The 72089-nt window shown below is 41.7% G+C and overlaps 1 pseudogene; it reads left to right on the top strand.

Moving 5' to 3' along the window:
• Positions 1-48233: 48233 nt before the first annotated feature.
• On the top strand, positions 48234-50276 carry LOC119511222 (annotated as a pseudogene).
• The last annotated feature ends 21813 nt before the right edge of the window (positions 50277-72089 follow it).

The raw sequence follows: 72089 nt of genomic DNA, 5'->3' as shown, positions 1-72089 counted from the left end.
GGATTTGCTGACTCTGTGAGAAGCAGTGGGGCCCAGTGATTCAGAGCAGAGCACTGGAAGCACATTGTCTGGGTGTGGATCTTGGCTACCAGCTCAGAGACAGGGCAGGTTACTTAACCACTCGGAGCTTTGGTTGCTTCCAGCAAATCGGGATACTGATAGTACAGATCCCATAGCGTTGGTGGGAGGATTGAATGGGAAATGCTTAAACAGTCCCTGCCATGTAGTAAATCCTAATAAATATTAGCTCTTATTGTTACAATGTCAGGCACACCCACAAAGAACAATCACTGTGAGGGAAACCAAGTAGAATGAGGAAAGATGACAGAAGCAGTTCTCCCCTCATCTAATGACAAAGAAAGGAAATGACTAGAATTGGTGAGGTCTAAATGTAACCCAGAGGAAGCTTCAGCACTGAGCCAAGAGTCACTCTACTCACAGTTTTCCAAAGCAGAGAATAACGGGAAGAAGCAGCTTCCGGCATTTAGAAGTGAGAATGTTTTCATAGTCATTGTGAGCCTATTTTAAATAGTCTGGCTAATTAGGTGATGATTAAATTACATCGCTCCCATATGTTTGTGCTTTCTTCCATGCAGAATATATCTGACTGAAAAGTTGTAGGTCAATTATGTATTGGTAAAGGAATTCTTTGCTACTTTGCACACAGTAGGCACTCAAATGTGTTGAATGGTAAATTATTTATAAGGCACATAACAATAACAACAACAATAGTAATAACAGCTAAGTGTTTGAGCACTAACTACATGCCAGGCAGGCCCTCTGCTCAACCCCTCACATGAATCATCTCCTTTGCTCCTATGAGGTTGGCACTGTCATTATTTTCAGTTAGTCCTTGAGAAATGGAGATCTAGAAGGCAATGCATCTTCAGAACCGCCAAGATCCCTCTGTCAGTCCTTTGTTTTCGATGTTTGGCTTTTTGTCGTTGGGTATTCTTAGAATAGAATGCACCTGCAGGAGAAATGATAAAAATGACTTTCAATCAATCTCTAAATAGAAATGGCCGGTAAAGAATCAGGAGGGATGGCATATGGCTGAGCCGAGGCTGGGAGCCATGCGAACGGTGGGGTGACTGAGCATGATGGACCAAGAAGGGGCGAGGAAGAGGAAGACTGAGGATGAGTGAGCTCAAGAGGCCTCAGCACAACAATTTCTGGGAAGCCAGAATGATACTGTCCTTTTCTTGACCTAAGACAATTCTGGCTCATTATAAACTGAGCCCAATCTACCCGCCCAGCTTCATCTCCTATTATTTCCTACTCTCAAGCCCTACTCTTCCGTTGCAGCAAACTACTTTCTGTTGCCAGAACAGGCTATTTCTTTTCACACATCTCGATCCGTACACACGGTGTACCCTCTATCTGAAATGCCCTAGATGGCTAATTTAATAAAGCCTTTATTTATTTTAGGCCCATTCCTTTGCTACATACATACATATACATATATACATACATATATATATATATATTTATATATTCTCTAATTTTTATAACAATTTTGCAAAGTAGGCATTATTATTTCCAGTTTGAAGGTGGAGAAACAGAGGCCCACCAAGGCTAAATGCAATTAGAAAATGTTGGATCTAGGGCTAGAAAGTAGGTCTGTCTGATTTTAAAGTCTGTTTCTTTCCCCCTTTCCCATTCCTTCCCAAATATCTAGGCACCCTTCACAATGCAGCTCTGATGCCACCTCTTCTATGAAGTCTTAAGAGAATTCCTCTGGTAGTTGAATATTCCTATGTGGTCCCCTAATACTCTGTATACACTTGTAAAAACAATACTTATTAAAGTTGTATTCTAATTCCAAGACCACATGACTATCTTGATCCTCAGTGTGTGTTCCATAAAGAGAAGAGAGTCATATCTTTATGCATCTTTAATAATATTATTTTCCCTCTCCGTCATCTTCCACCCAAGCTTCCACATTGCTTGTCATCTAATATGCCCTTAATAAAATATTGTTGAATTAATGAATAAATTAATTAATGCTAAGGAGCTCATTTGTAAAGCTGTGAACTTCCTCCTCTTTGACAGATTATTGATTCTGTCTCTAAGTGTGTTCTCTGCCTGCATCCCACACTAGAGTGATAAGCGTTAACCAGATGGCCAACCGTGGAAAAGTCCATCCTTGAAGCCCAAAGCATGCTTCCCAAGTCACTGGAATCCATACCAGGCCCTTGCCTACCGTCTTAATGACCCTAACAGTAGCAGCAGCAGCAAAGCTAAGGACTGCATAAAACTCTGGATTAACCCTGAAGGGACTGACATGGCAACAGAAGTCCTTGGCTTTCCCCAGCCATTCAAGCTCATCTTACAACATTTGCTGAGTCATCTCACATCAACATTACTCAGCACAGACATACTTTTAAGTGCTCCTTCAGTGATCCATCTGGCTGATGCTTTTTCCAAATGTACGCTGTAACCAAATGCCCAAGCCCCAACACTGATGTGTGGTTTAACTCTTTAATATAAGCAGAATCACCTAACCTCTAAGAGGTTCACCCACACTTCTTGTCAGTTATTTCCTGGCCTCTCTGTCAGTCTTTGACCTACCTTCTTTTAGATTCCATCCACCTCTCCTCCTCCAAAACATGATGTGACTTGTTTCTAGAATAGCTTTCTAGAGACTGAGATGATTGGAGGATGAACTGAGCCAGCTTCCATCATTGTAAGGGTTAACACACATTCAGCAGTGGCTGACCAGAGCTGAATTGCCACTCTGGTGCAGATAGTGACATGTTTGTACAATCAAAACTGTACTACAGTGGACACCTAGAATTCTGAAGAGGCATTTTCACCAATGTTTTGCTCACAGTGTGCAATAGCAATAAGTCATTTACCTTGACTATCAGATTTTCTAAAAGGAGCATAGACTTCAACATGATGCCTGCTTCTCCATGCTAGAGTGGCTCTCCATCCTGGATTATGCCCATTGCCCCAACATCACCCCATCCAGGTTTGCATTTGTCACAGACAGATGTGTCAATTACCCAGGATGGTCCAGCCCAGCCCTACACCAGATCCTATAGGTCTTGTAAGACCTTAGGCTTAGGGTCATCTCTTTAATGAAGGGTTTCCTGATTTTCTTCCAACTTCTTTCCCTCCCATTGCTTAACTCTTATTTCTCTGCATTTGTAATGACAATGACCCAATTTAGCACTTGATTCTGGATCCTATTTTTTTTCTCGACATGATCTTATGATGTCGACATAAAATATAGACTTACAATAATAGTAGTTTGCATTTATTGAGTCATTGGTATCTGCTAAAGTTTGAAATATATAATCTTATTTATCTTTCCAACAACCATTAATGTGGGTACTAACTACTACTACTCCATTATTTAGAAAACGAAACTAAGGTTCAAAAGTTGTTTTCCCTACTCCGTCCTGTTTCCTCTTCCCACCCCCGCCTACCAATAGGAGATAAGTCTGGCTGGGCACTAATCATAGCAAGGGATTGCACGGTACCCTGCAGCTGGGCATGGTTAAAAACCCAGCCAATGAAGGGCAGGCGATCAGGCAGATGTGTGCAAACAGATGGGGGTGGCGTCAAGTGAAGCACGCTGAGGTCCAGGCATAGGTAGGGTAGGCTGCTGCTGCGCATTATGAAGGAGGATGAACCTAAATGAGGCCCTTGTCATCAGTCACGGCAGGCTCACCGCAGAGGCGCTTCCTGGGAGCCCTCCGGAGACTGTGCATTCTTTCTTGCTCAAGACATTATGTAAATGCTTAGAGAAGAGCCATTAACTGATTAACAGATGAGTATAAATTAGCTTATATGATTAAGTGATTAATACCTATTGTGAACCAGCAGAGCCCAAAGAGAATAGAGTCTGATGAAATGAGACTAAATATTTTGCCTCTGCCATTACAAGGTTTTTAGGTAGATGTGCAGCATCTCATTTTGATGTGATTTTTCCTATTATTTCATCACAAGGGAAGGAAGAAGAAATGATGAAGAGTGGGGGAGGCCAATCCTTAGTAAATCTAGACACATTGTACACACCATCACATTAAACTCCCAACATCCCCGCAAAGAAACTGCTATTGTCTGCACTTAGCAGATGAGTTGATGGGGCTTGGAGCAGCCAAGCAAATTGTCCAGGGTGGCAGAACCAGGACTGACAGCCAGGATGGACACCAGATCCCATCAGCCTTCCACGGGCCAGTCTTCCACTGGTGATGAGAAATTTAAATTAAAAGTGTGGATTCTTCTCATGTGAATTTTAAGAATTGGTGTTGATTGTGAAAATGAGGAGGAGGAGGAAGTTGTGAAGTTGAAGAGGACGATAACCATTTTAACACTATGTGCCAGGCGCCCTGCTAAACCTCCACATTTATTAGTTTATTTAATCCTCATAAATTGTTTATGAAGTAGGTGCTATGAAAGTCTTTTTTGCAAAGGAGTAAATTGAGGCTTAGAGACAGTACTGTGCCAGAATTCTAGTCCAGCTCTGTCTGACTACAAAGCCTGAGCTCACTCGCCCCTGGTATGTTGCTGCAGATGAAAATGCCCAGCTAGAGTTTGATGCCAAGAGGCTGAGACTCTCCATACTCGGTGTGAGCTGGCACTAGAAATTTACTTGATCTCCATCGGGATTTTGACTGTAAAAGAAAACTTTTGACTAATTGTATGTTCAGAAAAAGTCTAGCACTAAATTAAATGTCTAAAATTATCAGCTCAAAAAATACAGAATTGGATCTAGAAATATGCATCTTCTTGAATTTTATTCTCAGTATTATTTTTGTAAATAGATTGGTAGGGTCATTTAATTAAATTAATTGATTGTTATTGAGATAGGAAAACATAACTTAATCCTATTAAAGTCTATTATATAGAGAGATTTAGTATCCAATGGACAGTGTGAGAACTTTGGGTGCTAGCAGAAAGGGGCTCCACCAAAAGAAATCCAAGGGGAGGCTTGGGCCTGAAATACACTTTTTAACTTTGCCTTTTTAAGGGAGGACAAAAATTGATCTAGAGATCTTAGTAGATAGCATATCAGTGTTAGCAAAGTTATGAATTAAGGAAACTTCTCTTTCCGTTCTTCCCTACTCCACTTTTCAGTATTTCCTTCGCCGAGGTTCCAGGGATTCTAGGGCTGCTTCTGGAGATCCCGAAAGCCTTGGCGTGGAAATTTTGGCCCTTACTTTAGCTTTTTTCCCCCCTTCACTGACGATTTCTACTGGGGATGGTTTCCCAGTCATTACATCAGATCAATAAATCCATGCAGGTACTTAGCAAGTCTCTATTATGCTTTAAAAATAGGACCTGCATCCTACATCAGATGTGCTAATGCTGAGCATTTTAGGCACTAGGGCAAAGACGTAAGGAGCTATTTGGGGGTGGAGAGGTTTCTTGCAGGGCTGTTCCTTGTAGACCTGGGCAGGTACTGGGGGAGCTACTGTGCAGCCAGAACTGAGCCCAGAGCAGCAAGAGGCCTGAAAGCCCTGGAGAAGTGGGGCTGCAGATGGAGGCCAAGTGGTCACAGGGCACTAGCAGGTGCATTGAGGAGGCCCCAGCACAGACTACCAGGGAGAGAGCTGGCTACTGCCAGGATTCCCTTGAGGACCTGCCTTGGACCTTGGAGAAGTCACATTGCTCACCCCAGCCTTCATTCCCCCCAAATAATTTGTATCAGGACCCAGTGTGGATAAGGGCCCATAAGACATATCTCTTTTGTTTGCCCCAACCCCTGATCTTCTTGAAGGCGGGAACATGTCTTAGCCCTCATGGAGCCTTGCTCACGCAGATGTTGAATAAATGTCCTCAGTACAAGTGAGGAGGAGGGTATTCAGCGAGCATTTGTCCCCACCTAGTCTAGGCCTCATGCCTTCTTTCTTCATGGCTCAACCCTATTATCTAGGAAACCCAAGAGCCCTATCTCTGCAGGCCAGATTTTCCCTCCCTTTCTAAATGGGCTTTCTCTGCTTTTGGATGTACCTAGATAAGTTTTTACTTTTTATCACTTAATTCTTATAATCTACTTATGGAATAAACTAGTGAATAGATAAACCAAAAAATAAAGTGCTCAGATTCATAGGGATATCACAAGCTATTAACCTGGCCATATTTTTTAAAAAATGCTTTTAAGAAATATGACAGTATTATGGCCTTCTAAATGATTTTCTTTCCCTAGACTTCCTCTTTATAACGTTATATTAAAACAGGAGACCACCTGGATTTACAATTGATGTGGATTCTTTCCCTTGAAATTCACCTACACCCACTACTTATTTTCTATGCTTAATACCCTGGGAAAGCTCTACTAAAGTCCCCTGACAAATGTTAGGCTCTGAATACCACAAATGCCTTTGAGCTCTGAATTTTTCAGTATTTGCCAATAGGGTTGAAGCCTTGCTTACTCTACGGGGCAGGGTGACAATTCTGTGGAAAACTGGGGCAGAGAAGCATGATGGGACCTGGCCCCCTGAATCCCTGGAGCAAGAAGGCAGGTAAATTGGAGTCCAGTCTGTGCAGTCTTGGCCACACCATCCTGTCACTGGGGTTGGGAGGCAGCTGAAGCCAGGTGGGCGAGGAGAAGAGCGGCTGTGATCTCTCCGAGGTAGCCAGATGGCAGAGAGCAGCCTGCTGGGCATGGCAGTGGCCAAGCTAGGCATGGGCACATTTTGCTGGAATTTGCTCTTTGTCATCAGGGCGCCAGGTGACATGGGTCACTCTTCCGCTTCAAGCCAAGTTACTGGACCACAGGAGAAATCCACCACCTGGCCGAGACACCTCGGTGAACAGCCCTCTCATGGCTGAGCAGCAAGTTGATCCTCAGATGACAAAGCTCTTTCTGATTTGGCCTAAAGGTCCCAAAGGGCTAATCGTCTCCAGCCCTATTCAGGAGCTTGGCTGTTTTCAGGCCTCTGAGAGCTGAACTTTAAGTTCATTTACGAGCTCAACTTTTAGTCTGACTCCGAGATGTCTTCTGATTGTTTTGAAGACCGTAACTCCTTACCCATGCTGCACCCCCATTTTCTGCCCCCTCTCCCCACCCATCTACTTCCTTTTGTGCCACTTATTTTAAAAATCTTAGTAGCAATAGATATAGCAGGGGTTGAATAAAATGACCTTAGAGAGAAAAATAATTTTATATAAAAATAATAGCCTACAAAACAGAAGGTCAAGATGCAGGAAGAAGTGAGCAAGCTGTTCTAGCTGGTGAATAGGGCTTGGTGGTTTGAAGTAGGAAAGGAAGGATTTTGGTAGGATTTGCCTTACAGCTAAACCATCTTTCAAGATTAAAGAACTGCAGCCCTTTTATTTTTTTTTTTTTTAACCACATCTCAATGATTGGCATGTGTTCTAAATGGCATCAGACTCATAGAACTAGCAGAGGGTCTTCTGGTTACTTAGGCCAACTCCCCTCCCTTTATGGAACTAAGGTGTAGCGTAAGTGTTCAGTGTTTATAGTGGGATTTCTCCTCCCTCAGACTTTATTAATGATATACTTTAGGTCTGTTTGCTCACATTTTCAGGACCTCACCCACCCCACCCGTAATGTGCAATGTGCAAACCATGGTGGAATGAAAGTTCCCATAAAGGGAATTTTGAATTTCCTCTGAGGTAAACTCCAAGCTGTAGGAAACAAACCTTCAAGAATGAGACTGCAAACTTTAGTCTGGGATAACAGTCTTGATTCTTAGTTCTATGAGGTTGGTTCTTTGTTTTTAGAAAACTCATCTTTAGGTATCTTGAAGGATGAATTCTGATTTGGGGCCTGAATTAGTTTCCTAATACCACAAACTAGGTGGCTTAAAACAACAGAATTATATTCTTTTAACAATTCCGGAGGCCAGAAGTCCAAAACCAAGGTGTTGGGAGGGCTGGTTCCATTCCGTGCGTCCCTCCAAGCTTCTGGAAGCTCCCAGCGATCTGTGTGCTCCTTGGCTGTAACTGCACCACTCCACTCTCTGCTTCCATCGCCACGTGGCCTCAGTCTCAAGTCTTGTTCTCCTTTCTCTTAGAAGGACATCAGTCACTGGGTTTGGGGCCACCCTAACCCCAGCACGATCTTACCCTGAGATCCCTAATTTAATTACATCTGCAAAGACCCTTTTTCCAAATAAATTCACACCCCAAGTTTCTTAGGGTTGGATTTGGACATATCATTTTGTGGGGGACACTCTTCAATCTACTACTGGACCTAAGGCAAAAACTCTACAGAACTTTATCAATCCAGCAATAATCAAAAATGGGAACAATCTGGCCCCCTCCCCTTGGGTATTGTCCTAATTTGGGGAGAAAAAGAAATATCAGTGGTGGGAGGGAGATAGAATCCTGGTGACAAGAGAGCTGAAGAAGGCTGAGGAGACTTGAGAGAGTGAAGTCCTCCAGGAGGTTCAGGGTGCAGAGTGAGTCCTGCAGCATAAAAGCCTTTGGGTGCACGTGCCTGAGTGTGCTGGTGTATGTGGGCTGCTGGGAGGGTGGCCAGGCTCTGACCCCAGGGACATGCCGAGGTGTGTGGGAGAGAATGGGCAGAACGCCCTGCATCAAAACTGAAGAAGGACAAACACAGATAAGTTGGGAGTGAGGGTGAAGAAAGAGCCAGCCAGGTGGCGGCCTTGGAGAGTGTAAACCGCAGTGCAGCTCTTGTCGGAGCTGAGAGTACCAGGAAACTTGGTTCGCTTTGAGAGGGCAGGGTCAGTGCCTCAAGGAGGCAACCTAGTTCCCTGGAGAGGGAGAGAAGATGCTAAAAAGTGTGGAGACTCATATTCCCCTATTCAGTCTGCCCTGTCCTTCCTTCTCCTTCCTCTTCCTCCCCACTCTCCCCAGCTCATTCCTTTCCTTCAGTCTGTCCTGTTGTGATTCGTTTCCTCTCCAGTTTGCCACTAACGCTCCTAAAAGTATGGATGCTAATTCGGTAGGGCTGGTGCAGGCTGGGGACTTTGAATTTCAGCCAGGGCCAGGCGATGGCACACCACTGTCCAGAGGGCCGCACGTTGAACAGCGAGGAGCTCAACCATCTCGTTGTTCCCAGGCTTGCACCTGGCTGATCTCACCTGGAGATTCTCTGACGGATAAGACTTCCAAGCCCCACACATCATTTCAGATACATTGAGGCTCGAGGAAGTTATCCATGAGAAAGGAAACCCCAGGCCTAGCCCAGCCATCAGTTCAGAGTTGGTGCCAGATGATGCTGAGGAGGTTATGACAACTTCACTGGCACCCCTGGTGCTTTGATGATATCTTGACATGAGCTCAGGAGAAGGACTGGCTAAGGTGAACTAGGAAGTCAGTATCTCCCTTGGGTACCTTAGGCTCATCTTTCTTTGCTTGTCCTCCTCAAAGCCTCCTTGGTTTTCTAGTACCCTTATTTTTTTTTCCTCCCTTCTGTTTATGAAAAACTCTTCCTCTATAAATAACTTTATAAATTCATTTATACTGGGATAAAAATTGTTGAGAATTATGTTCCAGAAGGATTGATATCTCAAGAAGGGTGAAATTTTGAACCAAAGAAAGGAAATCTTGGCAGTGTCACCAACAGCAACAAGAGGCCTGGATACATGCATGTACTGTTTAGCCCTTTTGAGGTGATCCTTACAGATGTGCTTGTGGACGTGGATGGGGGTGGTGGTGAATTTTAATCCTACACAGAGGAAATGGGCCCAGCATTTTACAGTTGCTGTTACGTGTAAGGTGGTGGGCTGGTAGTCAGAATACCTGCTCCCTTGGTGTCCTTTCTTGACCTGCAGAATGAGTGGTTTGGACTAGGTGGATGAAGTTTAAGAATGGTCCAGTTTTTAAAGTCTATGCTTCTAAGAACACAGAAATGAGAAATTTTCCTCATTGCATGTGATCCACAGTCATGAACTGGTAAAAAAGGGACTCAAACAAAGACAACCAACTAAGAAGCTAGGATGCTGGGTCAGGTGCCTTCTAGACAGAAATCTCCATCAGAATGGATCATAGAGGAATTCAAGCCTTTTGAAGTAATATCAACATGATCATACCTGGCAGTCTCTTTTCAAAGGAGGTGGGGGGGGGACAAATGAAGGTGAACCCCAGGAGAGGGTTAATCTCCTCTTGGCTCCTAGCCAAGACCCTAGCCAAGAGCCCTGACCTCTCGGCCAAGATCAGCCTATAAAAGTTGGTATCAAAGATGTAAAGCCTGAAACTTGATCCTTTCCCAGTGAACAGAATGGGGGTGCAGTTCCTGAGAAACCAGGCTGAACAGAAATTAGTCTTCACCAGCTGCTCCTGTAATTGCATTTAAATTTGGTTAAACTAATTTCTTTCACTTGATAAAAGCAGTTGTCTTTCCAAATCATTCTACAATATAAATACATCATGGCCAGGTTAGAAGGGTCTTTCTCTCTAGTCCTGCTGACACCCGTGCTCTCCTCACCTCTCTGCTGGGATGCAGTTTATTGTTGAAAGCCCTGGAAGCTGACCTGCTCTATTAGCATAAGATTCTGTGACTCATTGACTCACAGATTGTAAATCAGACTTACATTGGATTTTAATTAATTATATTAATTTTAGGGGAAACAACAAAACTGAAAAGTCTCCAGGGCTTCATTTACCGAGAAACTCTGAAATGTCTTTTATTTTTAGCAAGAGCCATAAAAACATCTCATACTGAAATAATGTAAAAATCAAGGAATGGTTGTATTACTCAGCGTGATCGCGCCCTTTAAAAGGCTTTGACATTTTCTTTATTTTTGTAAGTTTTTTCCCAAAGAAAAAAATATATGCTATATCGCATACACATCCACACATGCTTAAGCTCCATCAGTCCCTGTCTGTAACACTATTCACTATTGACTAATTTAGTGTAAGGGGTTTCTCTCCCAGATCCTCTCACAGGGAGATTAATTAGAGTTATCATAAAGAACCTGCAATTAGTTAGCTTCATTTAAAAGATTGCCCATTGTAAGAAACTCTTAAATATTTGTGTGCACATACACAAACAGATGCGGAATTCAGTTATTATTTATTATTCATTTATTCATTCATTCAAGCTAACTTCTACTGGTGCCTGCTCCTCGCTTGGTGATGCTGAGAACAGAAAGCTGAGCGGAGCTTAGGAAAATGACAGTGTAGACAGGGACAATAACAGAGCTCGAAGCAGATAAGTGGCACCATGAAACCATAGACAGAGGTCTGTGAGGAAAAGAGGGGGCACCGAGGGGCACTTGGGAGAAATGGGGAAATTTCACAGGGGTGGTGATGCCAGGAAAAGTCAATAGTGAAGGTCTACCTTTTTTAGTTTAGAGACTAACTATTACCCACTTTTTATGTGCCAGACACTGGCTAGGTGCTGGGGAATCCAGCAGTGAGCAAGCTAGACAGGGTCACAACCCTTTTGGAGTCTACCATCTAGTACGGGAAATTTAATCAGATAAGAACACAGGAATTAAATTGCTGTAATGGTCAAAACCTTTAAGGAAAAGTACAGGAGCTTTCAGAGTATGCTCCCTGGGGCACCAAGTCTAAAAGATAGGCTTCCCCAAGAAAGTGACTTTTGAGCCTTAGCCTGAAGGATAATAGGAGAGGCTGGTCAGGAGAAGGGATGGTGGAAAGAGCATTCTAGGCAGAGGAAACAGATGTGAAAGGCACTAACTGGAGAGGAAGATGGGAGTCTTCTATAAACTAGAAACTGAGTCCAGTGAGACTGGAACATAGTAAGGCAAGGAAGAGTATTTTAAGATCAGGGCTGGAGGGGTGAACTTTAAGGTAGGCACAATAGGCTTGCCACTAATCTGTTAATACATAATCTCTCTCTCTCTCTCTCTCTCTCTCTCTCACAAACACACACACACACACACACGCAAATTTATTTGGGGGAGGCGAAGTATGTATTTTAAAGTGCCTAGCACTGTACCTGAGGCATAAGAAAATTACTCATCCTCTTTCTGTACCCAGCTCGGTCCTTCTACTTGGCTAATAGATGTACTCTGCACCTTCTTTGACTCCAGGCTGTTATTTCATCATGTTGGTTCTGATTTTGATTCCTAACATAGTTTTTCAACTTGTCCCCTGCCTCTGTGACAACCCATAATTTCTGTTCTGATTAGTCATCTAGATACTGGAGTAGCTCATTCATTCAGTTATTCATTCAATAAGTGCTTATTGAACATCCCTTTTTTGCCAAGAACCATTCTTCATTGATCTTGCAATATTGCAAAGGTGCAAGATACATGCATAAAAACTATCATGAGTACCACAGTTTCTTCTAGGGTGGAGGGGGAAGAGAGCGAACCCTGGGAGCTTCCAGACTGCTGGTAACATTCTAATTCTTGACCTGGTTGGTGGTTATAGTAGGTCAATTCATTGCTGTTAAACTGTACAAATGGGGTTCTATTTTTTACTTTTCTGAATGAATATTATATTTCACAATAAAAAAATATTGCAAGTATAATTTGAGTGTTCTAAAGGACTTCCAGCTTTCTGGAATGACTCTTCCCTTTAACATCCAAATAAAAATAATGAGTCCCCATCCTGTTCAACTGTGTGGAGTCTAGTCCCCATCACCATGAAATGCTTTTAGTTCTCCTGATTATTTTAAGTGACCTCTGACCCACACTGCTGACCCAAACCCAGAATACACCTAATCCACCTGGCCACTGGTCTCCACTGCAATAATGCCATTACAACTAGGCTGGCCCTGGAATAGGAGGCTGAATGCCCTCCACCACCCCCAGGCCAAGCAGGGACTCAGCAGCCACCAATCTCTTTTATCATGCAACCCATCAGTGAAATATGTTTAAGCATGCACAAATATAGGAATAGTTACTTGTTTGTATTTTTATACATGCACTACCATTATTAGCTAACATTTCAAGTGGTTGTAGTCCATATTTCAAAAATATTTAGTTTTTCAGTCACCATCTTTTCAGATCTGAACAGTCGTCTTTTTTTTCCCCATAGGACGTGTCAGATGAAGAGCCATTTTCTTACGGTTTGTTTTGTTTGCATTATCAACATTAACATTGATATCCAGTTTCTTTGTGGGAATCTTTTAAAACCACTTGTCCATTTTTTGTGTGAAGGTGAATTCAGTTAAAACTAGATGATATAGTCTATGAATTCACCCAAAAGCACTTGTGTAAATTACAATACATCCCAAATGGTCAAAAGTAAGGGAATAACACTGTGTTAGTTATCTATTGCAGTACAAAAAATTTACCCCAAAACTTGGTGGCTTAAAATAACAAACATTTATTATCACATTTTCTGTGTGTAAGGAACTTGAGTCTGGGTGCCTCTGATTCAAGGTGGCTCATGAGGCTGAAAGTGTCTCATCTGAAGGCCTGCTGGTGTGGGGAGATAGGATGGGAAAGGGAGGTTACTGGTTTCCGTGCTTACTCATACAGCTGTTGGCAAACCTCAATCCCTTGCCGTATGAGCCTCTCCATAAGAGGCCTCATACATGGCAGCCGGCATCTCCAAGGATGGGCAATCCAAGGTAGAACAAGAGGGAGCACCCTAGAGAGAAGCCGCAGTCTTTTAATAACCTAATATTGGAAGTGGCATCCCATCACTTCATATTCTTAGCAGCGAGTCAGTAAGTTCTGCCCACCCTCAAGGGGGCAGAATAGTATAAGGATGCATATCCAGGAGACAGGGCTCATTGGGGGTGAGCTTCGACGTTGCTTACCGTAGACACTGTCAACTCCTCTGCAGTGTGGCTGCTCCCACTCCTGCCTTAGAATATATCTGCTTACCATATGTGACATGACCACTGACCTAGGGACCCAATGAGGGCACGGTGTCAATCTGTATACTAAAAATATTGTTTGATACATAAAATAATTAAAAGGTATAAATGGTAATATTAAATCTTAGTGAAGTTTAATTTCCTTAATATAACACATACACAAACACAAGTATCTCTCAAAGATGAAGTCTGCTACCACTACTACAATTTGAAAACTGTTGAGGTAATTTTTTAAGTGGCAGTGTTCTTTTGTTTGTTTGTTTTTGATTCTTGCTGCCTAAAGTCACCATAGTAAATATTACGCACAACTAAGTTAGTGGTTGGAGGATGGGAATGGTCAGAAAAGAGAGATTAGCACATGGTGCTAGTTTGAGGTCTAGAGTCTAGTGCTCCTCCTGTTTGGAAAGTGTGGGAAGCACCTAGTAGGCTATCTGCCAAGCATTTTTCTCTGCCCAATTTGACCAGAGGAGTGAGCCCCCAGCCAGGGCTGGCTTCATGGGTATGCAACCTGTGCATTTGCACACAGCCCTGGGCTTAGAAGGGCCCTGCTCTTGGTTTAATGCTCTGCTGTTATAATCTCGAAATTCTTAATAATTTTTGAGCAAGAGGCTCTGCACTTTCATTTTGCACTGGGTCTTGCAAATTTTGTAGTGGGCCCTGCTTCTGGCAGCCATGTTTTTGCTAAATGTCCCTGACCGTAGGTTAGAGCTGGGTTTTACCAGTTGAAGAAACTTAATGAATGCAATCAGATTCTCGCTCAAGAATTTCAACTAGAGTCAGGGACTGGGAAAACAGAAGTCAAGAAACAAAAATGGAAGAACTTGGAGGAGAAGGTCCAGAAAATTCTGCTGTTGACATCACCACAGCAACACTGGCACTCACCTTTCCCAAGTCCTGGTCATGCAGTAATTCCTCAGATTCCATGATACATCTCAGGCTGTTTCCAAAAATTTTCTCTTTTTGCTTGAGCTTTCCATATTTGGATTCTGTTCTTTGCAACCAAAGGTGCTTAATGAATTCAACCAACTTGATTGGTGGTATTTTCATCAGGACTGTGCAATAGGCTCTGACCCAATCAGTGATGTGTTGCAGGTAGCTCACACATGCTTACAGGAGCCAGTTGTAAGCAAGAGATCAGTTTTCCCAACTCCATGTTCAGTGATGTTATTAAATTGGCCATAGTGGGAATATTTACACCACACAAATCAGTAAACACTGCAAATCAGGCCTTTTTCCCTCAGAGATCCAGGTGTTAAACTTTACCAGCACAACACTGCACCTAGTCATGCTTTATAATACAGTGAGGGAGATATATTGGACTGGGCTCAGTGGATTGAGGTAAGAAATAAGAGACGGCCCACAAACATAACAACAAAAATCCAAACACAACTAATGATGCAGTGGTGGTCTTAGGTAGTCTCTCCAACTCACAATGACCCCTTTTCTCTGAGAACTGCTCCCCCAGATAGCTGCCTTTAGCAAATCAGAACACAAGAAAGCGCTCAGGTTTGTTAAACATGATTGTCAAAGTGAAACACTAATTCAGAGATGGCCATTTTCTCCATGTGGGATGGGGATAAGGAACACATTAAAGCTCAAGAGCTGTGATTTAGCAACCATGAGCCTCTTCCCTCCCCCACTCTATTGGACCAGGGATAACACATCATCAAAGGTGGACCAATCTCTTTCTTGGAATTTGAAATTAGAATTGAGTACTTTCATGTTCAAAATGGCAGATTGAACATAAGTATTTGTCTTTCCTCCCTTCTGCGACTTCAAAAGAATGCAAAGGAATAATTCCACAAATACGAAGAAAATCAAATATGAAGAGATGAAATATTTCAACAAATTTCTGGAATATGGAAAGAGTCAGGAAGCCTATTTAAGACAAAACAGAGTGAGAACACATCAGTCCAGAACACCCAGGCAGCTCTAACAGAGAAATCAGCTTGCCCAGCAAAAGCTTGAAAAGTCTCCCGGCTCAGTTGGAAGGTAAAACATTCTACTTATTGATTGATTTCCCATGCTTCTCTCCCTTTCTTCTCCACCATCCCTCAGAAGGCAGCCCAGCTCTTTACCCAAGGCAAGACAGTGGGAGGACTTGCCTAATGAGAATTGGGGCTGCTAGGGTGGATGTCAGTATCCCAGAGTAAACACTTCTCCATTCTTGCATTTGGAGTCCCTCTGAACCCCAAATCTGGTACCCTGCCTGGCCAGTTCCCTCTTGCTATTCTGGAGTGAAGCCTGCCACTTGCTAAGCCCCACCCACATATGCAAATTTCTCAGCCAATCATTCTATTTATGAAAGAGCAGGGAAATGGACATGTACATATAACCAAACAGAAAAAAATCAACCTCCTCTTCCATCCTTAATTTTAAATAAATAAGCAAAGTTAACTGGGCCTCAGAAAAAAATGAGTAGCATATAAACAAAACAAAGCAAAACATATAAACTGACACTGGAAAAAAAAAAGAGATAATTCAGGGAACATAAGAGTAAATTTAAAATTAAACAAACATAAACAATGTAAACATCCAATTAGTATCCTAAGAGAGATCTGAAGAGTATCAGATTCATAAAACAAGAACAGGATGCTTTGAGAAAAGAACAAGGAAAACAGACAAACAAGGCAAATCAGAAAACAAGAAAGTGCTCAGGTATGTAAAACATATGATTATCAAAGTGAAACTCCAATTCAAAGATGACCATTTTCTCCACAAGGGATGGAGATGAGGAACATTTCAAAACTCAGGAGCTTTGATTTACCTACTTCCCCAGTGTGAAGGCAGCAGCAGAGAAAGCCAACTTTCAGAGAGAAAGAGTGAGAAAGAGCAGAATAAATAGTAAGCACAGGGGAAAATAGAGCCAGAGTAGAGTCTGGATTCACAATATCCTTCCAGTTCCTATTTAGTGCTCCTGGAGAGGCCCCTCTGCTCTTGGGTTCTATGAGATTCACCAGTAACTTTTCAATAAAAATTCCCCTCTTGCTTCAAACTAGGGCAAGTTGGCTTTTGTTAGAAGATAAAAGAGTCTTAACAAAGGCAAACGAGTTGGGAAACTGGAAGACAATCAGATCTCAAGTCCTTTAGGATCAAATGTAACTAAATGGAGGTTCAGAAGAACAATCAGCTTCTGTGAAAATCTTGTGCCCTTGTTCTTGTGGTTAACTTTTCCTAAATATTACACTGACATCCAAATTACAAAGTTGGACAGCAGATGCCACACATGCAGTGTTTCCTGCATTTGCTTTTATTTTCTTAGCATCTTGAAAGAAAGATGGGGCTTAGCCTGCCAAATCTCTAAGCGCCTTATAATAACCTATTCAGACATCTCATGGAAGGATTAATTTAGTCATTTCATGCATTAATATGGTAGCAAACAAACAACTTACCTTTTTACACACCCCAAGTAGCCTAGATTTGGGAAAAAAAAAAAAAATCCAACAACCCAACTCTACAGGGAGAGCCCAAAATTAGCAATTTGAATGGGAGACCATTGCATAAGCCCCTAGCTCTCTTCCTCTTTCCTCAAGATATTTTCTCACAATGTGCTTCCTTCACATTAACCTCTGGAAAACATTGGAAATAAGGTGCAAAAGAGTCAGCTGATAAGGAGACCTTGGAATGTTCTGAAAAGGGAAGAACACACATGGCCCTGTTTTGATACACCTAAAGAAGAGAAAAATAGCTTTGGTGGGAGTAAAAGAGAAAGAAACTATGAGTTATCAAGAAAATGAGAATCTCACAAAATGAAAGAAGCAGGTATTGGGAAGGGGCATTCCCTTATCCAATAACCAATTTCGACTTTGTCAAATGCACAGTAATTCTATTTTTCTTTGTTGATTTTAGTCTTTTGTGTTTGTTTGTATTCTGGGCTTGGGACAAGTTGCCTTCTCAACCCAGCCACAGTCCATGAATTTGTTGTTTAACCCAAATCCAATTGAGTGGTGCAGGAAAGAGAAGAGGAAACATCTCACACCCAAGTGGCCCACACCATAAACAAAGGGGAATCTCGCTGTGCCAGCTATTGGCTTCAGCAAGGCCCAGTGGGAAACTTCTGTCTCTGTGCCAGGGTGAGGGCAGTCTCCGAAGCAGATGCTGGGCAACTGAGAACTATTGATTTCAGAAGCTCAGATTCCTCAGGGTCGCTGCCCCCCTCCTTCCCTTGGCGGAGTGGGTAGAGGTAGCTGGGAGCTGTGTCGTCTGCTACTAGTTGCCAGTGCAGCTTGGAGTTGGGAGAGTTCATCACCAGTCTCTGGATCCAAGCAGGTTTGTAGGAATCAGTATTACCTATTTGTGAAGATTTATGGAGAAGCCGACAAACATCAGCCTTTGAAGCGGAATTCAGGTGAGCTCTCTTCCCTACATGGAAGATTCAGTAAAGCAGTTTGGATGATCAAGAATGATTTCCTCTCCACTCTGGTTTCCCTTGGTATTTCAACCTTGGGCCTGGCCCAGGAGGAAAAGCAAAAGTGAAGCATGGCTTTCTGGCTATATTCATTCTTCTTGAGAGCAAAAGAAAGAGACTGGCACTTTTTGTGGCGTCTCACACAGAGGGGGAAAGGCCAAGATAAATGGATAGTTTCAAGGTCATTAGCTTCCTGAGCTCACAGTTTGCTTTTCTCTGCCAGAGGACTGCTTGGAGAGATTATAAATGCTTTGCGGCTGGACCGGGGGAGCCCATTGTTGGAGCTGGGGCTCTGAGATCTGCTGCCAGTGGCAAATCTGGACTCTGGAGCTGTGCAGCGTGCCTTCCTCTCCCTTCACACACTTTCCCTGGAAGAGCTTGAGTTGCAAAATGTGGAGTCCAACTCTTGGTTTGGTGGAGGTGGGAAGGGAAGGACTGACTACAGCCCAGGCTCTCCCCCAGGTTCAGCTTTTTGGATGTGGGGAGGCAGGGGAGCAAGAATGGTATGACTTCCAGAGGGATCTCACTCCACTGTGGTTCACTGCTCAGTAAAGACTCTGGTGACCAGGTAATTCCTGTGACTAGCTGTCTTTCCCCACTACCAAAGGCATAGGTACACTTCTCAGAGTGGGAACATTCTGCAGGACTGAACAGTGCATCAAGAAGGATTTTTTTTTTATGGGGGTGGAGGGTGGAGAGTGGGAAGAGGATTCTAGAGGCTTGGAGAAAGCACTCAAGCCAGTGATTTCTTGCAATGTGGTGACTTCCCAGGATTCTAGATCCACTGTGGACATCTCTCCCAGAGTTTTTCAGTTTGGGATTTAACCAATGAGCAGAAAACTGATAAAGCTAAATAAATAAATAAATAAATAAATAAAAATCCCTAGAATTATCATTACTGGGGTCCTTGGTAGCTATCTGTATATTGTTTGGATCTGTCTGTAATTGTGGATTGGTGTCGTCCATAACATATACTATTGGAGCAATTTCATTAGTGGGTGGTTTATGAAAAAGAAGCTAAGGCTTCTAAAGTAGATCATGTGAGAAACATGCCAAGGACCTGCAGGTTGCTGTTTCCTCTCTGAGCATCTCATCAGACCCGTCCACGACACTCCATTCCCAGCCCAGGGCCGGCATCGGTGGAGGCTGCAATCAGCAGGTGTTGAACAAATGAATGAGCAATGCAGTGCTTATCGGCCTAACTTGAGTGATGAGCAGACTTTGCTCAAGAAAATTTCAGTGGCTGGTTCACGGGAACATGGCTACTTAACTGGAAGTCTGGGCCAGAATCAGGCCTGCTGCCTCCCAGCCTGACTCTTTCCTCTTTGCCTATCTTATGAGGCAGTAATGACTAATATTTGTTCATATTTTTATAGGCCCAAATTTGAGAAATTAAGTTGAAACAACATAAAGAAGAATTTATTTACCGTCCAGGTAGTAGAGCATCAGACTGTACTAATTCACGAGTCCCTCTCCCCAGAGAGATTTTTGAAGAGAGAAGAGAACAATCATCTGTTCTAGATAGTGTCACCCAATCACCAAACACCACCACTCACTTAGCGTTTGTATAACTTTATTCTGTTTACAGAGCATTTTTATTTATTTCTCCTCACTACTGACAGAGAGAGGTATTGCTGTTATATTTACTGACGAGGAAACTGGGAGGCAGGGTGGCTGTGTTCTCACCAGGGTCACCCAGCTAGGAAGAGGCAGAGCCAAGCTCAGAATATCCAGTATTTCCCATAAGCCAGTGACTCTGGGGATTAGTGCCAGTCCCCAGACACTTGAGTGGCCTGGGGCTCATCCTAATAGCTAACATTGCTTACACACCAGTGTGCCCCATGTTATCTCCTTGGATGCTCACAGCAACCCTACAGGGTAGGCACTATAATCACCTCCATTTTTCAGATGAGAAAATTGAGGTTCAGAGAAGAGAATCACTTGCCAAGGCCACGCAGCTGGTAAATTGCAGAGGTGGGATTGGAGCCAAATGATCTGCCTTCAGACCACAGCCACTGACCACACCTCTCCGAGAAGAGGTGAAGGTGTTTGCGCTTGTGGCCATAGTGTGGCCTCTGAAAGTGAGGTGTGCCCCACTCACAGAGGTGAGGCAGGTGACACAGGAACTGGCCTCGGATCCAAAGCCTTTGTGACCTGAAGCCCTCAACTACCCAGAAGAGAGAGGAGTGGCAGCATTTTAAGCTGAACCAAAATAACTGAGAATGAACTCAGGAAGTGTTCCCATGGCTCAGCCCCAGATGACAACCAGTGTCTCCCAAAGGGCAAGGAGTCAGCACCCCCAGAAACATGTGCCAGGGCTTGGCATTCTGGGATTTGCCCAGGCATGTTCCTGGAGGCTGGATGTGGGCCTATGTGGTGCCCCCGAGAGAGGAGAGGCAGCCCTACAAAATGCAGAAGCACAAACCTAAACTGCTGATAATTCAGACTCAGAAATAGCCAGTTAGTAGCCCTAACACCGTCAGGGGCTTCCTTAACCAAAAGCAAAGGAATGGCTTTTGCATTTTTCTTTGAAACTGCTTGCTGTGTGCTGGGAACTGCCATCCCCCAAATGTCAAGGGGGAAGCGGAGGTTTGGAGAGCTGCTGGATTAAGCGACTTGGCCCTTGTAGGGAAGGTGAATTGGCAAGGCTGCGCAAGCCTGGGCTGCTGAGGCAACACGCATGGCTGCTCCCGGCAGCAGCATGGGCTCTGATACCAAGCCCGGGAGGCCTGACGGCTCTGAGATTGGGGATTGGCGCCCAGAGCCCTGGAGTTGGACAATTGGACTGTTCACAGTTGGGCTGCTCTGGGCTGCATCTAGTTCTGGCTTTTGCTGGATGCCATGTTTCCTTTTCAGAATCCTCTCCGGTCAGGGTCCTCTTATCTTCCCTCCTGCTTCCATCCTCGTCCCACACAAAGGATGAGGCTACATGTACAAGGTCTGCTCCTACCCCACCCCCACCCCATAGCCAGTCAATTAAGTCACCCATTTATTAACTCATGCATTCATCAGCCACGACTAATCATTCCATCATTTACAGCCCCGAATGTATAACAAGCTCTGTGCCAGAATTGTATATGCAGCCCAAATGTAAGGAAGACTCGGAACCTCCCCTTGAGGAGTTTCTAAACTATTAATCCAGAGGTCAAAAGCAAAGCTCAGTTTCAGGCAAGAAAATAATTAAGCAAGGATCTGAGGACCACTGTAACTATTGTAGCCAGAAGGGAGAGCTGATTCTAGTTACTTCATATCATCTAGGAAAATTGTCCTTGGTTGCTGTCCCATAATGTAACCACTCTCCCACTCCCCTAGAGAGATAACAGGGGTTCAGAGTCAGACCAACTGGTGTCCAGTTCTAGGGCTAGCTTAGTGATGTCTACCTGAGGTTTGCCAGCTTGCCTTATCCCACCTGAGGACCTCAGATTTGAAGGAGTCACACCCAGGTCTCCCAGCAGGAAGGAAGTGGGGAAAGAGGACAGAAACAACTACTTGGGAAGAAGCGTTTTTTTTTTTTTTTTTTTTTTTGTATTATTAAATTCAGTTTTATTGAAATACATTCACACACCATACAATCATCCATGGTATACAATCCACTGTCCACAGTATGATAACATAGTTATGCATTCATCACCACAATCTCTCTCTGAACATTTTCCTTACATCAGAAAGAACCAGAGCAAGAATAAAAAATAAAAGTGAAAAAAGAACACCCAAATCATCCCCCCCATGCCACCCCATTTGTCCTTTAGTTTTTATCCCCATTTTTCTACTCATCCATACATTAGATAAAGGGGGTGTGATCCACAAGGTCTTCACAATCACACTGTCACCCCTTGTAATCTACATTATTATATAATTGTCTTCAGGAGTCCAGACTGCCGGGTTGGAGTTTGGTAGTTTCAGGTATTTACTTCTAGCTATTCCAATACATTAAAGCCTAAGAGGTGTTATCTATATAATGCATAAGAATGTCCACCAGAGTGACCTCTCAACTCCATTTGAAATCTCCCAGCCACTGAAACTATTTTGTCTCATTTTGCATCCCCCTTTTGGTCAAGAAGATACTCTCAGTCCCATGATGCCGGGTCCACATTCATCCCTGGGAGTCATATTCCTCATTGCCAGGGAGATTTGCAACCCTGGAAGTCAGGTCCCATGTAGGGGAGAGGGCAGCGAGTTCACCTGTCGAGATGGCTCAGTTAGAGAGAGAGAGGGCCACATCTGAGCAACAAAGAGGTACTCAGGGGGAGACTCTTAGGCACAATTATATGCAAGTTTAGCCTCTCCTTTGCAGTAACGAGCTTCCTAAGGGCAAGTCCCATGATCGAGGGCTCAGCACATCAAATGTTGTTGTGACAACATCAACACCAGTCCAGGTGAGGATGTCCAACATATCCGCACCTTCCCCCAGATCCTAGGGGCTGGGGAGGGGGAGGCTGTAAATATATTTTTTATTACCTGCCCAAATTACTCTGGGATGTGTCACTATTTCATTCCAGCCTATACTAACCTACCGTATCTCACTTCCTATTCAAAGTTCCATGCAATTGCGGTGTTTGAACAAATCAACTGTAGAGTTGTACCGTTTAGGAGATTTAGATCCTGTACCAAATAGATACCTCGGGTAGCAGCATTTTTGAAAAAGAAATCTCTTTTATGAATGTCTGCTATGTCTTGGGGATTTTATATCCATTGTCTCTAATCCTGGAACCAGCCTACAGGGTGGGTGCTGTTCTGTCCCCTCTGTACATGCAGTAACGTGGGGCCCAGAGAGGTTAAATAATCGGCACTAGGTCTCATAGCCAGCAAGGGAACTAGCACGTATTTGAACTCCACATGACAGAGAACCTCCAAAAATGGACAACAGGAGTTTCTCATCAGCTATTCCACTGGTGGTCACATAACTGAACCACCAAGATGTGGGCAAAAAGGTTTAACAGAATTTCCATGGAAGGACCAGTTGACTGAACTGAGATTCTTGACAAAAAGATGATTTTGGGTTTTGTTCTGTTGGGTTTATGCTTTTTGTTCATTTTAAAAAAGAGGATGTGTATGGAGAACCAGCTCTCTGCCCTACATTCCTGGATGGGGAAAATAACTCGAAGCTCTAGCCAAGCATTACCTGCCCCTGACTGAGTAGCTGTAGTTGGACTTAGTTTAATAGATTGGCCTGATCAGTCATAAGGAAAGTACCTGAAGAAAAGACATGTGAATAATGAAGGGGACAGAGGGAGGGCCTGCCTGTGAGTGTGCACCCCAAGGGAGGGCACCTTGGGGGCCTTGGTGGTCAGGAGAGGTGGGGCCCTGGGTTACTGAATGGGGGTGAAGGATAGACCAAACATAAAGTGAGGCCATGCAGGAAGTGGAGAGGAGGACCCCAGAAACTACTGACAACTTCACCATCCACTTCGAGCTGGTCCTGGAGGGAAAACGTGGGCAGGGTATATCCCACTCACAGATAAAGAGCTTCAGTCTTAGGGAGAAAGGTCAAGATTACGTAGGCCACTTCTCTTGTTTTACAGATGAAGAAACAGAGCCCAGGGAGATAAAGTGTCTTTCTCAAAGTCACAGAAGTAATTAGAGATACAGCTGGATCTTGGTTGCTGATCTCTCCATTCCCTACCACGTAGCATTTCTATCGTACTGTTCTCTAGACCAGAGTCAGTGAAGTTTTTCTGTGAAAGGCCAAATAATAAATACTTTAGGCTTTGCAAACCACGCAACCTCTGTGGCAACTATCCAGCTCTGCTGTGGTAGCCCCAAAGCAGCCATAGACAATATATAGGTGAATGTGCTTGACTATGTTCTAATAAAACTTTATTTAAAAAGCAGGTGGCAGGTTGGAGTTGGTCCACAGGCTACAGTTTGTTGATCCCTATCTAGATAGTTCTCTTCTTCAAATGTACCCTCCGTGGTGAGGAGAGTGTCACAGTTTGGACCAGTGATTGGTGCTTTGGAGGGCAGAACTTTGTCTTCCCAAGTTGAGGGCATTGAAAGCAGCCAAGGCTCTGTGTTGCATCCTTAAAAGGGTGGAAAAGAAGTAGGATGCCAACTTTGTGAGCTTGCAGAAAAAGAGATCACTTGAAGGAAAAAAATAGTGGGCGACACAACCCTAACAATTAGTATTTTCCTGCTCAAAGAGGAACACTAATAAGTGGTGTTCTAGTTTGCTAATGCTGCCGGAATGCAAAACACCAGAGATGGATTGGCTTTTATAAAGGGGGTTTATTTGGCTACACAGTTACAGTCTTAAGGCCATAAAGTGTCCAAGGTAACACATCAGCAAATCGGGCACCTTCACTGGAGGATGGCCAATGGTGTCTGAAAAACCTGTTAGCTGGGAAGGCACATGGCTGGCATCTGCTCCAAAGTTCTGGTTTCAAAATGGCTTTCTCCCAGGACGCTCCTCTCTAGGCTGCAGTTCCTCAAAAATGTCACTCTTAGTTGCACTTGGGGTATTTGTCCTCTCTTAGCTTCTCTCGAGCAAGAGTCTGCTTTCAACGGCCGTCTTCAAACTGTCTCTCATCTGCAGCTCCTGGGCTTTCTTCAAAGTATCCCTCTTGGCTATAGCTCCTCTTCAAAATGTCACTCACAGTTGCACTGAGTTCCTTCTGTTTGTCAGCTCATTTATATGGCCCCACTGATCAAGGCCCACTCTGAATGGGTGGGGCCACACCTCCATGGAAATATCTCATCAGAGTTATCACCCAGAGTTGGGTGGGTCACATCTCCATGGAAACACTCAAAGGATTCCAATCCAATCAACACTGATAGTCTGTCCACACAAGATTACATCAAAGAACATGGCTTTTTCTGGGGGACATAATACATTCAAACTGGCACAAGTGGTAATGCCGAATAAGAAAGGGGTAATACATGTCAGTTTTCCAATTTACCTCTAGCAAACTTCTTAATTTTAGAAGGGGTTCTGATTATGTCTGATTGAAGAACTGAAATAGGTATATAATTGTTCCCCAGAACCATCTCCCTTAATCTCTCAAAGCCAAATGAGGTCAAAAGAATTCAGTTAAGAGCTTGATGTCTTGCCACGTTACACCTCAGCCCAAGGATGTGGGAAGGAGGTGCACTCAGGAGGCAAAAATGGAGTTATCAATGGTGTAAACCCATTGAGTAAAGAAACTCTGCAATGATGGGTTTATACAAGCTTACGAATTTGTAATATCAGGATCCCTGATGAGCTAAATCTTCAAAGTGGTATTTTTCTTTAATGGCTTGTTTTGTCTTTAGAATTCCTATCTTTCTGGCAGATGATATTCTTTCTTCTCCTTAAGAGTAATGATCTTCAAAACCTTTAAGACTCATGATTTCCTAAAGAAAATACTCCAAAGGGTCTCAGAAATATTTAGAAATATCTAGAATGTGAAGAGCAACAAATTTAAACTTTATCGCCCTTTCCAGTTCTGGAAAAAAATTTATATAATTCTAGCCACTTCCAACTCCCTGCCTGGGAGATAACTCCCCTCACATCTTCCAGTCCTTGTCTCTTCATACAGAAGCAGGGAGGCGAGAGAAGGCCTCAACTGTGGCATTGGTATTTTTGAATTAATCATAAGATTCCTTGGATGTACCACTTAATGGAAAATAAGTGTAGCTTTATAGATAAGTTCAAGCAATTTTGCATGACTCCTTTAAGAATTTACAGAAGGAACTGATGATAATTAATATTACAAGCACCTATCTGAGAAGCATTGTGGGAGTGGTGTTTGCTGTAACTTTTAGGTTTTTCAGCAATTTCTCAGACCCGAAGCCTGTGAGTCTCCCTGAGGTGAGCACCTCAGACCCTCATTTTATCAGCTCCCTGTCTTCCTGTTGGAACATGCTGGACTACTCAGAAAGACTATTAAAAATTGTTGATTATCCCCATCAGCTTGTCTTGATTTAAGTTTGGAGTCCATGAAGTAAAAAAAAAATTTTTTTTTTTTTGCTAGGAGCTGATTCTTTTTTATCCAAACAGGAAGAATATGGAAACATTTCTGCCTTGCCCTTCACATTTGATTGATACTTTTCACTTTGAAAGCTAATTATATCTGATGTGAAGGAAAATGGAATTCAGAAATATGGGTTTTCTTTTCATGAATTTCACTCTGAAAATGTGGGTCATCTGTTGAGTTTTTTCATGCCTCAGTTTATGCATCTACCAGCTCAGGTCATTCTCCTTGTCCTCTAAGGAGAGTGAGTTATGGAACTGATTCATTGTAATTCACAGGTCACAGAATCTCACTCAGGAAGGACCTCCAAGTCCTTCACTCATTGCAGGAAGCTTCTCCACAGTGTCCCTCACAGACAGTTGCTCAGCGCCAGTGTAAACTCTTCCAGAAACCAGAGCTTTCTATGATCAAGGCAATCATTTCATTTCTGAACAGGTCTAATGATTAGAAAGTTCTTCCTTATACTCAAGCACCTTCCTACAATGTTTGCCTATTGGTTCTGGTTCTGCTGTTTGAACAAAGCTAAACAAATGTAATCTTTTGACCATATTTCAATCCTTCAGATTTGTCTTTTGTTTTATAGGCATATTAGTAAGTTGTTTTATATGCACTGTAGAAAAATAGATGTGTTGTTAACCTTTGTCATGGCCATTTCTGTTATCAGTGAATTTCCAATTTATAAAGCCAAACAAATAAACAGTGAAGTGGAAAACCTATTGCGAAGGCTTGTGGAATACATTAGGAACACAATTTCTGCATCACGCATCAGTAAACCTTGCCTGAATGATAACCTTTCTCTCATCTGTAATGTTTACACAACTAATGAGATGGCTTCACTTTAAAAAATCGGATCAGGAAGTAAAAGATCTGGGAGTTTCCATAAGACTTGCAGATGAAATACTTGGACATGTTTATAAATGTCAGCACTTAGTACAGCAGCAGTTAACTGAGGTTTTTTTCCAAGTCCCTGACTTAGGAATGGAAGAAGTATTGCTCATGTATCCATTCAACAAATATTTGACAGGTATCTATTACGTGCCATGCACTCTTCTAGATGAACAAAAATCCCAGTCCTTCTGAAGTTTACATGCTAGTGGGGCTATTTAAAAAATGAGCAATGAAGTATCGAAATAAATCGTTGAATTACATCATAAGTTAGAAGGTGACAAGTGATTTGAAGTAAAAAAAAAAAAAAGCAGAACAAGGTAAGGGGTGAGAATTTTGGGTGGGGGGTGAAGGTTGCACTTGTAAATAGGGTTTCATTACTAGCAATTAAACCAAGAGAAAGTAAAATATAAAAATGTTGTCTTAAGTATTTTAAAAGTCGTGGTAGAAATCATTGAGGGTTGCCTTCAAAATACCGAATATGATTTGTAATTACGAAGTGTTGCTTTGTGGAAGGAGTGCTTGTCATGAGCATGAGTGTGGGTATGTGTGCAAGAGAGAGGTGAGCTTTCTGCTGGACTGAGTGTGCCAGTGATGGCTGGAGGGTGGAGTGATACAAAGCAAAAGGTGCTTTTGTGAAATTCTAGATGTGAGAGGAAACCAGTAAAGTCAGAGCCACAACCAAACGAGCAGCCTAAGGCAAAAAAGCTGGGGCTGATCCAAGATGGGGCCGTCACAGTACAGGGGTGGAGAGTGGAAACTCTCAACAGAATAGGCAGAGACAAGAAAAAGGCAAAAGGAAGGACTCCTAGTTCTGACTATTTTAACTGAGGGGGTAGTTAAAATATTTATCACAAGGTTTATCTCTCTACACTGTTCTGAAAGCAGAATAAATCAGGGAGGCTTTCCAACTGAACTGAAAAGGAGGTGTGTCTTAGTTTACCAGAGCAACTAGACAAATGCCACACAATGGGTTGGCTTACACAGCAAACATTTATTGTCTTGCGGTTTGAAAGGCCAGAAGTGCAAATCGAGTTGTTGGCAAGGCAGTGCTTTCTCCCGGAGTCGGTAGCCTGCCGGTGATGGCAGCCACTGTCACAGGGATCTCTCTTCTCTGAGACTTCTGGCTTCTGGCTTCCACTTCTGACTGATGGTGTCCAAGTTTCCTTTCTTTACCAGGTCTCCAGTCACATGAATGGAAGCCCTCCCTGATTCAGATCGGCCACACCTGAATTAATAATCACATCTTCTTAAGTCCTATTAACATATGGGTTCACACCCACAGGAATGTGGATTAAGACTCGGACGTGTCTTCAGGGAGGACATGATTCGATCTCCAACAAGGTGCTTGCACGTTCTCTCGGTTTCTACCAAGGTTAGAAATGTTTCTAAGGACTAAATTCTAAGGAAACTCACTGCTGGAGCAACAGACAGGACATAATTCAAAAGCATGCCTTTGATCTAGAAAGATAAAGGATGGAGCACTGTCAGAAGGAACCATCATCTCAAGGGCTAAAGGACTGTTGAAAAGGAAAGGGAAATAGGGAGCACAGAAAAGGAACGGTCTTGTTCTTTGAGTCTTTGGAGTCATACTTGTGACAGATCTCGACCATGGGCTGTGTGTTGCCCCGACTTCCCTTCCACCATAGGGTAGTTTCCTTGACTTCAATGAGTTTTATGTCCAAGAATTAGAAAGAAACCATAGAACTGGGGGAACTTAGGTCATAGGGATGCAGAGCTTAGTGAACAGAATCCCCTCACCCTACGCTCACATAAACACCATTGCTTTTACTTTCAAGGACTTGGGACAGCTCATTCCACCCATTAGGCACGCTCTGAGATGTTTAGGGGCCTGTGAAAATAGTTGAGAACTGAAAACAAATTTACTGGCTCTAAAATACGAAAAGAAATCTATAAAAAATGAAATGAACAAATGTTTAATTTACAGAACATGACATTATGACAACTTCTTTAATTGTTAATTTAGTATTATTAAAAACTGTGCTGTGCTTGAAAACAATGTATAGATTTTCTTCCTTTACGAGAACTCCAGTGTAGGTACAATAGTTGCCAAGAAACCACAACCAATCATATTTTAAATTACTCATGGCCAAATAATTTCAAAAGCAAAACTATAATTTTTTAAATTATTTTTGCAAAATAAAAAAAACACCTCTATATTTAACGTGGAATGTGGATGCATTTTAATATGTGTGATACGGAGTGGAGTTGGAGACTCGAAAAGTAAGAGAGAAGGTGTGAAAATAGTCCTGACCTGAGGTCCTATGTTGGATGTCAGGGGAGCAAGTACCTATTTAATCAAAATGACATCAGGGTAATCTGTACACTTTGGAAACCAAAGGTACATGAGATAAAATAGTAGTTACAATATAAGCCTTGGAGCAAAGGTCTTCAGTTCACGAGCTGACATTCTGGGTTAGGAATGCCTCTTCCCTACCCAACCTCCCACTGTGACTCCTACTTCCTCCTCTTTCCATAACATGGTCTCATTACTTCACTTTAGTAGCCCTTTTCTTACTAAATTCTCACATAGCAATCCTTTCTAGAATGCTACAGTAACAGAGTTCTCAAGGCTTTTGATTGATGGGATTTGAAACACTCTTTCTTTTTGGAAATATTTATCTTCAATCTCTTTTGGACAGATTGCACGTAACTAGAGCTTATCATACTGCCTGAAATTATGGTCAGACTCTAAGAGATGGGAACTCTGAGTCTACCGAGGCCTGGGAGAGTAAAGATTAATATCCATTTGTGCTTTGCTGTCCTCAGCCCCTGATAACTGTAAATAATGTTTGGAAAAGATCAGGGTACATCATGATCTATCACACAGTGGTGATGATTCTGGTTGTTACGTCTTCAATGGTGATTTATCATTCTCTGCAGTGACACAAATCATGCTCCTTGCCCGACACTCTGGAATGTATGATCTGCTGAGTGTAACAGTGATGAATTTGTGTTTCTATCATAACGTTTTTAACCTGAGCTAAATCTGACCTCCTGCTCTAATTGGGAAATGTTTTGAAAATTAAATTTTTAAAACCTCTTTGGTTTTGCTATTATTATAGCAAAACCCTCTTTTCTAGTTTTCGTTGGGACTGATGAGAAGTGATGCAAATAGTGAGAAGGTCAAATATGAGATAAACATTTTTCTCAAATAGTTTTCACCCGTTTCGTTTTACCATAAGTGATATACTGAGTAAGTGATCAGTACAGACTTGCTTTGTTCCAGCAATCAACATCCTCACAGCTATTAAACGGGAAAGGGCATTGGTATTTGCTCTTTTGAAATCTGAATATCAAAAAGAGTCTACTTATCTCTCCCTGGGTCTTTTTTTTTGGAGTATGTATGAGCTTTTGTGCACAAGTATATACACTTGTCACATGAATGGGGTAGGTAATTGAACCCAGGTCCTTTCAGGCTGCCCTTTAATGCAATGATTTTCTCCTAAACATTGTCTGGGGACTTCAAACTTCCACGTGAAAACGTCACATCCCTTTGGACCACATTCCTCTCTGTGAATGAAATTTTTTAAATATTGAAAATCTTCTTTCTTGTCTGGAATGAACTTTTCGTTCTGTTCAAGTTGATTGCCTTTTTTCATTCATATGAGGAACCAAAGGATCTTGAGTTAAGAAATAATATTTGAGTTGCAGTTATTCATATTTAAATGGGTAACTTAGGAAACAACCACATTTTAGGTCAAAAACTGTTTTTAGATATTTGTCCTAGATTCTCAGATTTGAAACAGAAAAATGAAATAATGCTCCAACCTGGCAAAGCAGTGAGGAGGTACATTTTATTTCCTGTGTTCCACCTTGATTAAAACACTGCTCTCTCAACCCCTCGGTCAGCGACGGGCTCCAGGCTTGCCCGACCTGATGCCCTCGCGGTGTCCTTGCTCCCTCACTGTTTGTCCCCTATTTTCAGATGCCTGTCAACTTGCTAAGATGACAAATTTGCCTGTGATAATGTGCGAAAGCAATATGCATTTTAGCTGAAGCCTGGAACCAACTCTGCTTGTACTGCCGAAGCCTGCAGTGACTTCCAGGGTGGAAATTCAGGTTAGTGTGGATCCAGGGAAAATGGAAGCACTTCGAAGTGTTAGTTACAGCCCTCATCTCACCAGACAAAGAAGACACAGTCTCTAATTCTCCCTTATTTTTCTAATTTTTAGGTGTAAAATTCTGAGCCAATCTCAAAACAATAGAAATTTCTCAAGCATTATCAACAGTGACATGAATTTTCCAATTTAAAATCCAGATGACGAGAAATGACAATGAATTTTCAATGCATACCAGTACTTGTTCATTTCATATATATATATGTGTGGTGGGTTATTAATACCACCCCAGAGCCTTGGCAAACACCATTCTTCACCACCTTCTACTTTTTCGTAAACATCTTATCTCATCCAACCTAACATAACTCCTAATACTTTATATAACTATGAAATTCAACACCCTACCTTCATTGGATAGATCTTTTCCAAAGCCCAAATTCACTTCATATCACAACAACATTAATTGCTATTTTATGCACATACACAGACTTCTTCACAACTTTACTTCTTGGTAACTTACAAGTGCACTGGTTGACAGCATCCTCAATTAGCAGTCATTTCCATATCCTGGACATATACATAGATCAGAAAAGATGACAATTTATTTTTAGACAGACGCAGACTGCATATTTTAAATATATTTCCCATTTGGCAAAAATGGTGTTGTAGCTAATGTATGTACAATATTTCCAAAAACATTGGTACTTTCCCATAAATATCTTCCATATTTTTTTCAGTGAGTAATAAAAAAGGTTGAGGTGGGATGTGTTTTATCCCACCACATTATATCATTCCTATTTTTCCTCTTTGTTGGATGGCAATCAGGAGCCCTGATGCCAAGCTTTGGAAGCAACAGCATCTGGCTCCTTGGCAGATCCTGCAGGCAGACTTGTTGCCAGCCTCTAAGCCGTGTCTGGGTCTGTTGCATGGTTTGGCTGCAGATGGACTCTCTGGGTTGCCTCGTGCTTCTGGAAGCCAGTCCTGGCTTTCCTTTGATTCTGAGGACTTTACTCATTTTTATTCATTTGCAAAGAAGGGCCCATCCAAATGCTGTATGAAACCAACACTGGAGAACATTAATGGATCAAATTTTGCCTTTGAAAAGGCAGAGGTCACTATGTATGCAGGCAGGAAACATGGCATCCTGAAGATGTGTCTCTGCAAGTCCATGCTTCTTCCACAAACTTCTACTCTAAGGAGCTTGGAAGGAGACCAGTCACGTGTTAGCATCTCTTCCCTGGCAGGATGAGCTCTGTGGTTACCTGGGAAGACAGAAACATGGGATAGCTCAGATTTACTCAGATCAATAAAACCTCCTACTTTTTTTGTCTTTTCAATGAACCAGGCTCTGAGGAAATGAACACACATGGCTGACGTCTTCTCATCTTCTCTTTGGTGCCGTTATTATTGTTCACATGAGTCTGGCATTACAGCCTGGATAGAAAGAAGGCTGAACATTAAGTCTTAATTTAGTCTGGACTAAGCACATAGCTCGAAGCCATGTTACCTCCATTAGTTTTCCCAGAGACTCTGGCTTCTAGGGAAGGGCTTTCCAATTTTCTTAGAATTGTGAAACCCTATCACCATTTATGTTTTTGTTGTTATCCCATCCACTAAAAAACTATGCCATGCACACACGCACACACACACACACACAAACACCTTAAATAGAATACAGTTCATTTTTTGTTCTGAGGATTGTTATAAAAATTTTGTGATATTTCTTGAATGCATTCATTCTCTCATTGTCTTGTTTACTGGCAGATACTCATTGAATACTGTTATTTCCTAGGCACAAATTCTGCTCTTGTGGAGTTTACATTCTGCTAGGGCAAGATGGAAAACAAAAATAATTACAATCAATTAACAAGAAAATTTTAGTTAGTGGTAGCACTATGAGGAAAATGAAACAGAGTAATTTGATGAAGAATGTTTGTGGGGTCAGAGGAGAGACACTTAAGATTGATAAGGAAGGTTTATTTAAGGTGTGACCTTAGACCTAAAGCCTAAATGATGAAAAGGCGCTAACTGTGATCTAGGGGAATAGGGTTCCTGGAAGAGGAAATAACAAAGGCAAAGGCACCAGAGTGGAAATAATCTTGGCATGTTTGAGGAACAGAAATGTATTAGATTTATATTAGAGAGCAAGGAGCAGGGTGGTAACAAATCCTGTTAGAGAGGGAGGCAGGGGCTAGATGACATTGATGGGGCTACCTCAATGTGGGTCGTGGTAAAAAGTTTGGAGTTTATTCTAGGAACAGTGGGAAGCTACTGGAGAATTTTAGGTAGGGGAATTTATATGTTTTTTTAAAAATCACTGTGGGTGCTCTGTAGAGAAGAGTAGAAGCAGGAAACGGAAATCAGTTAGAAGTTTGCTGCAATTGTCTAAGAGATGGTTTCAGATAATAATGCTAATAACACCTACATTTATTGAATGCTTACTCTGTGTCAAGCTCTGGACATGCTTTATCTTAAATGATCCTAACAAAAAATCCCTGATTTAGGGATTATCATCCCCATTTAATAGGTGAAGAAATCATAGGATTTGATGTTGTATATGTCTAATTCAAACAGGCATGCTGCCTCCCCATGCTATGAAATCAAACCAGAGTAGAAAATCACTACTTTTTTTTTCCTGTATGCCTTCAAATAAGAAAGATGTGAACTGAAAAAGGAGAGTACCTTCAGATATCAAAGCCTTACATGCCAAAAAAATGAACAAAGTCCTTTCACAAAGCTCTATTCAGGATAAGAAAACATAGCAGATTATTCTGAGAAACCATGAAGAACTCAGGCAGGAATCTCTGGCAAGCAAGGCTTGGAGCACGTTTTTGTGCAACTTAAGAATGGTGAATGCAATTCTGTTTCTAATACAGAAAAGCTGGATTTTCCTAGAACTCCTCACATAGGCCGCGAATGCTCCTGTCTTTGAAGTGTACCCACAGGGCCTGGAAAAGAATTCCTTCCCTAGATTTATCAGGTCATACATTTCACATCTCTTTTGGTCACAAGAATTATCTATTGACTTGAGCTGAAAGCTTCTGGAGATATTGAGAAGAAGTAGGAAAGGGCTCTGTTGGCAAATACAGATATTTACTCTTGTCTGTTGTTGCAATGTGACAAAAAAAAAACCCCACAAAACTATAAGATACCATACTTAGCACAGAGAAGACTATAGAATAGGAGGAAATACACCAAGCATTATCAGACCTCCCCACAAGTTAGTTTAACCTAATAACTGGAAACTAAACTTTTTATTCCTGTTAAGCAAGGAGATCCATCCACCCAGATGGCATATTTACGTACAGTCAAATGACCAAATCCTTTGAATCAAGCAACCAGAAATGTCTTTCTTTCTTGCTTGCTTTTTTTTTTTTCAAGTCAACTATTTGGCTGAATTGACTGGACATTTGCCTGTATGTATCAATCAATTTAATTAAGAAAATAGAACTGATTATATATATATGTGCAAGGTATTGAAATCACGTTCACTTGAAGCCTATTTTTTTACTAACACCATTTGACAAATATTTTGCTTTCTACTGAGACGTTGTACACTCCACTTAGGAGCAAACATTTCTGCAAAATTTTGCCGTGTGGTTTCTGCTAGTTAAAAGTGTTATGTCATTTTAAAATGTTATGGAATCATCGTTGCCACCTATTCAAATTTAAAGTTTTACAAACTTTTTATCACAAACATTAGGATCTGGGCACAATGACCTTGAAAGTCCCCACTTGGACATGAGCAATGACTGTTACTACTCTACCAAAGTATTACAAAACAAAAAGGGAGATGGTTTTGAAGATCAAAGTGTCCCCTTTGTTAAATGGGTTCAAAACCTTTCTAGGACATGTAACTTTCTGGCCACAAACCTGATAGCTTCTGGGTTTCTTCTTTTTCACGTAGAATTCTTTGAAAACAGGCTGAGTTCAGGTGATCAGGATCAGTTCAAGGAGAGGGGCCCATTAGGGAGGGGGCGGCCGGACCCCTTCCTTGGTGGCGGCCTTTGGTGGGGTTACCGCACATCATGTTGAGTCTCACATTATAGCATTTTGTAGGCAGTCATGAGGCACAATTTATAATGATAAATCTCAAAAGCCTTTTGATCTCCTGGATGTTTCATCGCTTTGGTGTGTTGAAGAGAAGGACACTGGTAGTCCCTAGTCCTAGGATCCACCTGACACAAACAAGGGGGCGTCTGTGGAGTGTTTGAAGGTTCGCAGCTCCCAGACAAACAGATCTGATGAAATGGGAGCATAAGGTCAGCATATGTCCCAGCTATCCCACTCTCATGGTTTTAGCAAACAGCATTAAGCAAATTGTTTAATCTCTTCTTTTTCCCCATCTGAAAGTGTCCAACAACCTCCTGCTCTTACAGAACCCTGGCAGTGTTCTGAGGACCCTCCTTTCCCTGCAGCTCTCTCAAGTGGAAGCTGTTTTTATTCTACACTGTGCATACCACAGGACCATAGGTGAGATGGGCGTCCTTTTCTGCCTCTCTTTCCTCTTTCAAAGCCTTCCTCTGAGGCAAGTATCATCAGACAACACTATCCTTTGCTCCTCTTGGGTTTTTCAGCCTACTGACGACCCAGTTACTCTCGGCCATTCAGGAACGACTTTGCCAGTTTGCTCACTGATCTCCTCTGCCACTGTCATAATTCATGGTGACTTTGTCCTCCATATTGGTGATCCATCTACCTGATCTCTTAGCTACTTGATTTCCTTTGCTCCAAACATCTTTTCCTCCAGACATCATCCGCATACTCCCACGGCAATCCTCTATTGTCACTAACAACGTCCATACAGCCTCCAAAATCTCAAGTTTAGGCATCTCACTTTCTAACCACCATCTCTCATCTTTCCTGTTAATTTTCTCTTTTCCTCCTCCAATAGTACTGTGCCACCAGCATGTGTGGCAATCCATTGACCCACTTCCACTTTTTTACTATTCATCAACACCACCACCTACCTGCCCAGCACACACACACATAGTCTTTTCCTTTTTTAGCTTAGATCCCTGGCCCAGCACTGTAAATACATCCTTGCAAATGCCCTTAACAACTGTGTCTCTTTCTTCCTCCTTCAAAAGTACTTGTTAAACCTCCAATAGTTGTTCAACCTACCAATTCACTTACTCCCTGCTTGGATTTGAGAGCTGAAAGTTGCTGAACTGAAATCATTTTCCCTCCCTTTATGTGGGAGTCTATCTGCTTCTTTCTAAGGCCAGCTCCTCCCTATGATCTGAATCCCAGCCCCTGTATCCTTCTCAAGGACTTTCTCCTGCAATTATTTCCTTTCTCTCTCTTTCTTCCTTAATTTCTCACTATAATATCATACATATTAAAAATAAGGTCCCTCTTGACTCCCAGGGGTTTAAATATCCCTGGCAACGCAGGATATGACTCCTGAAGATGAATCTGGATCCGGCATTATGGGATGGAGAACATCTTCTTGGCCAAAAGGGGGATAAGAAATGAAACGAAATAAAGCTTCAGTGGCTGAGAGATTTCAAATGGAGTTGAGAGGTCACTCTGATGTTCATAGAAAAATTTCCAAAAATATTGTGCCTATTCATTGTTTCTATTTCCTCACCAATCACTGTCTCCTAAAACTTGTCCAGTCAAGCATTTATCCTCTCCATTGCACTTCAGTGGCTTTGATCAAGGTTAACAATGCCAAGTGAAGTATCAATTCTCTGCCTCCTCCTACTAGACCTGTCAGCAGCATTTGGCATGGTTTTCCATCCCCTCTGTCTTAGTTTCCTAGGATGTAACAAAATACACAAACTGGGTGGCCTAAAACCACAGCAATGTACTGTCTCACAGTGCTGGAGGCTAGAAATTTAAAATCAAGGTGTCAGCAGGGCCTTGCACCTCTTGGAGAGAAGCCCTCCTTGCCTATTCTAGCTTCTGGTGGTTTGCCAACAATCTCTGGTGTTTCTTGGCTTATAGAGTCACCTCGGTCTCTACCTCCATCTTCACATGGCCTTCTCCTGCCTGTCTCTTCTCTTCTTGGAAGGACGCCTGTCACATTAGGTCAGGGGCCCATCCTACTCCAGTATGAACTCATCTTAATTTAACTAATCCCATCTGTGACAACTCTATTTCCAAATAAAGTCACATTCTGAGATACTGGGGCTTAGGACTGCAACATATCTTTTGTGGGGGACACAATTCAACCCATAACACCCTCCTTCTGAAAACACTTTCCTTCCTAGGCTTCCAGAACATCACATTAGCCTTGATGTCTTCCTGCCTCACTGGCTGCATGTTGCACTCCTTAGATGTCTCCTCCTTTTCATCCTTCTTTCTAAATTTCAGGGTGGCCAGGACTCAGTTATTGACTTTCTAGGCTATCTACACTCTCCCAAGGTGATCTCACCAATCCCACAGACTTCAGGCATGCCGATGCCCATTGCATTTATTTATCCAGCCCTGACATTCCTTTGAGCTCCAGATTCAAATATTCAACAGCCTACCCAACATCTTCACTTAGACATTGAACAGTCACCTCAATATCAACAGCATCACACTGAGCTCTCAATTTTGTCCCCTCAGATCCCCTCCTCCCCAACCAGGCTTTCTCCCTTTCAGTAAACAGCGTCACCAACTTCCAGTTGCTCAGCCTAAAAACCTGGGAGTCATGCTTGATTCTTCTTCTCTTGGACTCCTAATCTGACCCATCAGTAAGTCTCCCAATATATGCCTCCAAACTGACTTGATCTCAACTGCTGCAACAATAGTCCAAGGTCCCATCATCTCTCCTATGAACCATTGCTTCCCCTCTTGTCTCCTATTGTCTTAATGGCACAGGGTAGAGGAAGTAATTTTTCTAAAGCATAAATCAGATTAGGTCCCTCCCCTGCTTTAAGACCTCCGAGGTCTTTCAATTGTGCTTAAAATAAAATTCACCGTGGCCGGAGTACAATAAGGAGAGGGATCCCAGGGAAGGTCAGACGGGAGAGCAGGTTTGAGAACCTTTCACAGAGCCTCACTATCTTTTCAGCCCCACTCATTCTCATTTTAAGCTCTTTACACCTGCTCTTCTAACCATTTAGAGCACTTCTCTCAGATTTTTGTGTGGTGGTTTCCCCCTTACTCAGGCTTCGGCTCAAACGGCCCTTCCTCAGAGAGACCCTCTTCCCCCCTTGTTTAAGCAGTACCCTGGCCCCAACTCCAAATCCCAGTTTCTCTTTCTTAGAGTGCCTATTTTACCCCTCAAGGGTACTTAAAAGTATCTGAAATTATCGTATGTGTTTATTTTTGTTTTTAGGTTTGCTGCCAGTCTTCCTCAATTAGAATGTAAAATTATAATGCCTGACAATGAAAAGTGAAGATTGTTTCTTTCCATCTACCATAGAAAAATGTTGTAAGGCTTAATAAAATGAATGCACCTCTTTAATGTCATAATATCATTGTCATAAGCACTACTCACACCAATGAAAACTTAAAAGAAAAAAAAACAAAACCCCAGTGTACTACCATCCAATGCTCAGGTGAAATATTAATAGATCTAGACTTATCTACATATGTATAATGCATATCTTTTGTATTTCAGGATGATAAATTGGCTAAAACAGGTGTTTGGAGAGTAGTGACTACCTGTTTGAGAGGCTTTCCTAGAGCCTAAAGTTTAGCTCAGCATCAATCACATCAGAAACTTAATCAAAGTAGACGATTAAGATGGGCATGTTCCTGTGAACCCCTAGGTATTAGTTTCCTATGGCTGCTGTAACAAATTATCACACATTTGATGGCTTAAAATAACAGAAATGAGTCATCTCACAGTTCTGGAGGCCAAAGTCTGAAATCAAGGTGTGAGCAGGGTCTTGCTCCCCCTGAATCCTGAGGGGACAATCCTTCTTTGTCTTCTCCAGCTTCTGGTTGTTCGAGATGTTCCTTGCCTCTGTCTCCACAGGGCCTTCTGTGTGTGTCTGTCTCCCCTCCTCTTTTTACAAGGACACCGGTCATTGGATTTAGGGCCCACCTACATGCAGGATGACTTCATCTGGAGATCCTGAATGAATTACATCTGCAAAGGCCCTGTTTCCAAACCTGATCATATTCAGAGGTTCCAGGTAGCCATAATTTAGGGAGAATACTACTCAACCCACTATACCCTGTAAATTTAGTTTGTTCATTTGCCAAAGTAGATTTTGTTCATACATGACACAAAATGTAATTGATGCCTCCTGAAGACCTAAGAGCCCTCCTTTTTTAAATTTTTTTGCCTGGGATGGGGGAGCATGAGCTCTGCTGACGTTGCTTCCTGTGAGCCTGAGATTGCCTTGTCAACACCAAGTGGAGCCTCTATAAACGGGTGACCACTGCTAGGGACAAACCCCCGGGGCGGCACCAGTAAGGGAGATTCCACAAGCTGTGAAGGTGGCATCATGTGGCCAGAAGCACCTTTGGCAAGCCTAACAGATATAAAGAGAGCCACACCGAAGAAACAGGGGTAATGGCAAAGGCATTCAAAGAATCCCTTGGCACTGGGCGTACACACAGAAGGAAATCCTATCGAGGAGGGGAAGTGAGTCAGAGCTTGCTTACAACACTCCAGAAAGTAGACAATCATATTTTCAAACAGACTTAGTAACTTATATACTTGGCTTTAGAAAATTCTCAGATTTTTTTCATGTGTGTGTGTTCCACTGTCAAATCCTAGACAAGGTGTCTCTGGAAGGGTCTTTAAGCGAATCCTATCTGGGGAGGGTGGGGGAGAAACATGTATTGGGCATTCTCTGGACAGAAAACAAAGGAGCTCCCCTGGGACCTTGGACAAAGCTCTGGGTAGAGCTGGGTGAAGGGTGGGGGGTGGACTCTTTCAGGCATTCTCAGTGTACCCAGGTCAAGAACTGTGCTTCATCCCGTCTTATTAGAATACAAAACCAATGCTGGATACGGTGTATTTAGGCAGGTGGACTCTTGTTTATATGCTACTTAAAATTCTTTAAGCCACCTACAGTAAATGCTTGAAATAAATTGTGGGAAATTGCTTGGATAATCTTGCAAACATCCAATACTTAAACAAAGGCCACCTAAAGACAAGGAGAAAGGCTGCCAGGAACCAGTGAGCAGTTTACCTGGGATGCCCCAGGGAGCCGAGTGCGGGAGACGCAGCAGGAAAATCGGCCACCTGGGCTTTTAGCAAACTCTGCTCATTCTATTCCCTTCTCTCAGAATATTTCATCCAACCAAATCTCAAATTCACTCCCAGAAACTTGGGAACACCTCCTCATCCTTCACAAAGTAACCAATTAAAATGCCTCCGTGAAGGATGGGGAGCTCCATTCAAAGGATAAACCCCAATACACCATTTCCTCACCACCTGTGGAGGGCCTGGCTGTGACTTTTTCTGCCATTTGGTCTGAAATTCTCGTGTGAACCTGGGAGGCCTGCGAGGAGGGAGGGATCCTGGTGCCACTGCTCATCTCCTTCTGAGGGAAATGGCAAATGAACCATAAAAGCAAGCAAACAAACCGACATGTGCCTTGGAAAACAGCCTCCCCACAAGCTACAGGATGTCCGAAGCAGCAACGAGCCTCCCTGCCTCACCTCTCAGATTCCTCTCGCAGCCACCACGAACCCTCCTGCTGAGAATTTCACTTGTTCCTCATAGGATTTCAAGGGATGCTATGAAGCTATTTATTGACTCAGTATATGCTATCACCTCCAAAGATTATCTCAGTAGCAATTTGGCAGTGTTTATTTGATATTTATTCAACAGTCATTTGCCCGTCCTCTATGGGTCAGCCTTGAGGAGTCACTGGGGATCCAGAGAATGAAAAGAAGCATTTCCTGCTCTCAAGGAGCTCAGGGTCAGTGAGAAACACAGACAAGCAAATCGACAGTGATAATTCCGTGGGCTATGCTGGCTATGAGGCATGCAGGGTGTGTTATGGGAGTACAGACCAGGGCAAAGGAGGGGCGCCTCATTTAGCCTCGGTGGGGGGGGGGGGGTGGGTGCTAAATTTAAAAGGAAATGTTTTGGGAGGAAGAGATGCTTAAGCTGAGCTTTTTTTTTTTTATGAGAAGTAGAAATTAGCCAAGAGAAGAGGAGGAGAAAATGCACTACAAGACAAGGAGGAGCTGATGATGGGGCTTGGTTGTGTGTGGGACCTTTCTGAGAGCTGGCTGGAGCGAAGGGTGGGTGTGGGCACCTGGTGCTGAGGTGGGAGGGGGGCAAGCAATGAAGATTCTTCTAGGCTGTGCTAAGGATGTCAACATTTACTCTGAAGACTATGGGGAATCTGGCACGAACAGGCTTGTATTTTAGAAAATTCACTCTGGCAACAGGCTAGAGGACAGAAGAGAGGGGAGCAAGACTGGAGGTATAGGTTTAAGACAAAGATGTGGGACTGTGAGATACTCATTAATAGAATTGACCAGAACTGAGGACCCACTGTATAAAGAAACACGGAAAAGGAGTTCCCTGGTTTCTGATTTTGACAAAGCACCTTTGCTTACCAATGCAATATTGAAGGGATATGTTTCAAAGGTGACAAAACATTTAGTTTCCAAGACAAACTCAAAATATCTTAACTCAACAAGCTTATTCTAGGTTTCAATTTGACTCTGAATCAAGAAGCAGAGCTTTAAGCTCCCAAGAGGAATCGGAATTATGTAGTTGAATTATGATGACTGGAGGTTCTCAGGGTCTATAACAGTTCCTGCTTAAATGGGGTGTGACCTTGAGTGTACAAAGGATGAGGATCCCTAGAATAGAGAATCTGCTGCCATGCAAGCAAGATATATAAATACGAATGTCAAGCCCCTCCAATGCATGAAAGGCTTTTAAAATGCCTGAGAGTTCCAAAGTGCACTGGGCCTCACATAAGCACAATGAAATGATAATGAAGACAACCAGTAGCAGAGACCACCCACCAGTGGTTTTATTGCTGTAACTAGGAATGAAGGTCTCGCTGGAACTATTGACACTGGATGGCATTGTCATTTTTAGCACATGCTAAAGCTGTGATTGCAAAAGGAATTGTCTCTGTTAAACCGGAGCCAGACTATTTATGGACACCCCTGCTCCCACCACATTCTTGTGCCTTCCCCATAGGTAAGAAAAAAAATGGAAAATGGCTGCTTGGTTGCCACACATTTTCTCATAAATTCCCTGAACATGCTTAATTAACCGAGGAAGAAATATGCTTCAGAGACCTCTTTTTGGAAACCCTTGAGCTTAAGTTCAGCCCAGTCCCCCACCTTCCTGTTGAGTCCCTTGTCTTCCAGGCAAACCTAGGGTCAATCCCCACCCAGGCCACCCACACGCCATACAGAGGTCAAAGGACTGCCGTTTAACCTCCACGGGAGCTTCTTTCTCCAAGCGTGAAAGGAGACAAAATCACTTGCTTTAGTATGTGGAATGCAAATATCAGATAATAAAACTTCATTGTCCCTGCCTTAGACTCACTTACAAACACACACTCAGGCACATACACACTCACCAATGCACACACAAAATGCTCACACAATCTTTATGCTCCAGGAAGTGAGAGCAGAGAGACAATCTGGGGGCCAGTCCTTTCACTTGCTTCATACTTCAGAATCCTCAGTATATGAAGAGTATGGTGAGGCGTTAGAATTTTTCAGACTTTTCTTACTGGTTTTTTAAATATTTTAGCAGGAAGGAAGAGGGGGCAAGAAGTAAGCTGTTGTTTCTGATCTCTCTCAGAGGTCACCACAGTTTGGGGGCAGACCAAGGAGAAGGACTTTGGGGTCAAGCAAGTTTATACATTTTCTTCTCATCCAAGAAGTGTGGTTTCTCTCATCCCAAGTGCTCTTTACAGCTGGACAGCCAGTTTTTTGTTGTTGGTGGTTTTTTTTTTTTTTTTTTTTTTGCCTGCCATTTCTTAGGTGGCTGCTTGAATGAGAGATTCATTCATTCAAGAAACATTATGTGCCAGGCCCTGCAGTGATTGAAGGCTGACAGGACTGGCACAGTGTGGATGCCCTTCACAGCACCCAGTAGGAGTGCTTCACATAGTAGGAAGTCATTAAGAGCAAGGAGCTTTGCAAAGAAAGGCACCTCTTTGACAAGAATTGAAGGCAGTAGTAAAATTGGTGTAAAAATAAAATTAACTGAGTTTCTGCTGAGTAGGTTAATCATTTAATTGGAACCCAGGGGATGCCGACAGGAAGGGTACCAACTCAGGGAAAGGCCTGTGAAACCTGAAGCTTGCATCTGATGAGTGTTCCTCAGTTTCAGAGACACCACAGCACCATTGCCAATTATCCTTAAACTATAACAAGCCACAAGGATAGTGCTCCAACAGCAGTAAAGCACACGCCTTGAAAAGGGTAGACACCTGGTCTGGATTTCATCTCTGCCCTTCACTAGCTGTGTAGCTGCAGATAAGTCTATCTCTTCAGGCCTCTGTTTCCTCACCAATAAAATTGAGTATGTAAATAATATAACTTACTCCTGGAATTACTGTGAAGTCATACGAAGTATTGCCTGAGACATCATAAGCATTCAGTAGTGTCAGCTGCTAGTAAATATGAGCCGGGGGCAGCGCCAGGACTATGGGTAACTGCTGGGGCATCTGGGCACAAAGTGGCCCAGTCACGTAATCGTGACTTCCAAATTACATAGCTTTGGAATGAGACACCTATTCTGGATGGCTCTGACCTGTCAGGCCACTGTTGTCACCAGGGAGTTGGATGTGCCACATGTTTTGTCTTTAATGCTGTAGACTAACAGGGAGAAAAGTATATGCTTCAGAACCCACTACCCTTATTTCACCACTGTCAGCAAATTTTTACGTTGTCTGGGCAGCCCAGTTTTTGCTGTACTCCAAGCAAGACCCATATTCCCAACAGGCCTGAATTTACAGACTGCTAAGAAAATGACTTCATTTTCTTTCTAAGGGTAAGTGTTCTTTTATGGGAGTCCAGCAAAAAGCCCCCCAGATCTGACCTTGAATGAGCCTCAGATGTGTCTGTACCTCTTGAACAAGGAGAATTACAGATAGGTAAGAGAACCTGACAAATATCTCTAGCTTCCCAGTAGTTGGGAGTGCAGAGACAGGAGAAGGGAGAAGAGGCAGGAGAGTGGGAAGGAGGGGGAGACAAGGCAGACAAAGAAGGTAAAACAGGAATGTGACAAAATTGCCTTTACACTTATAACAGATGGAATCTGACATGCCTTTAGAGAACAAAGTCCCTGAACTGAGAAATAGTAACCCTTCCTATCTAATGAACTCTCCCCAAAAAGGAGTAGTTTTTATTGGTAAATTTGGTTGTTTGGGGGGTTCTTTAAGTTTTTAAATATATTATATATTTTAATGGACTCTTCTCTGTTTCACAACTTGATTTTTTTAACAGCTATACTGTGGTATAATTGACAGACAACAAACTTCTCAAAGTGTAAAATTTGATAAATTTTGAAGTAGCTATATACTCATGAAACCATCATCACCACAGTCAAGATAATGAACATATCATAAGTCCCAAAAGTTTCCTTGTGCCCTTTTTAATCTCACTCTCCTCCTCCCTGACTCTCCTCACCCCGCATAATCATGGATCTGCTCTTGGTCACCATAGATTAGTTTGCATATTCTAGACTTCCATATAAAGGTTATCATCAGTATATACTCTTTTATTGTCTGCCTTCTTTTACTCACTATACTATTGTGTGGCTCAATAGGTCATGCCTTCTTATTGCTGAGTAGCAGTCCACAGTTTGACTATATCACAATTTGCTTATTCATTCACCAGTTGATGGATATTTGAGTCATTTCCTGTTTGGATCTGTTACAATTAAAGCTGATTTGAACTTGAATGCACTGGTCTTCATAAGGACATATGCTTTCATTTTTCTTGGCTAAATAAATACTGAGGAATGGAATAGCTGGGTCAGATAGTAGGATATCTTTAACTTTTTAAAAACTGTCAAACTGTTTTTCAAAGGGGTTGTATCATTTTTCATCTCCATGAGGACTCAAATTCCTCTATATCCTTGCTAACACTTGGAATGGTCAGTCTTACTTATTTTAGCCATTCTTCTAGGTATCCAGTGCTACCTCATCGTAGTTTTAATTTGTATTTCCCTAATGACTAATGATGTTAAAAATATTTTCATGGGCTTATTTGCCATCCATATTTTTTCTTTGGTGATATGTATATTAGTCTATTTTGCCCATTTTTAATTGGGTTCTATGTTTTGTTCTTGATGAATTTCGAGAGCTTAAAAAATATATCCTAGTAACCACATTCAAGAGTTAAAGAATATATAATTTCTTCATCAGAATATGCAATTTGAAATATTTTTAAAAGATGAATATGTATTTCATCTCTGATGCACTATTACCCTACTGCTTAAAGCAAAAATGAGGGTATAGCATGGCAAATTGTAATTCATGTGAAAAAATGGATATTTGTACTAAAACAATGGTTGCCTCCTACCCACTGTCATTGAAAGCACTCTGTTTGTCCCTAATGTCTGGATATTCTCATTACAATATTGGGTGCATCTAAAAGTCATGGGATTGTGAGAGTGTAACTAATAATTCTTAGTGTAAATTCTGTGGTGTTCTCTGAATTTTTATTTACTAGCTTTTGAAATTTTAAGGTTTTATAAAACTGAGTTGATAGACACTTGCATACACATCTGAAGACTCTGAACTCTTTGACTTAGGTTAAAAAATTTCTCAAAAACCTTCGTTGACCTAAACGGCTACCTCTGTTAACAGAGCTATGCTTTTTTTTTTTTTTTTTTTTTTTTTTGGGGGGGGGGGCTATTCTAATTCCTTTCCCTTCCATATAAATTTTAGAATCAGCTTGTTTATTTCTGTATAAAAATCTTGCTGGGATTTTGATTGGGATTGCATTGAATATTTAGATAAATTTGAGGAGAATTGCCATCCTAATATTAAGTTTTCCAGTCAATAGTACAGTATATTTTTACATTTATGAGGCCTTGTGTCATGATTTTGTAGTTTTCAGCATACATATTTTGCACATATTATTAGGTTTGCACTTAAGTATTTTATGTTTTTGTGCTATTGTAAATGGTACTGATTTTTTAAATTTAAATTTCTGATTGTATTGTTGGAAATTGAACTATCCAACACTTGACTTTTATTCTGTGACCTTGCTAAATTTGTTATTAGTTATAGGGGATTTTTTTTGTTAGATTCTTTGGGATTTTCTATGTAGACATGTCCTCTACAAATAGTCAGAGCTATGCTTTTTATCCTCAAAAAGCAAACAGAACAGTGCCACTTAGCTCTCACTATTTGGGACCTGTTCTTTTGCATCTAAACTTCTGAAGAGCTTCAGGCCATTTGTTTTGCATCTGTATTCTAGCAGACCATTAAACTTCTCACAAAATGGGATCAGCACCCCAGAGAGTGAACTAGGCACAGGCATCGAGGCAAAGTAGAATGTTCTCAAAACATTTCCATTGTTGAATAGCATGGTTGAAAAATAAAAAGGAGGCATGTTTTTAAATAGAAATGGTGAAAAATATCAAGTCCTAAAGGTGAGAAAATGATCAATGGTAGAATTGACAGTTATAAAAAATGAGTAAAGAAACCAGTGGTGGAATGATATTAGGACTCTATATGTAGTACTAGAAGTTTCTTGCCCATAAATTTTTTTTCAATCCTTTGGGGAAAAGTTGAAGATCCTTATTTCTTTTTTGAACACTAAAAAAGCACTGTTTTAGCCTATCCTAAACATTCAAGATGTGTATAAGGGAGCCAACTCAATTTGCCCTGAAAGTTCCTCGTAAACTTGGAAAGCCCATTGCTTTGGAACTGCTCAAGGTCAACAGCTCGGTCAAACAAAGTTGTAATAATTTAGAATCAAAATTCTTCAATCTAACAAATAGGCCCCAAACTATAGTTATTGTTGGCAGCCTTGGAGATGGTATCAGGGAAGAACACAATCTGAAAAACTGAGAGGAATTGTCAGATGGGCTTTCAAAATAATAGTGAGGACCACACCCAACATTAATTAATTAAGGGGATACAGTGTTGCGTGTTATCAATATCAATGACATGGCGACAACCAAGATACAGGTGGGTACTCATTTCAAGAGAGCTAATAAAATCCAATCAATGTAAGTTATTGGTGGTAGGGTGCCCATACGCCTTATTCCTACAAGCTTTCACCATCCCCCATATGGATAAGATAGGAAGAAGGGCAATGAATATGGATTTATCTGCAACATCTATTCCTTTTAGAGACATTGGCTTTGGGGAAAGGGGCAATAATGTAGTCACTTGGAGTTGCACAGTGGGAGAACTTAAGGAGGATATGTAGCATAGTTACAGAGCCGATCAGTAGTCATTAAACGGCAAAACAGATTTGGACCATGCAGATTTGGAAAGTATTCTAATAGAAGCAGGTAGAATAGGAACATAGCAGAATTGCCTGTTCCAGATACAATCTGATGGGATTTTAGAGATGCCCCTTACTTTTTGATTGAGCTGGGAAACAAAGAACTGTGTGATCAGAAGCCCCCGTCCAAACTATTCACATGTAAAGATAACTCTGGGCTGGTGGTTGCAGCTACTGTTTACCGAGCTTTGTGCAACTCTTCCTGCCTGCCTGCCTCCTTTGCATGATGGGGAATCATTCCATTCCTCCCTACCAAGGCCCCATCAGGCAGTCCGTTTGTTGCTACTGCTGCTGCTGCTGCTGCTGTTTCTCAGCTGTCTGCAGCAAGGCCATGTTGCTTGAAGTGGGGCACAGTGTGCCTTTGAGGGGGCTCTTTGGCCCATCCATTGCAGCTGTCCCACTTGTGCTCACCACAGAGCAGCTGCCCAGGGCCCTCTGCACACATCCTGCCCACGGGGCCTGGGATGGACTGACTACCCCTTTGGTTCTGACAGGCTGCTTAGCCACGCCTTGCTGCCTATTGTGAATCCTGCCTTATGCGTTCAGCTCTTGTGGTTACCTTTCTGCCGGGTGTTCATCATTAACTGAGCCAAGGTCATGTGTCTGAGGTCCATGTGGATTGGTTAGTGGCACACACTTGTTCTGTGGCTCCAGAAGGCTCAACTTTAACCAGAAACCTCATAAATGTGAGCCTTTAACCCAGGGGAGACTGGACAGAAAACCATGGTTGGCTGTGACCTGCTCCTGAGAGGGGGTGGGTCTGATATGGTGCCGGGCACTGGGTGAGTAGCACTTTGGCAGCAGGTCTCCATCTGACCATTCTGGAACATTGTCCTTAAGGGGAGAGAAGGTGAAGCTTCAGAATGGCTGAGGAGAAGAGGCTGAAGCTCAGCAATGCTGTGCTGCCCTCTGAGTTGATGAAGGTGGCCCAATCAATAGGCATTGCTCAGATTCAGGAGGAAACCTATCAGCTGCTGACGGACAGGTCAGCTTCTGCATCAAGGACATTGCACAGGATGCTTTGAAGTTCATGCACGTGGGGAAGTGGCAGAAGCTCACCACCAGTGATGGTGACTAGGTGCTGAAGAATACTGAGACACTGTATGGCTTCCATACTCAGGAGTTCATTCCATTTCATTTTGTCTCCATTAGAGCCAGGAACATTGCTTCTACAAAGAGATAAGGTTGAGCTGAGTGACATCATCAATACCCCTTTGCCCCAGGTGGCCCTGGACATCTGATTCAAAGCTCAGTGGTTGAGCACTGAAGGCTGCCAGCCAGCTAAACCAGAGAATCCCCATTCAACGCACACAGCTCCCCAAAAGTGGCAGAAGGCGGAGGCCACAGAATCCTTGAAGTCAGCAAAGCCAAGCCAGGAGGAAGACTCCTGCAAGGCAAAGGTCAAGGGTCTGCCCCAGTTGATGGCAAAGGGAAAGAGAAGAAAGCACCAACCTTGCTGGAGAGGGGCTCTTTGCAACTGAAACCTTGAGATATCCATGAGTCATCTGTGGAACAGCAGATGTAGTGTAAGGAGATCATGGAAACCTGGGTGGGATCATGCAAGGCCAAGAGAGCGGAAGGTCTGCAGAGCTTTGTTACAGACCTAAGGCCCTATCAGATGTTGCCTCAATTCAGTACCTTCATCTCAGAGGGGGTCCATGTGAATGTGGTACAGAACAACCTGGCCCTGCTCATTGTTTTGATGCACATGGTGAAGGTGCTGATGGATAACTCTTTGCTGGATGTAGAAAAACACGTGCACAAGCTGATTCCAGCTGGAATGACCTGCATCATGAGCAGACAGCTGTGCCTGCCACCAAATGTGGACAATTACTGAGCACTCTGGGACTTTGCTGCCCGCTGGTGGCCCAGATCTGCAAGCATTTCAGCACAACCACTAACCACATCCAGTCTCGGATCACCAAGAGCTGAATGGGCAAGAATACTCCATAGACAATTCATTATGGCTCCATCGCAGGCCTGGCACAGCTGGGACACCATGTGATGAAGATTGATTCTGCTCTAGCTGCAGCAGGAAGGAGAGCAGATACACCGCGTCCTGGATGGCCCCTTGCTGAGCTCTGTGGCCGATTTGGAGCTGACTGCACGCAAAGCCTCCTCCTGAAACACTGTGCCCTATTTCTGACACTCAGAGAAACTGTCCACTGGGCAAAATTTGGGTCTCTGTAGCCCTTCCTCTGCTCCCATATGGTCAAGGCCCGGGCCCAGGCTGCTCTGTAGGCTCAGCAGGTCAACAGGACTGCTGACCACTTTGACCATCACCCAGCCCCAGCCCACGCTGACCCTCTCCCAAGCTCCTCAGCCTGGCCTCACACCCCTGAATTGCTAAAGGTCCCTGGCTCCATTGTGTTGCCCATCCAGACACTTGTATCTGCCCCTCTGCAGCCTTCCCCTCCTCTAACCAAGTTTAATGTAATGTCTTTGTCCTCTAGTGCCTCATCTAATCAAAAAGGTCCTGTCCCTCAGCACCTCAGTCCCTGGTTCAGGCTCTACCACCACCCATGCCTTCACCACCACGGTCCCCAGAATGCAGCCCATCATCAAGGAGATCTCCATGGCCACAATTGCACTGCCCAGCCCTGCCCCTCTGCAGAAGTGCATTGTGGCCTCCTTTTCCCCACAAGGGAGGCCAAAGGAGGTCCCACCTCCCATCCTTCTCCATTTCCTCCTCCCTCAATGTCCCCTTCCCCCCTGAGGGGCAGTGGCCTCTTTGGAGAGTAACAGGAAGTGGAGATAGCTGCCCTCCAGCCCCAGGGACTGCAAAGGCGAAGGGTTCCCAGCCCCCTGGATCTGGCTCCCTGCAGCCTGCTCCTTGGTGCTGTCACTTATCTGCCACCATCTTCTTCTACAGCCTTTTACACCATACACTGAGTAGAAGAAAGTAGTAGCTTACTTCCTCCACTTTTCTTTCTTTTTTAACATTATACAGAAGTTTCTCAGAATAAAAGTTTGATTTGCAAAACAAAACAAAACAAAACGCATGATTGAACTTCTGGAAAGTTATCATTCTTACTGTAAAAACAATTCAGAATTTGCTCTGTTACTAACAGGTTGGTAGTAGCCGCAATATTTCTAGGGGGTACAGATTCCTCACCACCCCCTGCTGACCTACAGTGATATACGAAGACTGATGCCAGTTGAAATGCAATCTTGTCTCAATTAAAAGTTCTGCCTCTTAGTCAGCATCTTTTTTATTCTATGCATAACAGAATTTATTCATAGTTTAAAATCTTATGTAATTTGTGTAAATCACTGACTTTGTGGAACATTTCATTTATGAGGGCTGGAAAATGAAACTCAGTTTTTTGCCCAGTCAAGGATACTAAACTGAACTTAAAAAGCTGATTAAAATAATGTCCATGGACTATGTCACTTACAGACTTCAGGATATCTATTATCCTTACATGATTGTCTGAAGCACTCATAATTATATTTAGGTATTTTGAATGGAAAATATTTCCCCAGGAGTTCTGACTCAAATCTAAAACAAGCTTCAAGATCACTTATTTTCTCCACGTCAATGCAGACTAAAAGAAGAGGTCGCCTCGTTGGTGAAAGAGATGAACATGTCGATGAAAAAAAAAATTGGGGCTGGTCAAAAAAGTTAACATTTCAGTGAGATTTGACCCTTACCTTCAAAGTATTCAGAGTATAAAGGAGATGGTGGGTAAATCACTGAAAATTGCAGTTGTCAATTTGAATTTTTCTATCCTTTTAAGGAATTCAGGGACTTCAAAATTAATATTTGATATATTAAAATAAAAAAAAAACACATTCAAAAGCCTATTTCCTTAATATTTGGGTTCAACTTGCAAGCCTTATTACTCTATTTATAAATCTAATACATTTTTACAACCACATTTAAGAAACCCTTCATTACTTAACTAAATTCCTTTAAATACTTTAAACTACATTTATAAAAACAATATACTCAATTTCATTTTTAAATGCTTCAATTGACTAATTAATAAACAAAACTTTCCCAAGTACCTACACCGCTCTTTAAAAGCTAATGAAAGGAAACTTAAAAATATGTCTTAAGCTCTTTAAATTCATTCAGTACTATTTACAACCATAGTAAAATTCTCCTGTACTTTCCAACTTAAAATCATAAATCAAATTAACTCAATTTCTCATTTTAAATTGGAATCACAACGATATTCTGTTACATATTGAAATGTGTCAATTTCTCTCAAATATTCCAGACACTCAAAATACCAAATATCAACATATTTTTGAAAAATTTAACCTAAAATCTTAATATGTTGGTTTGACTTATTTCAACATTTAAATATATAATTCTATATCTTCCCAGAGTTTTTTTTTTAACCTACCCACTAAAGAAACAATTTTGTCATCCAAACCCAAGCAAGTGCACTCATACATTGGAGGGGTCAGACCAAAAGATAGCTCTAGTCAGATCACAGGACTTGGTTCTTGCTGTAATCATGACGAGACACAATGAGGCCTCTTTACTGTCGCTATAACCGTACTCTAAAACTTGGAAGACTTAAAGCATTTCATTCTTAATTTTCGATCTGCTCCCTGAAATCTGCAATCCCCACCTAGATTGCAACTAACTTCCTTTGTTGCCTCAGTTGGATTTGGGTTTCTTTGACTCTTTTGAGATATGTAAATGTCATCTTTTTGAATTGTGCATCTCTCCCAGGTCTTTGCATACAGCCCAAACCATGCAATGACAGAATGACCCACAGGGAAGACAATGAGAGAAACATGCAGAGGTTGTAGGAATGAGAGGTAGCAAGCCCAGCCTTAAGAACAGGAGCTAGTGAATTACAGTGGAAACTTCATGGTTAAATTTGTGTATTGGGGGACATCACTCTGGCAACGGTGGGGAGCATTTATTTGACAAAACTGAAGGCAGGAAAGTGGTCGCAAAAATCCGGACAGAGATGATGAGGTCTTGAATCAGGCAGTGAGAAGTTATGCAAAAATAAGGGGTACAGCTGTGAACATACTTAAGAGATAAAATTAGCAAGATGGTGATAGATTTGGAGAGTAAAGAAGAAGAGGCAAGGGTGACTGCCCTTAGTTTACTATCTCTTCAAAATCCAATGTCTTAAGTAAGCTTCAGAGTAGTCAAGTATTGGCTGAATATTTAAACAAGTATCTATAGGTAGATATTCCATAGTTTTGCTTGAGGTGAGACTAGAAGTTTCTGAATGGAAAATGTATTAGCTTTGAGTAGAAAGATGTGATGATGGTTAAGTTCATATGTAAACTTGGCCAGGTTGTAGTGTCCAGTTGTTTGGTCAAGCAAGCACTGGCCTGATTGTTACAATGAGGATATTTTGTGGATTTAAATTATTAGTCAGTTGACTGCATCTATGACAGATTACATCTAGAATCAACAAAGGAGATAGCCTTCAGAATGAGAGAAGTCTCGTGCAATGAGCTAGAGGCCTTAATGGGAGAACTGATGATTTCAGTAGTCAGAAAAGAATTTCCATCCCTACTTCAGCCAGCCAGCTTCTCCTGGGGAATGCATTGAAACCTTCACCACAGTTCCCAACTTGTGACCTGCCCTATGGAATTTGGACTTGCCAATCCCCACAGCTGCATGAGCCAATTTCTGTAATAAATGTCATAATATTTACATGTATATAGATATTTATGTAATACACATACATATGCATAAATATGCAAATATATATAGTATATCTATGCTGCCTGTTCTGTTTCCCTGGAGAACCCTGACTAATACAGATTTTGGTAGATTAAAATAGGATGTTACTATGACAAATACCTAAAAATGTGAAAATGGCTTTGGAATTGGGTGATGGGTAGAGGCTGGAAGGATTGTAAGGCCCTTGATAGAAAAAAACTAGATTGCTTTGATGAGACTGTTGTTCGAAATATGGATGTTAAAAGTTCTTCCGATGAGGGCTTAGAAGGAAATGATGGATGTGCTGTTGGAAATTGGAAGAAAGCCAATCCTTGTTACAAAGTGGCAGAGAATTGGGCAAAATTGTGTTCTGATGTTGGATTGAAAGTGGAACTTTTAGGTGATGAACTTGGATATTTCTCTGAGAAGATTTCCAAGCAAATTGCAGAAGATGCTGCCTGGCTTCTCCTTGCAACTTATAGTAAAATGTGAGAGGAAAGGCATAAACTGAGAACTGAACTCTTAAGCACAAAGAAACCAGAAACTGATGGTTTGGAAAATTCTGAGCCTCTCCAGATAGTGTGCTCAAGAGCCAGAGCCAGAAGTGGCTCTAGCAGGGACCTCCCTGAGCTTCCAAGAAGCGAGTCCCCAGAGGACAGGGCTCCATGTGAGGGTTTAAATGAACAACCCTTTGCTAAAGAGGGTGTGGCTGAACATGCATCCAGTCAGCCCTTTCAGTGGAAGTCAGGAATGGAAATGCAGTTATCCGGGAAGAATCTGTAGAAAGCTCTATTATCTGACGGTTTTGGACCTGCTTAAACTTCAGGCAAAGCTGACAAGCATTTTGCAAAATTTGTATGAGCAGAACCAATGCAAGCCTGGACTGAAAGAGACAGTGAAGGCACAAATTGAAGGAAGAATATTTCAAAGGCAGAACCATGGAAGCAAAATTCTGCACCAAACAGGTCTCCTTAGTCAAAGAGAGCAGGCTCACTCATACGTGGGGAAAGGATAAGTCTGCTACTGAGCTTGGAGGGGGCAGGGCTTGTACTCCATTTCTCAAGGAGATCGCTGCCACCCCAGCACTCAGACATGGTGGGACCTGTGCCCAGGCATTCGTGGAGAGCCTGGCTGCCTTCCCAATTCTTGCAGAGGTGGGAAACCATTGGGTAATGCACAAGTGCTAGGAAAGGGTGGGGCTGCTGCTCCATCGGGCCTAGAGGACAAAACATTGATTCGTAGATAATTCTCATACCTTGAAATCTGATGGAGCTTGCCCTGCTGAGTTTTGAACTTGCTTGGGAGCTGTGACCCCCATTTCCTTCCATTTTTTCAGTTCTGTAGTAGAAATATTTATCCTGTGCCTGTCCCTCCACTGTGAATTGGAAGCAGATAACTTGTCCTCTAGGTTTCACAGGTCCATTTGCTTTGGGATGGACTGACCCATAACTGATTTTGGTAAGACTGTACTTAGCATTGTTATTGAAATGACTTAAGACTTGTGGGATGTTGTCGTGGAATGAATGTATTTTGTGTGTAGGAAGAACATGTCTTTTTGGAGTCCAAAGGGTGGACTGTGGTGGTTTGAAGGTGTTCTTGGTATTGGTCTGTATTCTGGTAGGAGTGGACCCATGGTAAATAAGATATTTTCAAGATGTTACTTTAGCTAAGGTGTGGCCCAGCTGAATTAGGTTGGGCTTTGATCTGGAATACTGGAGTCCTTTGTAAGCAGAGTGAAAGTTAGATGGTGAGAGAAGTTATAGGAGCAGCCAGAAACCAGAAGTCAGTGGAACCAGAGGAGAAAGAAGAAGACATTGCCATGTGTCTTACCATGTGATAGATAAGCCAAGGAACCCCAAAGATTGCTGGCCAGCCAGAAGAAACTGACCTTGGGAGGAACCAAACCTTCTAGGCTAGAAGACCTTGTGCCAATAAAAGTCCTGCTGTTAGGCAAACCCATTATATGGTTTTTGTTTTAGGAGCTAACAAACTAAAACCGAAAGCAAAGCTGTCATTTTGTTATGAACATTCAAGAGCCAGACTTGTATTCTCACTCATGAAGATCATCTCCTTTAGCTTAATGGTCACTTTTTCAGGAGGGATTTTGCTATTCCCTCAGACTCATATGCCCTTTCATATACTCTCACAGATTTCTGTGTTTTTTTCCTTGAATCATGTATCCAAAATTCATAATTAGGTAATTATTCATGTGATCATTTGGACAATGTCTGTCCCTGCTGCACCATGAGAGCTAGGACCATGTCTGTGTTGTCGCTGACAGACCTCCAACACCTAGAGCAGTGACCAACATTTAGAAGGTTCTCAGCAACCATTAGTTGAGGGAATGAATATACAAATGAGTGATTGACTATAGGAATTAATGAATGAAAGTAATAGTAATAGACAGCACATGTCCCTGCTGTAGAGACAATCCAATATGTTCCTTACAGTGGTTCTCTGGATTTTTCTCAAGCACATGAGGAGCAGTATGTGAGAACATTGGCTTCAGTGTCAGACAAACCCAAGGGTCAGTCCCTTTTTCCATACATAAACTGGGTGATCACAGACAGTTCACTTAACCCACTAAGGCTTTAGTTTTCTCACTTATAAAACGGGAGTTGTGTGTGTATATATGTGTGTGTGTGTGTGTCTGTGTGTGTCTGTGTGTGTGCGAACAGTTTGCCAAACTGCAAAGTCAGAGGGAACAGTCTCCATAGTTCTTCCCTCAGTTCAGACACCAGTTGAAAATTCAAGATCCCCAGGACCACTCTCACTTCACACCAGCTGGCTACAATCCCTACAATCAACCTTAGGTTTGAACTCACTAGAACAACTCACAGAACTCAAGAAAATGCTGTATTTACAATTGAAGTTTTATTAGAGAAAGGATACAAACTGGAACAGACCAAAGAGATACATAGGGCAGAGTCTGGGAGGGGTTCAAACATGGAGCTTCTGATGTCCTCCTCTGGTCGAGTCATGGATGGCCATAGCTGCTCCCAGCACGATGTGTGACAATATGCACAGAGTATTGCTAACTAGGGAAGCTCACCTGAAACTTTGGTATCCGGAGGTTTTTATTGGGGCTCGATCACACACTGCATGTGTGGCTAACCTTTAGTCTCCAGCCCCTCCTAGAAGTCAGAATTGATACAGCACAGCCCAAAGCCCCCATCATAAAGCACATTGTTGGAGGTTCCAGTGGCCAAAGCCCCTAGGAAAACAAAAAACATCCTATCAGGCAGGATATTCTGGGGGCTAGAGGTCACCTCCCAGTATCTTCACCACAGTGTGCACACTGTATGTATTTACACACATATGTTTACATCCTATACACACACATACACACATACCTATATTCAGCTTTGTTCCAAATAGCAGAGAATATTTAAAATTATTTTAAGCAAAGCAAATACCTCAAAATCAACTATTCAGTATTCTCCTTTATCTTACTTTTATTTATATAAGAATAGAGAAACTTCTAGAATGTAGGCAAGGCTTCCATTTAAAAGCTATAAATAGGAGGAAGGAGCTTAGGGAAATGTAGCCTTTAGACCTGAAAATCTAAGGGACTCTTAGAACATTATGTAGAGCTCTCAAAACAATCGGGAGAAAAAGAATTCCTTTGTGAACTGTGTTAACCAAATGAGTAAAAGTAATAACAAGTTTGCAAATTTTTAAATCTTAAAACGTCAAGTCTATGAGTACTGTGCTTTAATCCCAATATTTCATGTAAACATGTCACATACACTGAGAATAACAAATATTTTAGGTATTACATTTAAAATATACAAACTGCAAATTGTAGGAAAAATTATTACTGGAAAATTCTCATTCCAAATTTTACACAAAAGGTGGCCTCTCAAGTTTATTGTCAGTTTTATGATATTCTGATTTATAGTAACATTTAAAAAAAGATACAAATTGTGGGCAATTGTATCCACAATACAATTGCGGGGGGTTTCTGACTTCTACCTTTAGATGGAATGTGGCCTTTCAAGTTTATTGCCAGATTTATGATTTTATGATGCTTTGATTTTTAGTAACTGAAAAAGTTCCTTTAAGGCATTCTGTTTTATATCATAATGCTCTTTGAATGTTTATTTATGATCACCTTAATATTTTGCTTTTGTATTTTTGCGCTTCTGAAAATTTTGTGGCCCATGAAAAAAGAATCCCTGGGGCATATGCTCTGCCAATAATCACTGCCCTCCTAAAAGCACCTGATCTCATCAGAATTAATTGAGATGATAGTTACTTTACATGAGACAATAATGAGGTGCTGTGGTTTTTTTAATTAAGTAGATGTAAGCAAATGACTAACTCCATAACCCATATTCTGAAATTATTACATGGAGGGTAAATCAGAACCTGAACTCAGTAGACACATGTGCCCATCCACAGATCACATTTTGAGACGCCTGGTATTTTAGATGCACCTTTTAGTAACAGGGGGGAAGTGGGTTGCTAAGTGGCCCCAGGCTGCACAAAGTCTCCCTGGACTCATTTATACCCTCGGTTTGGGGCTTATTGAGTGCTAGTCCCATTCCAACTGGATCTGTCTGCACAGAAGCTGTTGGGGCTTGGGGCAGGGTGGGGGCAGCCGTGACAGCTGGAAAGCACCTGCAGAGTGTGAAAGGTCTGGCTTCCATGCACTCTACATAGAGGATGTATTCATCTGGGCCGAGATGCGAATTAAAACACATGGCAACCCCCATTGCCTTGTGGAAAAGTGAACAAAAATCAGATTTTGTGATGTTCCCTCACTCGCTGCATCCTCAAACAGTTAAAGGAGAAAGGAGGCCTATTTGCCATTTTCTCAGAAGTGTGGGATTTCAGAAGATATGACACTTGATTCACTTTCATGCATATATCTTTGTTTAGTCATACTGAAGAGGAGTTGGGTTTTGAAATGGCAAAGTCTTGGCCTCAAGAAGGTGGGCATCGTTCCCATTTGTGCAGCATGGAATTTCGGGAAACAAGGGCTACATATGAAATGAGTGTGTTAAGCTGAAATCCATACCCCTTGTTTCTAACTCTCCTGGGGAAATCAGTGACTCTAAAGATCTTTTGCTATGTAAGGAAAGCACAGAAAACCCACACAGCCTGCTGTGTCCTCAAAGGCGGGTGTGACCCCTGATCTGAACATCTACTTCTGCAGTCTTTCTCCTTCCCGTGAGTCTAAGCTCTCACCATTGTTGCCTTTTGCAATGGTGAATTGGCAGGATATTAAATATATTCACACTCAGTCAAATGAGGCAACTTGCCACCATTCATGTAGGCATATGCAGTAGATTGACAAGCTAAGCAACAGGCTAGAAATTCAAAGTCTGTGGATTTTAATCCCTGCTGTGCAGTGTGTGACCCTGGGTGAGCCTCTTAACATTAATTCTGCTGTGGTGTCCGCATCTGTAAAAAGGGAGGACTAGTCACACAGCTGGTAAATATTAGTAACATGTTGCTGTTGAACTGATATATGGGAGCCCCTTGGAGCTCTATCACCTTCTCATTAGAGTACATGGAAGGTTTCCAAGCCATGCTCCCTTTTAGTATTTTGTTAGATTCTGCACATAGAGGCCTCATCCATTTCTGGATAAAACTGCATTTCCCTCCTCCAGCAGCTCTGTGCATCATGTTGCTGCAGTTGCATCAGGTGCTGGTGACATGGGAGCCGTTAAAGAGGAGGGGGAAATGGGAAGGTCAGAGCCCAAAGAGATGCGGAAAATAAAACTGCACCAAGGTGAGAGGGACTCAGTGCATTAGAGACACAACCACGGCCTTTAGAGTCTGACGGATCTGGGTTCAAGTCCTCCATGTGGCAGTGACTTAACTGCCCCACCCTTGTTTTTCTCATCAGTGAAATGTAGATGGTAATAGTGCCCAGCTATGAGCATTACTGTGAATATGAAGCACGGAAGTGCACACAGAGCTCCTTGGCATTCAGTAAGCAATGGATATTAGGATTGCTACTATGCTCAGTCTAACACTGCAGCCGAAATGCAGAGGGTTTTGATTTCTTATTTCCCATCCCATCTTTTTCTGTAGATGTCTCATGGCCAAAATTGGGAATCCAGATCTGGCTGGGGGAGGGAAAATTGATTAACTATACACTCTTTATGACATACTATATTATATTATACCATACTATCCTAACCTGTACTATACTATGCATTTAAAAGTGGCCCTGTTCACAATAAAGCCTCAGCTCCTGCTCTATTGTGGAAGTTGATTTCCCCTGGAGAAGAGGCACTGAGTGCAGCTGGGAAGCCTCCAGAAACAGCTGGGCATAAGTTCAGATGTGGTATGGAGGGAGGACATATGCTTGGAATGGTGCAGCTAGAGACAGCCCCTCAAATGACTTAGGGTTGCTTGCTTCTGTACCTGTTTCCCACTCTGAGTTGTCAACTCCTTAGAGGCTGGGACCCTACTTCCTAGGGAGCTGTGAGTTTCCAAAGAGGTAACGTACATAAGCCCTTAGCACACTGCCTGGCACACAGGCAGTCTCACAAAATGGTACCTATTCAAATGCTGCTGCTGATTATGATGTTTATATTCTCAGTGTTTGGCTTTTAGGATTCCATAAATTTTCATTAAACTTCTGTGGGGTGTTTTTTTGTGTCTGTGATGATCATTTCAGAGTCTATTCCTGTACTGCTCAGGTGGTTTGACACTGTTGAGCCTACAAGGTAAAGAATGATGGAAAAAAAATTATATTTTGTCTGAAATTTCAGGAAATGTTGTGGCTAAATCTACGGGCATGGTTTCCCATCATTCAGGATTGAAGGGCAAATAAGGGAAATGCTCAGAAATTCCTCTAAGTCACACAGCATCAAAAACATGCAGAAAGATTCATTCTCAGCAAAGTGGAAGTTAAAAAATCATTTTAGTTTCCAATGAATGTCATTCTTCCATATCCATTAGTGATTGATTGAACCATTTAAACTTTCCACTTTTTGTAAGACAAAGATGGTCAAATATCAACAACACAATGATAAAGGTGGCATTTATAACATTTATTACATTAAAGAAGCATTTGATATAGATGCAAATCATTGTTTGGAAGATTACGTTTTGGCCTGTGATGAGTTATACACTGAAAAAGGATAGCAGTAATAGCATAGAAGAAAAAAATGCAAACTGATATATAGGCAGCAAATGCTGGAATCATAAGTTAAGAGACAGGAAGAAGCCAAAGTAGTCATTAGAACTCGGCCTTCCTCCAACCAAAACTCTAACCTATATCAGAATAAAGAATTTGTCTAGTTGAGTCACGAAGCTTTCTAGAGAACCAGTTCCTGCATCTAACAAGACACTGAGAATAGCTTAACTGAACTAACAAGATCACTCCCTTGGCAGGAAGTTGTTTGTGTGGTGAAGAGCGGCAGTAGCAGTTGATCAATTGCTGAATCAAATTCAGGCACAATTGGCCACCCCAATTTAATTAGTAATAAAGATCCTGTTTCAAATAATTCTTAATTCCAATATTTGGTATTAAAAGAAGCAATCATCCTTGGTCTATTTGGTTGAGAGCCTAGGTTACTTCTCTGCTTTTCAAAGATTCTGTGTCTATCCTCTCCATTTCATTCATTAAATTCATTAACTCGCTCAGCAATGAGCATAGCTATGTACTAGAAATTGCTAGGAGCTGGGAATACAAGAAACCACTCTGATTCTACCTTCTACTACGTTCTAAGAAAATCTGGAAAATGTAACTTAAAACATTTCAAGAACCATAATTTTAAATATAACAAGCCAGAGGTGGAAACAACTGCTTTTCAAATCCTAGGATTCTGATATTAACATTTTAATAAGTTGTTAATTGCACATTTTCAACATGAAACCTGGAATTATAAGTAAAGATATACAGGAAAATTCTCTGGAGGCAAAGCAAGTCTGCCTAAATGGTCTTGAATGTTTCTACCTTTTAAGATTCTGCAAGGGAGAGCCAGTCTGGACTGATTTGAAGAGGTTCTAGGCACGGCTCCCTAGCCTACATATCTCCAACTCTCACCCATTTTTTCCCTACTATAGCATAATGATTTAGGGTCTCAGAGGCTAAGGTGATGTCAAGAATCTCCTTTTAAATAAGGCATATATAGGACAGCAAAATTGGGACAAGGGCACCTGGGGGCAAAGGATATCAGAAAGGAGAGGAGATGCTGACAATGGGGCCGGAAGGGTCACCAGTGCCATGCTCTGCAGCACCCACCACCTGGTCTGGGACCCTCTCATTCAGAGATGTTTGGAAGGAGGACAGAAGGCACGAATGTGGTTCCCCTCCCCTTTTTGCAAGAGAAGGGCTGCATTCCTCATGCTAGTGAGATATTTCATGGCTGTTAGTATCCCTTGAGTGAAGACCCCTTGCGGACTTGCTATTTCAGGGCCCTAGCACACATGAGCACTCAGCTCAAGGAATGAATTCTTCCTGGATAGTGAACCAAGCCAGTTTCATCTCCAGGACCCCAGGCTTTCTGCTGTTAGCTGATTGGGTAATAGCAGAAACAGACTGACAAATGAGTCCCCAAAGCCACAAGGACCGATCTTTGTAATAGTGAATAAATACTTAATTAGGTAAAGAGCTTATCCTCACAGATCTTGCAGCAAGCCCAGGTACTAGCCTTGCACCTTTGTGGGGCCCTCACAGGGTCATTACAATAGGCTCTTATTTGCCCTATAGATAGGAGTCAAAGTTTTTGACCCATAATTTTAGTGTCTTTAAGCAGACAAGTTCTCATATTCAGTGGTCCTTAGCTAAAAGGAACATTGCTAAAATGAACATTTTTATTTGTATATAGTGACTGATAGGTGTAATTTGCTTCAAAATAGAAGTTCGATTGATAGCGAAATCTATGTGCTGAAAACATTCTAAAATGCCATTATTAAGTTGTTAAAACAATGTCTGATATGGGAGAATGTCTTATATGTGAGAATGCATAACATTAGCCATATACATACCATTCTTTTAAGTGTTTATAGCATGAGCAGTAATATCTGAAAGTGATTTACGTGATTATGTCAAGTCCTTAAATGGAAGGTGCTCCAGCTATTAGCTGCTGTGTAATAAACCATCCATTAGTGGCAAAAACAAAAAACAATCAAACAAAAAAACAGTCATTTATTATTATTATTACCCTCACAGGTTTGGGGGGTGACTGGATTCAGGTCGACAGTTCTCACTCAGGGTCTTTCACACAGCTTGGTCAGCCTGCACTGATGGGATTGGGGTCCTCTCAAAGGCTTCCCCTCACATGTCTGGGATGCAGACAGTCGGCTGGGACCCCAGATGTTGGCCAGATCATCTCCATGTATCTTGGACTTCCTCACATTACGGCAACTGTGTTCCAAGGGTGAGCATCCTGAAAACGAGAAAGTGGGGTGGGAGCTGTGTCACGCTTTCTAACCTAGCCTCGGATGTCTCTCAGCGTCACTTCTGTCACCTTCTCTTTGTTAGAAACTAGACACTAAATCCAGCCCACATTCAAGGGGGCGGGAATTAGGGGCCCCCTCTTGATGGAAGGAGTGCCACAGAATTTGCAGACATGTTTTTAAACCACCACAGATGGATTTTATTCATGATCTATTCATGGGTCCTTAAATAACTAATGAGCTCAGTTTGAAAAGACAGTTTGCTCAGTTCAGATGTTTTCACATGTGAAAATCAGGTTCAGTTTTCTAAGAGCTGTTTTTGTCATTCTCCTTTCACTATTTCATCATGGTAATGTGCATATTCAAAGAGTTGCATCTCTTTTAATATTTTACGACTCCTTACCTTGTGATCCTTAGTGTTAAATCATTTTAAGTTCAAATTTGAAACTTTATTTTTGTCTGTATGTTAAGCCTCTTCATTAACACAGTTTGGAAAGCAGTCTTTGCTTAGAGAACTATTGTGGGCAGCAACTTAAAACAAAAATAAACATTTAAAAATCAATCAATTAAAATATTGTCAAAATGAGACTACGTGGAATGTGACAAGTGGCTATTAGGATTTTAGCTGTAGTGTTTCTCAAGTTACAAGAATTTATGCTTTCTTAATTTAATTGCTGCTTTTATTTTCCTTAATTTATTTCAAAAGGGAAAGGACTTGAAAAAATAGTGGAGACAGTATTTGATCTCCTTATTAATATTAAGAAATTAATTCAAAATTCTTTATAACCTCTTTTAAGACAACAGACAGGGAGAGAGAAAGGCTGTTATGTAGTTTCACTGGCAAGTAGGACTAGAGTAGCTCAATCTTCTTGAAGCAAATATGATAAGGACATTAGAAGAGTCACCCTCAGAATGAGGAAAAGGAAAAACCTGGCTGTCTGGAGAAGCCCTAAAAAAATAACCAAAATTAAATGAGCGTTTGGGTTTGGGATGGAGGAGGAAAATCTAGGCATAAAAAATGTGTAGATAAAGCAATAAAACCAACACAAGGAGTGAGATATAAATTAGTAAATCCTGAAGGGGAGTGAGAAAACACTCCTCAAGGAAAAATGCATGAGAAAAAGTAGACCCATTTTTAGAAAGGTCTTATGGGAAGAAGATATTGAAATTCAGGGCAGGGCTTTTTATTACCAACTTGGTGTTCAGTTAAACAAAAAGGATTATTTTTATATCTACAAGTTCTGAAAGCTTCAATACCTAAGGAATTTTTCAGATTATTGCAGAGGTACTGACTCTCATTTTTGCAATATAATCAAGTGATAAAAAAATAACAGAAGGATGAACTCCTTGTTAAAAAAATACTGAAAAGATAAATGAAAGGAGAAAATCTCCTAGGAAGTCAGTCCCCTAATCTTCAGGAAGGACTACACCCAAAACTCAGCCCAGGCCACGTCTCCCTCCTTCTTTTAAAGACTACAAGGAACATGGCAGGAATCAGTGACAGGAAGTTTTTCCTTACTCTCATCTAACTCCCTTCCCCAATTCTCCTCTAGGCCTGTTCAATAAGAACACATCTGTCTTTTCTTCATTAGGTGAAATAACGTGTTATTTTAGCCTTTCTTTATTAAAAACTCCCTCTTCATTTTCATTTCTGAAATGAAACATCTCTTTTTTTCCCCAGTTTTCCCTTAAGTCATGAAGGCTGTTCTATTTTCCTTGGCTGCTCAAGAAAATACCATGAGATGAGTTGGTTACACAATGGGAATTTAATGGCTCACAGTTTTAAGGCCAAGAGAAGTCCCAATCAAGGCCTCATCAAGGAGAGGCTTTCTTCCTGAAGGCTGGTGATCTTGGGCTGGCTGCTGGTGCTCCTTGATCCTTGGCTCCTCTGTTAAATGGCAATGCACATGGCAGTCTCTCCTGACCGCTCACTTCTTTTCTGGGTTCTCTTGACCTTCAGCTTCTTGCTTCCCAAGGCTTTCTCTCTATCTGTCTGAATTTCATTCTGCTTATGACGGACTCCAGTAGTAGGATTAAGACCCAACCTGTTTGAGTTGGGCCACAACTTAACTGAAGTTACCACATCAAAATGTCCTACAATATGCACAATGGGTTCACACCCACAGGAATGGATTATGTTTAAGAACATGTTCCTCTGGGGTACATAGCTCCAAACCACCATGAAGACCAAACCTGGTCTAAACAGTTCTGATTCTTTCATATTTATATTTGCTAAACTCTATCTTTCTTTTTAAAGCCATCCAAGCATCAAGCTTAAACACACACACACACACACACACACACACAACAACAACAACAACAACAACCACCAAAAAAAGACTATGGTTCTTGCTGATTATTATCTTTAACTTGTTGGACACCTGATCCTCAAGATCTTTTATTCCAAAATAGCAGTAACCACTTTGACATCTTTTCTTGAATTCATTGAGCTTCTGTCCCCAAATTTTTAAATGCTGTAATTTATGGAGTTATTCAGGAAGTAACACTACATTCTACTTTACATTAGCATTTTTAGTGTACATGTCTTCTCTTTCCTATTAATTGAAGTTTCTAATAGGCAGGAGCTATTTATTATGTATTATTGCATCTTTTACAGTGTTTAATCAAGAGCTCTACACATATCTTTATCCACAGAGCATACTGTTGAATCTATGTATATAGTGTGTATCTATACACTATAGTGTAATCACGACATCTCTTTCTGTCTCTCTAACTAGAATGTGTTTCATGGGACTTTGTATCCTAAATAACTGGCACCTAGGATGAGTGCAGTGAATGTTTTTTGAATGAGATGTCAGTAGAATCAACTTTTGTTGGACGGTTGGATGGAAGGAACATCAACTTGTAATACCATCCAAAAACTTTTCCAGAATAAATTTGAACTTACACAGGTTTGCTCCACCTGACTTCCTTTCAGGCAGCCTTAAATCTAATTAAATCTTCTTCCTAAGTTAGCTTTTAATAGGAAAATTTCAGAAAGGTTTTCATTTACAAATAAGAAAGGAGAGCAGGGAAAGGGGCTGTACTGCAGCTGACCGTGAATCTGTCAGCCAGTGCAGAGATCGACGCTGTGCATACTCAAATTGCTCTCACACACGCTAGTCAGATGCTGCACTTCTGTGGGCACGAAAATACCCACGGAAACACATTTCTTCTGTGTTATCTGTTTTCCAAATAGCAGCAGAAGGCTTTCAGAAGAGGTCGTGAGCTGCTTGGAGGAGGAAGTCGATCTGAAATGCCTGAGGAGGTGGCAAAGAAAAGCAAGAGAGAGCTAAGGGACCCGGGGGCGAATTTGACTGGAGATGCCAGAAATGGGAATCGAGCACCCTACGCCACTTTGGCCAACTGCTTCAGTTCACTGAGCTTCAGTTTCTTCATTAGGAAAATTGGGGAGTTTAATTACTTAATTTTTGGAGCTCCTTCCAGCTCCAGAATGTCTTGGTTCTATCAGAGCTCAAATAAACAACAAAAAAACTGGTATCTGTTTCTGCATATATGCTCCTAAATAATTAAGTGGTACACAGGAAGCCTGTATTTCCAGCTCGCTACTTTAGAGTTACTAGTTCACAAGATGTTCTTTGGTCTTAAGGCCATTGAAAGTAAGTCTTAAGAGGTGTATGGGCCCACCAGGGTGATGTGTACTTGAGGGGAGGCCTGGTGGAGGGGGGTAGGTAGTGGGAGATTCACGCGCAGACTCTTGATATTTGGCAATCACACCTTCACACCATTCCAATCATGATCTGGTTTATGCAATAATTTTTAACCCCCTATAAAATTTTAGAGACACAAAACGTTGCCTCTCCTAATTTCTTTTTAAAAGGAATTTTTACCTGTACCATGTAACACTCCATTCCACTGAATTCTTCCCATTTTTTTTCTTAACCCTACAGTGTCAGAGATGTGCATGCATTTTTGGTTGTTTGTCTTCTTTGTTTTTAAACTGTCTTAAAATACTGGTAAAGGAAAAGTGATCAGCAGATTCAAAGAAAGAGGGAGATAACAGTTAACAGGGAGACTGCCTCTTTTTGGGAGCACTTACAAGGCTAAAATAAGAATCTTAAGTGCCATTTGCCTAGAAAAGAGAGTATCAGGGAGACAGATGTTTCCCTCATTATTTTTGTTCTGAGACATCACTGTTACTATGACATGTCACCATTCACGCGGGCCACCGGTGCACAGCAGGAGAGCTGAGCTTTACCTAGCCTTGTGAGTTCCACTGGGGCTCAAGGAAGGAAATGGTAGCCTGCAGGTTTTTCTTTTTTAGTTTAGAGGTATTGAGCAGTCATTTGTTTGTAATGTCATGGAATAACCTCACTTTCCTCTCTTCCCTACTAGTATCTTTCCCTGTTGTTTTTGGTGGGTAGAAATTTTGTAAGTAGCCAAAAACTAAACCAAGCAAGGAAATTGGGCAATGTCAGAGTCACATGTACCCTTCTTTTAGTCTATTTTGAAACCTATGTTTTTTTCATATCTCACAGTCCCAACCAATTTGTGCTGGGGCTTTGCTGTACTTCAGCACATTCAGACATGGGCGATGACTTTCTGGTTCTCTTATTTGGCGAGAATGTGAGTGTCTCCTTCCAGTTTACTCAAGGTGGCCCTTGAGTGTTAGGCCTAAGCTACCGATGGTTGGGGAAATGCTGCATTCTTATGTGTGTTGGGCAGGATTTCCTGCAAAGGGTCAAGAAAACATACTTTCCCATTGTCTTTGTTTAAACAGTAGAAGGCCCTTGTGTCCAGTTTGGAGACCCTGTTAGCTGCTGCTATGGCAACAAGGAAGATGGGCAGGTCACTCTTTGGCACTGTGTGAAACCCCTGATGGTCACCTTCACGACAAAAGCAAAGGAGAAGACAAAGTGTCTCTGACTCTGCTCCTGGGTTCACACTGAGCTCCCCCACCCTTCACCTCGTTGGTAAAATGGGAAAACTGCAACAGGAACCAAAGAGACACCACAAAACAGGAACCAATACACTGGAGGTGTAGTTTGGTTTATTAGCACTCTTGTTTAATAGCATTTTTATGATTCATCTCCCTATGAATAATAGGAAAGAGCACAGAGGAGTAGGAAAAGGGGGAGAGGATCAGAAATAACACTGTGAACTTGAAGTGATAGTCTCAATAGCTTTCACATAAGACATATAGCTTTAAAGAGGTTAGTCCTGATGCTATGATAGGGAGTTGGCAGATGGGTTAATGGTCCAAAATGTGGGCTGCCATTCCCAGGGTTTGTACAGCATCTAACATGGAGTTGGCAACAATAAAAATAACAATGGAAGCAGTGAGCAGAAACTCCTGGATATGACTTTTAAGCTCTATCTGATCGGAAGCTGTGCCCACCACAACCTGGAACATGCTTCCTGAGCTGCAGGTTTTTGTCAGTCTGATTTCCTTTGTTTTACAAACACTGTCTTTCTACTCCCCTGATGCCTCTTAAGCAGCTTGCACTGTCGTGACTTTACAGGATTTCTTTGTGACTGTCTGAAGATGGCCATCCGCAATGAATACACTGGCTTATTTGCTGTGTCAGTCTTTCCCAGAATGGCTCCATTTGCAAGGGCTTTCTTCCTTATCTCTCAGAACAACTCATCTGTGATGGTCCCGGGTACATAGTAGAAGACAGTGCTTACCAGAATACTGGGGATTGAGAAGGTTTATAAAAAGGCTGAAAAATGAAAGTGAGTTATATAGAAAAATACTCTCATTAGGGTTACATATTGGTTATGGACAAAGGACTTGCCTTGTCTTTAGCAGAAGTTAATGGTAGTAATTTGTCCCCAAAAAGGAGGATGGGGAGTGGGAATAGGCCATGGTATGAGGATCTTCCAACAGGATCATGGAAGTTGGGTGTTTCCTAAGTCGGGGAGGGAGTTAAACCACCAGCCACACTGTCACTAACAGGACCCTGTGACACTCTCTTCTGCTGTCAGTCGGTCAGTAAAGTCACCACAAGGAAGCTGAGAAGCCAAGAATAGTGTTTCAGAGAAACCCAAAAGGTCAGCGGTAGGTTAACTTCAGTCTGGAGAACTCTCCGTTATTACTGTTAGGATGGAAAAAACTTATTTTTTGTTCTCATCACATTTTCAGAAGTGCTGGCTAAGCTAGGCAGTGAAAAATGGACCCACAACAATTTTACACACACGTGCACACAAACATGCACACACACATGCACACACATCCCCAGTGGTGCCTGAAGTGATGGCTGGAATAGAGATCTCTATCTGAAGACAAGCTCACAGCAAGATCTTCTCTCTGTGAGCTTCAGTGAATTGAGTAGGCTTAGAAACACCCAATTTAAAGTATTCTTTCCAAGGCACTGTTTCACATTCTCTCCTTTTCTACTGTAAAGTTCCATAAAAGACCTTGCATTCTCATCATTTAGAAAACATACAAAGTTTATAAACACAACAATCCAGGCAATACAATACAAATGCTTAAAAGGTAAAAACTAATGCTTGCTGTTAAAAGTCAGTATAGAAACTCCCCTGTTGAGGGGCAGGTAGTAACTCTAAGGGGTTGCAAAAGGGTTTCTGGGGTGCTGGTAGCATTCCAGTTCTTTCTTTTTTTTCTCAATCTGAGTGCCAGTTACTCAAGTATGTTCAATTATAATAGTGTAACTTATGATATGAACACTTTTCTGTATGTGTGCTACATTTCAATAAAGTTTTATTTAAGTGCTCAAAGGTGATATAGAATGTAGTACTGACATTCAGAGGGGTCACGTGCCAGGGTCCGGCCTGCCGATGTCTTTATTGAGTGAGGTTGAAGCTGGGCTTAGATTGAGGTGGAGGATTTGAATCAGTGGATCTGACTCATTTCTGTTACCCACAGCAATTTTCAGCATGTAGCGGGTTCTCAGTAACAGTTGTTGAATAAGTGAATAAATGAATGAAATATGCACAATTTCCAAACAAAAGATTAAACAACACAGTTTAATAGATCAGACAACCAGGTGGAGCATCCATATTCTAAACTTATCTCTCAATAAGTACATTATAAAAAGTCAATTTACTGCCATAAAGCAATTTTTATGAGGCTCAGAACCTCCCAAAATGTGTTGGTACACATGCAGACATGTTTGTGTATACATATAATTTTTGCTTGGTGGGTTCCATTCACATGTGGGATGTGAATTAGGCAGACTCCTAACAGGCTCTCCAACCTGATGTAAACGTCAGTAGTATAAGAACCTCCTGGATGGTGGACTCCTCAAGGGCAGGGATCCTGTTTTCTCCATCTTTAACTCCTAGGACCTCACAGCATGGCTGTCACATGATTGATGCTCAGTGAATTTCTGTTGAATAAATAAGCCCAGGTCAAATGTCCAGTCTGATTCTATTGTGGCAGTCTCGCTTCACCTCCTTTTTGGGTTTGATAACTATAGGGAAATTCTAATATTATTTTTTCAGGGTTTAGCATGCAAAGTGAAGGAGAGGGAGAAATACTAGCTGATTATTTGAGTCTACACTTCAGAAGCTATTTGCCCTTAACGGAGTCCCTACAAGTTCATGTGTGGTCTTCAGCTTTGTATGTCCAGAAAGTTAGTTATTTTTTATCAGTTTACCCAGGAGAGACAACCTCTGGAAAATGGCTTATAATAATCATATATACACACATGCATACAAAAAAAAAAAACTGATATTCTAAGCAATAAGTATACAAAGGCGTATTTGTACTTAAGACAGGAACACATGGTATTTCATTAGTACTTTCTATTTTTAGCTCAAAAGTCTTCTTGAGAAATTAAATTAACATCACAAAGGTGGTTGGTATGATCAGAGTAAAGGGAATTGGATGGTCTTGCTGTGTATGTATGCAAATTTTATTGAGCTACTAATATTCATCAGGTACTATGACAAATTCTAGGGACTTTCATGTGCTATTTCACTCAACCTCATTTAATCCTCAAAGAGTTATTGTAAAATTCATATTCGTGCTCTCATTTTACAGATGAGTTAATCAAGGTTCAGAGAGGTTAATTCATATTCCCAGATACAACTGAGCACACATAGACCTGCAATAAGTGCTTACAGAACAAATGAGTAAACGAATGAATGAGCACCTGTTTTCCAGCAAGTTGGTAGCAGTGATGGAATTTCAACCCAGGTCCTCTGATTCTAAGTTCATTGTTCTTGAGGTTATAATAGCCTGAGGAGCCCATGGATAATATAAATGTTTACTTGCCAGGTAGATTGGAATATCTCTATCCCTTCCTTAGCAGGTGGTGAGGATACATTGGTAAGTTATTTTTCTCATGCATTCACTCATTCATTTCTTCAATAAACTTTTAGTGAGCACAAGCTGTAGTCTGAGTTTTAATAAGCCAGCACTGTTAACTAACTGCCCTGAGATTCAGGTAGATCATATGTAAAGCAGAGTGAGTAATTGCTATTTTACATAGTTATCACAAGAAATAACTAATTACTATGGGGGCAGAGAGATTAAAGACACGGTTTCTGCCCATAAGGAACTCAATCTAGTGGGGAAAAGACAAGAGATCAAATGAATATGGTATATGTTCCTAGGGATTTCATGGATGAATCTAGGGAAGAATATTATATATTTTTTTACTTTCCTTTCTGTTACTTTGATAACTGCTTTTACAAAAAATACTGTTTAATGTCAACCATGGTAGGATGGTATCATTTTGCTTCGAACAAGTGCAGAGTGGCAAGAAATGCTATTGTACATGATCAAGTAAGCTGGAAAAAAATCATATTTACCATGATTTGGCACTGAGATTAGTTTCCTATAGATGATAATCAAAGAAAATATACCCAATATCTCTCTTTTTACATAGACCCGACTTAAGGTGGGAAAAATGTCTGGAAAAGAAAGAATTGATAAATCTTAAGTTATCTTTATTTCTACATCCACTATTGAACATCGTGGGATGTGATAGTCACAGTGTTCTTGGGGGCCCAGATCCTCCCAGTAGAATCACAAATCCAGCAAAATGGTCTTTCCATCCTTTCATCACACCAGGCACAGTAGATATTTTTGGATGGAAACTTACCAAAATTATGGCTTTGCTTCAACACAAAAACTTTGCTTTTATATCTCTCAAGGCTGCTCATAATATTCCTAAGGAAAAGAATCCACACACAATTGTGAAGCCCCATGTCCTGGAAAATAGTCAAGCGGGCTTGTAATTTGGGTCAGAGAAGCATATTGAAACAGTATCTGTCAAAGTCATTCACTCTGGAATCACCAACATTTCTTTTCATCATTTGATGAAGTTCATTAAAGAATTGGCCAAGTTACTTCCTTTGAAAACAACTACTGGCACCTTTCAATGCATCTAGCTCTTGCTTTTAGTTTCATTTATTATGGCTAATAACACTCTGTGAGTACCTTTTGGAATCCTGAAAGGCCTTTGACATCTTCAAAATGCTAAAAAGTTTCTTTGCCAAACAAGAGTCTCAGTGGGACACAAAATCTTGGTACTCGTTGAACTGATGTAGCACATGCTATGCTTGGCAGCAACACACCTGGTTTTGCTTCTTTGGTAAATAAAGAAGCACAACATACTATTGTGTCTCACTGCTTTTGACATTGGCATGTGTCACATCTAAGACTTAGCCAATTTGGAAATTTTTTTCACTGCTGCTTAACATTTGTCAATTTCATCGGAGTCAGGGACTGGACTTACTCATTACTTATTGAAGAAAGTTTTGTGAAGAAAGC

The sequence above is a fragment of the Choloepus didactylus genome, chromosome 2, assembly GCF_015220235.1.
Source record: "Choloepus didactylus isolate mChoDid1 chromosome 2, mChoDid1.pri, whole genome shotgun sequence".
Taxonomy (NCBI): domain Eukaryota; kingdom Metazoa; phylum Chordata; class Mammalia; order Pilosa; family Megalonychidae; genus Choloepus; species Choloepus didactylus.
The sequence above is the reverse complement of the archived record's forward strand: the minus strand, read 5'-3'. Positions and strand labels throughout refer to the sequence as shown.